General features: G+C 44.9%; 1 long non-coding RNA gene across 1 annotated transcript; it reads right to left on the bottom strand.

Moving 5' to 3' along the window:
- Positions 1–14,480: 14,480 nt before the first annotated feature.
- On the bottom strand, positions 14,481–33,396 carry LOC138580257 (uncharacterized). The gene is made up of 4 exons (XR_011304222.1): positions 33,319–33,396; positions 32,996–33,065; positions 32,853–32,888; positions 14,481–14,570 (listed from the first exon to the last, which is right to left on the bottom strand). It is a non-coding gene; the product is annotated as an uncharacterized lncRNA (long non-coding RNA).
- Between the last annotated feature and the right edge of the window lie 38,693 nt (positions 33,397–72,089).

The following is a 72,089-nucleotide window of genomic DNA, read 5'->3' as shown; positions in this document are numbered from 1 at the left end:
GTAACCAGGTTTCGGTGATAGCTAGGAAGTCAAGGTTCTGGACCGTGATGAGGTCAGCGATGTCAAGGGTGTGGGTTGTTCACCCTGTTTTGCTCGCCGCCCGAGTGTACAAGTTGTTTGCCCTAGTCTGGTTGTCACCCTATTGTGTTGGTTGTTCACCCTGTTTTGGTCGCTGCCCCAGTGTGTGGGTTGCTTGCCCTAGTCTGGTTGTCACCCTATTGTGTGGGTTGTTCACCCTGGTTTGGTCGCTGCCCGAGTGTAAGGGTTGTTTTCCCCTAGTCTGGTTGTCACCCTATTGTGTGGGTTGTTCACCCTGGTTGGCCTCCTACCGAGTGTATGGGTTGTTTGCCCTAGTCTGGTTGTCACTCTATTGTGTGGGTTGTTCACTCTGGTTTGGTTGCAACCCGAGTGTATGGGTTGTTTGACCTAGTCTGGTTGTCACCCTAATGTGTGGGTTGTTCACCCTGGTTTGGCTGCCTCCCGAGTGTATGGGTTGATTGCCCTAGTCTGATTGTCACCCTATTGTGTGGGTTGTTCACCCTGTTTTGGTTGCTGCCCCTGTGTATGGGTTGTTTGCACTAGTCTGGTTGTCACCCTATTGTGTGGGTTGTTCACCCTGGTTTGGTCGCCGCCCGAGTGTAAGGGTTGTTTTCCCCTAGTCTGGTTGTCACCCTATTGTGTGGGTTGTTCACCCTGGTTGGCCTCCTACCGAGTGTATGGGTTGTTTGCCCTAGTCTGGTTGTCACTCTATTGTGTGGGTTGTTCACTCTGGTTTGGTTGCAACCCGAGTGTATGGGTTGTTTGACCTAGTCTGGTTGTCACCCTAATGTGTGGGTTGTTCACCCTGGTTTGGCTGCCTCCCGAGTGTATGGGTTGATTGCCCTAGTCTGATTGTCACCCTATTGTGTGGGTTGTTCACCCTGTTTTGGTTGCTGCCCCTGTGTATGGGTTGTTTGCACTAGTTTGGTTGTCACCCTATTGTGTGGGTTTTTCACCCTGGTTTGGTCGCCGCCCGAGTGTATGGGTTGTTTGCCCTAGTCTGGTTGTCACCCTAATGTGTGGGTTGTTCATCCTGGTTTGGTCGCTGCCCAAGTGTATGGGTTGTTTGCCCTAGTCTGGTTGTCACCCTATTGTGTGGGTTGTTCACCCTGGTTTGGTCGCCGCCCAAGTGTATGGGTTGTTTGCCCTAGTCTGGTTGTCACCCTATTCGGTGGGTTGTTCACCCTGGTGTGGTCGCTGCCCAAGTGTATGGGTTGTTTGCCCTAGTGAATTGTTAGCCCTAGTTTAGTTGATGGCTCAATGTAATTTGCTCATTTACACTATTCATTGTTTGCCGTAGTTTTGTTGTTGTCCTGCTATGTTTTGCATTTTGGCATTTTAGATTGTTAGCCCATGGTATGATTTGTTTGTAAAAACACTAATACTCCCTTCCTCACATCCCAACACATTATATGCACACAAACCATGCCACTCTCACACAACAATATACAACCCTTATCAAACAAGTGTGCAAGCCCTTGTACTGAGAACGAACATGGGTCATACCCTTGTAATGGAGGTGCTGAGATGAAGATAAGGTACCAACAACTGAATGCAGTATGGGGCAGCCCCTCACTTAAAGCTAAGCAGAGAAATGTGTATGGACTCATTTAGTATTGTAATTATGTGAAAATAGTATTCATAGTGGTATAGGATATTAGTATTCTAAAGGCTGTCATGTTTACAAAGTCGAAAATGCATTTATCATGGTTTAGTAAGTAGGCAAAGTACAAAATGCATATTATAAAAATTGAGTAGGAAAATGACTGTTTTTTTCTATACACAGACAGAAAAGAACTCTGCCATTCATATAACTGACAATGCCTTTAACTGACAAATTCCTTTAACTGATAGTGCTGTTAAATGGGTGAAAAAAGATGCATAAATGAAGATATTCTACAGAGCGTGTTAGCATGAATTGGTCCTGAAGTTGAAACATTCAAGGCTACCGTGCCTTCAGAAACCAGATAAACGCACTGAAACCAGACAGTTAATTGGGCTGTGTCTGGAAACTCAGCTAAGGGAAACAGCTGCATGACCATAATTGGGGCAGTGCTACTGGGAAAAACCTAGGATGTGTGCCAGAATGTATTTAATTTTTGAAGGTTTAAACAAGATAATAAATAATTGCCCGGTGCGTGAAAGTTCAACGAAGAGTCCTGTCTGGACATGTTTAGGAAAGGTGGGGTTGGAATCCTCTCTCTCTGACAAGATATAAAAGGGAGCTCCGTTTTTAGCTGGGTGGAGGAGTTTGTGTACTTTACAACGATGCTGTTCGTGCTCTGTGTCGGCCTGGTATGAAATAAAACCATATTGAACCTGACTCTGCCTCCTTGCCTGCTGCTTGAATTGCTTTGCTTTGATGCCAGAGAGTAGCAGAGAGCCCTGGAGAGCAACAGAGGGCCCCAGAACATCCATGAGAGCCTAACAGGATGGAAGAGGTGAAAAAGAGCACCATCAGGGTCATGGCCCCTCCTCTTCACTTGGCGAGCCAAACCAGGACAGATAGGATGATGGACAGACTGATCAAATTACTGAACAGAGTACCACTCTTCACCAGGACAGGACGATCAAGACTGTGGGCCTCATTACACGGACGGCGGTGGACCAAGGTGCTATTAGCACCTTGGTCCATGCCGGTAAAATACCGGCACCGCCTTGGTGGAAAGGGGAATTACCGCCCTATTCCAAGGTTGGTGGGGCGGTAATTCCCCCTTCCCCCCATTGCCCTTCCCCATTCCCATTTTTGCCCCATAGGGCATAATGGGAATGGGGAAGGTGCTAATTATGGCACCGCAAATTACGGTACCGTAATTAGCTCCCTGGTCCCTTTGCGGGTTGGTTTTTAACGCCTGCAAAAAGCAGGCGTTAAATTCCCCAACCCGCAAAGGGTCCTCGTAGTAAGGCGGTAAGGTTTTACCGGTACCGGTAAAATACCGGTACCGGTAAACCCTTACCGCCGTCCGTGTAATGAGGCCCTAAGAGACTAAGGTGAGCCATACTGTTCCACCCAAGATAAGAGTGGAGTAAAGGGGATAGAAAATAAGATAGGGTTGGGGCAGACTGCAGATGCCCTAGCTGATAGAGACAGGGACACAGGGAGGGAGAACAGTCGGGCAGAAGGGGGAATATATATATATATATATATATATATTTAGTTATGGTTAAATTGGTGTTTCCATAGGAAGAGCACTTTTTGGGTGGCTTATAACTTCGCTCCCTCTGGACGAATCCTCACCAAACTTTGCAAAAAAGGTATATGGCCCAATCTGATTTGTTTTGCAAAGTTTGGAGAGGTTTGGTCCAGGGGAGGCAAAGTTATAAGGGGCTCCCAAAACTTTTGTTTTTTCCTATAGACATAATGGGAAAAAACTGCGCACGGCTACAGCCCGAAACGCTGGACGGATTTACACCAAATTTGCGGCAGGAGCGGCGGCTTGGTCCCGAAAGCGTGCTTTTGCAAATTTGGTGTAAATCCGTCCAGTAGTTTTTTAAAAAATGAACAAAATGTAAGGCAAAAAAATTAGTGATATCTGTGTTCGCTTCGCGGATGGACTTCCCTGTTCGCTCCGCGGACAGCACCCCGATTGGCCCATGGGCTTGCGTCACGTCTGCGGACATGCGATGTGTTCGCTGATTGGACGGCGTGGGGGGTGGTGCGCATCAGATTTTCTGTGGCGCCCGCCATCTTGTATTCGCCGTCGACCGCGGACAGCGCGTTATATAACAGCGTTATTATATTCCGGTATAAAATAATCTAAAGGGTTACTTACGGTTTATAGTAATAAAACCGAAAACAAAAATCCCGAATACAATAATCTCGAATCCAAAATCTCGAAAAAAAAAAAGTCGAATTTTTTTTTAATGACGTTTTTTGTTCGAAATGGGGGGGTTCCCCCCCCAACCCCCCTTTTTTCTATTTTTTTTTTATTTTAACCCATTTTTTTTACTTACCTGACCCCAAAAAAGCATATAATTAAATAAATAAAAAATTCGACTTTTTTTTTTTCGGGATTTTGGATTCGAGATTATTGTATTTCGAGATTTTTTTTTCGGTCTTTTGACCGACCACCGTTACTTACATTATAATTGCATTTTGCATTGTCCAAGTGTAGTGCAGTCCCAAAATACAACTCCGTGTGTGCCAACGATCTTTCTCAAAGTGATATAATATACAAAAGTGGTTTTGTTTCAGAAATTTCATCTTTATCGTGTCTTACGTTTTTGCTACACTTCTTCAAAAGAAGTCTTTCAGCACAATCTCTGTCTGTCAAAAATAGAACCTTATACTGGGAGTCGTGGGCCTCTCTGGGCCGTGAGAAAAATGGAAGCAGGTGACTTTCACTGTGAACGAGCATAAATGCTTACTTTGCAACATTCTGTGTAAAGCCATCTGTGAGAACTTGCTGTTTACACTACATCTATGTATATTGTTTGCGTGCTAATAAAAAAAGTTTGTTTAAGGGACGTTATGGTTCCAAGTAAAGCCGAAATACCCCTGAAATTCGCCAGTTATGGTAAGCTAAGCAACCATAACTCGCGCCACCACCGTGCAGTGCTAACACTAACACCCAGGACATCAAAGATGACATCGCAAATGTCATTGATGACATCACTGATGACATCACATGTGCATTTACTTTTCATGAAATTTGTGTACTAGGGATTTTTATTATAATGTTGCGAAAAAAGTGTCAAGGATCATTGCAATAAATATCATACCGTAATTAGTGCTTTGAACGATGCATTGATATAAATAGCATTGTATTATGGGGTTCTATCTAGTATACTGAGCTACTAATGGAGAAACATAGCATTGTGTGCAGCGTACAAGATGAAAGTATAATATTTGTAATGTTAATATTTTGAATAATGAAATGATAATTGTCCTGAAATGTTCGAAAATAAACAAAATGGGGGTGTTCTGAGGACGTTCTTCGTATTGTGTGACTGCTTAGCTGTATGCAATGAGGGAATGGCACAGAGAGTAAAGTGGAAATGGTAGAAACGGTGTCGAAGAGTTACGTGGTCCGAGGATGTCGAGGTTGTGGATTTGTGTTAAAAGAGGCTGTGTGTGGTGAAGATGGAAGAAGTAGAGAAAGTCAGGGTGTTGGTGCTTGAATATATGTTTGTGCATGGTTGCTCGATGTAGGCATGTTGAAAAGAACTTTGATGTGAAAGGAGTGGAGGTGGTGTGGAGCACTGTGCCTGATTGCAATGTACAGGGAATTGTACAAGTTTGTGAGGATACGGCCATGATGAACAGTCCGCATGTGGTAGTTTTGCACTATGGTGCTTTCCATTTGGGCAACGTCAGTGCCTCTACTTTGTTGGCTGATTTGGAATGCTTGGTTTAAGCCGTAACGAAGATCCTTCCAAATGCGAAAGTAATTTTTTCTGGATTACTACCTAGGGCAATATGGGACAATAGTTCAGTTTTTTCTCCTCAGCAAAACATTGCTAGGTGTGTCATCAACCGAGGCATGTGTGCCTTCATGCTTAGAGCTGGTATGTTCTTCTGTAATAATGAGAATATTGATGACAGTATAACTGTGAATTTTAAAGAAGATGGCATCTCTTTATCTTTTACGGGAAATGCCTTTCTATTTTGGAATGTAAGGGTTGCTTTGGAGAAGGTTATGTGAAGATTTTAGGAGTAAAGTAAGAAAAAAAACCAAGAAAAAAAATACAAAATAACAGGAGTCTGTCAAGCATCTGTAACAAAACAAAAAACGGCACTTTTCAGAGCCAACTTCAAAGGGGAAATGGGGCACACTATTTAAATTTACATTCACCACGCTCAGATTCTCGATATGTCCGCGGACATGGCGGTAGTCCACGGACATCAAAATCGCTACGTGGGGGTTCAGTATGTTCTATGTTACATGTATATGAATTCAGGGATATTATGGTTAAGTTGTGCTACTAAAAATCTATGAAATTCAGTGAAAAAACTTTGTTAAAGGGACATTATGGTTAAATTGCGCTATGAAAAAGCTATGAAATTCAGTGAAAAAACGTTGTTAAAGGGACGTTATGGTTAAGTTGCGCTACTAAAAACCTATGAAATTCAGTGAAAAAACTTTGTTAAAGGGACGTTATGGTTAAGTTGCGCTACTAAAAACTTATGAAATTCACTGAAAAAAACTTTGTTAAAGGGACATTATGGTTCAAAGTAAAACCGAAAAACCCCTGAAATTCGGCAGTTATGGTAAGATAAGCAACCATAACTCGCGCCACCGTGCACTGCTAACACTAACACCCAGGACATCAAAGATGACATCACAAATGTCATTGATGACATCACTGATGACATCACATGGCTGGCTCTCCCTTTTTTTCCTTTACTGACATATCTAAGCCACATAGTTTTCTTCAGTAACAGTCAGGAAATAAAAATTGAAAAGGTACTATATTTGTAGACTTAGGATCAAGTCAAATTATATGAAACATATACATAGCGGAAGACACAGGCTTGAAAGAGAGCAATCCTTTCTGTGCATGAAGATAATCATTAGGGTTATCAGCACTTTCTCACAGTTTTATTTTTATTACTCTTCCTTCCCTGTATATGCTCATATTTGTATACATTATACTCACTCTCCTTTCCTTTGGGTGCAGTCACATCATGTGATACACATACATATGGTAAGTAGCAGCTTTGAAACAGAGCAATAGTTTCTCTGCATATAGACAATCAGTTAGTTTATGAACTCTTTGTGCTACTACTTCTGCTTTTTTGTTTACTTCACTGTCCCTGTATATACTCATATTTGTATGTGTTGTTGTCTCTTTGTGTTTTGTCTGTATTAAGTGTAATTATGTATTAAGTGGGTCTTATTAGCTACTTATTACATGTTAGATTATGAATATTGCACTTTCATCATGTATACTGCACACACTGCGTACGTTTCTGCATGAGTTGCTTAGTATACTGGATAGAACTTCATAATAGAATGCTATTTATATCAATGCATTGCTTAATGCACTAATTAGCTCAATGTATTTATTCAAATGATTCTTCACACTTTTTGGTCAACATTATAAGAATCCCTCCTATAGAGTTTTCATGAAAAATAAATGCACATGTGATGTCATCAGTGATGTCATCAATGACATTGGTGATGTCATCTTTGATGTCCTGGATGTTAGTGTTAGCAGTGCACGGTGGCGCGAGCTATGGTTGCTTATCTTACCATAACTGCCGAATTTCAGGGGGTTTTCAGTTTTACTTTGAACCATAACGTCCCTTTAACAAAGTTTTTTTCACTGAATTTCATAAGTTTTTAGTAGCGCAACTTAACCATAACGTCCCTTTAACAAAGTTTTTTCACTGGAAAAAAAAAAAAATATATATATATATAAATATATTTGTGGTAATTTCTTCAGGGGAAAATAACAATGGCAGTCCAGATTTGAGAAAAAACCAAAACATTAACAGCATTTTAAAAAAAATCAATCACAGGAGTAGAATATTCATGGGGGACCCCAGCAAAAGGTAACTGAGGGAGGTGGGATATGAACAAAAAATAACATCAGAATAAGACTATAATATGTATATTTAAGAAAAATATATATATATATATATTGACTCAAGGTACCTGAGCAATAGAGAGAGATACCAGGAAGATACCTGAGAGAGAGAGGATACCCCCATTTGCCTAGCGTTTAAAGATGGCTGGATGGAGTTTGCACCCAGAGCCAGTTAAATGGGGTGATTAGGAGACCAAGAGAATTTAAAGATTCCTTGAACGGGGTGAACTCGCGTTTTGTAAAGAAACACACATATTTAGGGGCAGATATGCATGCAGCCGGCCGGAAGACTTGTCTGATTCTTTTCATATGTCATGTTATATTCTGCATGTAATTGTTACATGTTACGGCTGTTCTTTTGTTTCATTTTATGGCATAACTGTCTGTGTGCACTGTAAAACATTGGAAATAATATAAACATGATATTTTCAAGCTAAATCAAAAAGAATTGGCGTTCAGCCAAGGTTTTGAAAATGCCAAAAAATAACAATAATGTAAATGATCAGATGCTATGACTTAAGAAACTCAAATTCGTGGTGATTTCATCTAAAAAATGTCGAACAGTTCTGAGATAAGTGTAAAAAGCTGTTGCACTTGTAAGCCATCACAAAAATTCAAACCAGCAACTATGAAGTTAAATTTGTGATTTCCTCGTAGTAGACAAGATAACTGATGAATCGTGCTAAGAACGATAGAGTTTCACATTAAAATGGCTGAGTCATAGTGATTTATAGAAGTATTATTGTCATGCGTTAAGCGCTGCGCAAAGGAATGCACTGTGCAGAAGTGCCTTTTAACTGTGAAGGGTAGAAAAGTCTAGTGAAATTATGAACTGTGAGCCTGTGAGGTGTGCAAGATAATTGTTTTTTAGGCAAGAAATTATTGACAGAGCCTGGTAAAATGTTAATCGAGGTTGTAGTTTTGTTTAAATTTAAAAGGATGTTGATAAGGATGTCGTGTTGAAGTGAAACAAGCTGTTTTTGTTGGAATGTTTATTTTGGGGTTTGCATGCCGTGGTTTGAAAGATAGTGGGTTTTTATATTTAAATTTTAATTAGCTTACATTTGTGAGATGATTAAAACATGAATAAGTAATACAAAGGAAAAGAAAAAAATGCTTTCATTATGGCCCACGAGATTAAATGCAGTGATTTATCAAGACAGAAATGTTCGATGGCAGTTCTTTGAGATGAGCACTGCCAAGCTTAGTGATCGCTCCATGGTGAAAGAAAAAAAAAATGATTGTGTGTCTTGCAAGGCTGTATTTATCGCACACAAGCGAGTGCAGTTAAAGACAGGCTCTATTTTATTTAGAAACAATGTGTCAAATACAGATTGCAGATGCGAAGAATCATTCTGAGCATTGTTGCACATTATGGAATAGGTGCCCACACTTCGAAGTTGGAAAAATTCATAAGTGTAGTTGTAGCTAACCCATGTAATAACCCAGCGGTAAGGGGATACTTCTTAAGGAGGACAGCAGCAGAATATTTTAGTGGGACGGCTGGTAAGCTCAGGGCTTGGATCTGGTTGGGTCATTACATTTTTCATTATGACTCATGGTGGTCATGTTGTAGCAGGGCGGTAACACTACATACATTATTTTTATGTGGTAAAAAGACACGTTAAAAGGAGCAAAAAATGTCGTATCATGTTATTTGACAATCATAGGCCTTACATATTCAGTGGTATTATTTTAACGCACTGATAGGTTGAACACCCTTGAGAACCATAGATTAAGTAAGTGGAGAGAAACAGCAGTGCATGATGCATGGGAGGTATCAGCTATGTGTACAGCTGATGTAATTGTTAAGCTATTTCAGTGATCTGGAAAATGCTCAAGTGAGTGTGGTTTATAAGTTGCATTTATTATAAAGCGCATTACATGCAAAATGAATTTGTTGACAGGGGGCGTACATGTAGGTTCTGCAATATGCAAACACAGAATACACAGAGACACCGGAAATAAAAGGCATCACCCTAAAAATTAGGAATTATTTTGCAAAACAGGAAAATTAATGTGTTTCACGGTAGGACAGCCTCAGAGGTTGACCGGATGTGCTTAGGAGAGTTAAGTGGCACTAGGGTTTTGGAATGCAAGGAGAAATATGGCAAGAAAAAAAATGAATTTTTGGTCTAATGATAAGACAGTGGGACTGTGTATCCATGTAGCAAAGACGGCTTTTTGGATTATAGATGTGGCATTGGTTTAGCAGTCTTTGGAGGAAAATATGTCAGCTGTGGTGTGATTTTAATAGGCACCTTTCAGTGGTAGTTATTTAAACGTGTAGGCGCACATTAGCCCAGGGGCATTTTTTGGTGCGAGTACAGAGGATGCAATGGTGCAGATACAGGAATACATTGGACAAGAGAAGAATTAGCACATGGATGGCATTATTGTAGCCAGCCTAGCTATTTATCATGATTAGATTAGGAAGGGGCTTGATTGCACATTAATGCTTTTAGCATGTCGAGGAAAGCAATGCAAAATTCTTTCATTTTTTGGTGCTGGTGGGAGGGCATTCCAGCTTTTAGGAGCCGGATGGCTAAAGCTTGGGCCCCAGTTGTGGGTTTTTAAAGGCAGGCATATATGTTGGACTGACCAGGAGAGTCTGAAGGACTAACAAGAGTGATTCACTCTGATAAGTATGAAAGGGCGTGGACAAAAGGCATCTTTTGTGTGTTGCCCATGAGTTTAATAAAGGAATGCATTTGTTTATTGATAGCCAGTGCGCCTTTCTCCTGGCTTATGAGAGGCTTCTGTATGGGAATATTCAGTATTGCCTAAAGGCATTATTCTGTGTGATACATATTTTTTATTTCGTTGAGGAGCTCTCCATGAGTGCCCAGAGAAGGGGCATTGTATTGATCCAATAGTAGTGCCTATTGTAGTTTGGCAAAGAATGAGCGATTCTTGGAAGAAAGGAAAGGTTTGAATGCACGAAAAAACCCTTTATTTATTTATTAGAATTCATGGAGCACACATAAGCCCTTAGGCATCGTGGTGCTGGTACAAAGAAGAGGCTTGCAGATTACAATGAAAATGGCACACACAAGTGGGTGCATGCCACAGCTTTGCCTGTATTTATAGGACAAGTAAATACATATTGTAGTTACAATGGATGAGCTGCATGTTTAGCTCACGTTGGATAGAGTAGAAATTGAGTAAACACAGGGCATAGAGGTTAATTCAGCTGCAGGGGGATCTGTATAGACACCGCTGGGGGAACTGATAGGGGGAGTTAAACAAGGTAGGTTTGAGGGTTTATGGCTAGAAAATGAGGAGAGATGGTTCTTCTCTAAGTTTGCTAGAGGAAGCATTCCATGGTTTGGGAACAAGACGGGGAAGCTTAGCCCCCTGGTTTTAGCTCCTTTGGTTAGTGGGACTTAGTTGAGTGACATGGTGACAGGCTGAACTGACTCTATTAACAGCAACAGTTAGATATACTGGTGCTGTGTGAGACATACATTTGTGATTTTGAAATTAACCGCTCCTTCACGGGTAGCTAGTGAGCAGCTCGCATGGCGTGAGTAATGTATATTCTTTTGAGAATACTAAGGGTTGTACACAGCATCACTCCGCACTTTTAGAGCCTGTGAAGATTTTTTGCTAGGAGGTCTGCAAGGATGGTAGTGTAGTAATCGAATTTAACTCTGATAATGACATGGGAAATGAATGAGCAGTTTTGCAAGCATTGTGGGGAAAGGAAAGGGCCGATGGCATTAGTGAATGTGGTAGTGAAGCGGAAGCAATGGCACTCAAATGATAAGTGCAACAGAACAGATTGTAGCATGTGAGCTGGCATGACATGGACAAGGCTGAGTGGAGGAACACTACTAAGGGTTGTTTGACAGCTGCAGAAATAGTGTCATGATTGAAGGAGGTATTGGTGAACATCATGAGATGTGGAGGAAGTGATTTTACACTGGGTTTTTAAACTCACGTGCGGGCAGGGGCAGGCATCGCCTTGTAGCTGAATGGTCCAATTTTTTTCATGTTTTCTATTATTTTTGACTTAGAATGCCCTCTGAAGTTGAAGGGGGTTACTGGGTCCTCTGTGAACTGCCTTTTCGGGTATTTCGAGGATAGCGCAAATGTATTGAATGGGGATTTTGGGGTGCTCCTAAAGGTCCTTTTTCGGGAGCTCCAACGTGAGTGATAGGACAGCCTGTATGGTGTTATTCCAGGGGTGGTATTTTACAATTTTTGCGGCTATTGCGGCTGGCGGGGAGAACATTTTTTTTATTTAATAGGGAAAAACACTTTTGATTCTGGACGATCAGTTGAGATTCTGGTATTATAGGATTTAGATGGATGAAGAAAGGATTGAATGACAAAACATGAAAGCATGATGATGGTGTTTAGGTTACCAAGGAAAGCATGTTTGTTTATTTGGGACATGCCCCATTTAGACACAAGCACAATATTTAAGACATGAAAGCGGCAGAAGGCCAACGAGACTGTTTGGGTGAAAATTAAAAGATTTCATTATTGTAGCAGCATGATAAATATAGCCAGCTGTATGACCTGGTGGAGGAATAATGAAAATATGTTATAAATTCAGGCGCAGGCCATGAACATTTATGAACATTTATGAACAAGAGGAAGAGGCAGATGACATCCAGGAAATTAAAGGTAGCCATAACGTAGGGAAACATGACAAATGATTAAGAAGCAAACAGAATGAAATACCAATCATGAAGGACAGTAATGGTTCAGATAAAAAGATTTAGGTTAAACAACATCATAGATAACAATGCAGCCATATAGGGCTTAATGGAGTATGAAATGGTACTTTCCTTACAGCATCACACAGAAAAAGAAAGGAAGTGTGTTTTAGTATACATGAAAAACAAAATAATAATGAAATAAATGCCCAACATAAACAAGAAATGATTAGAATAAAGGATTAAAAACATTAGGGAGGCTTTGGGCCTCTGTTACACAGCAATAAATAAATAAATAAATAAATAAATAAATAAATACATCAGGAAAAGATGAAAATGATTGATTATCTTGAATAAAAAATGAATAAAGGTAAAAATTGAGGGAGGGAACAATTGGGCAAATGAATAAAGAATAGGAAATAAACTCAAAAGCATAAAACGGACACAAAAATCAAAAAATTGGAAAACAAATAGCACTTATGAGGTTTCCTGGCCAATAGCAAAAAAGGAGCGTAGGGCAATAAAAAGCATCAGAGACCATGACGACCAAGAAAAGGAGTATGGCTGTCAAAAAATTGGGTCAACCAAACAAGGGAAAACCACACCCAAGCAATTTTAATAAAATATAGTGAGGTAAGTAAAACACGATTTTTTGAGTGCCTGTAACGATTTTGATTTATTTTACAGACAAAAGTTATAGGCCTTTGCGTGGAAGCACGAGAAATGTCTGCATGGTCTTAAATTAGGGAGAAAAAGAAAAAGGTAAGTACTAGTTCACGCTAAAAGGGTGTGGACACACAATTGATCAGCACTAAAAGTAAGAGGATCCAGGTGATTAACAGGAAAAGAGGTAGTAAGAGACACAATGTCTTCAAGTGTTTAGCTGTTTTTCCCAAGAGAGGTGCAATAAGGTGTGGAAAGAATAGAAAATAGATGAAAACATGGCCATTTCAGACAGCCACAGAAAACAGAAGTTAAATTGAAGGTGAGTAATTATTTTCGTGTTCATAATGTCAAAAAAGCTTGATGTGATAGGGGTATGCAATTATTAGAAGAGGCAAACATTGTTGGAGGAAAATGGAGGCACATAGTAAGAATTGGTGCCATAGTGTCAAAAAGCAGGGGTAGGCTAGATTAAGTTAGGCAGGGACGGTGTGCAGCGAATCGCCTCTGTTTTGTCTCCATAGGACGAATGCAAAGTACAAGCAAAGGCCATGGTCCAACAAAAGACAAGAAGAAGACAAGGATGAATGGCTGCTGAGCTGAGCAAGCACTTGCAGCTAACCAGCAAAAAATTACTGCTAACCAGGAAGCACGTGCAGCTAAACTGAGCAAAGAACCAAGCCTAAACTAAGTATCCTGCAGGGTGGTTGGAAAATAGTTGTTTATGTGCACCAACGAGTAGGGGAGAATGGTCCAGAAAGTATTTTCTTATAGCAGAAAAGGAAGAAAGGGTTGAAGTTGGGAAGAAAACCTGACCCCTTACCAGTACCCGAATTACTTTTGTCCCTATTCTGACTTTCAGAAATATCCAAGATTGGATCAGTGAGAAGAGATGACACTCTTTAATACATATTCACATTTTATTAGCCAAATTTAGCATATGAGAAAACCATTTTCCACAGTATAAAAAATTCATAAAAAACTTTTTCATATCAACATTCATAGCCACATACAAAGCTCATTCTTACATTCACACACAATATCAACACCCATGATATTTCATCTCTCATTGGGTTTTAAGAATACAACTTCATTGCCTAAGTAACATAATAGACCCAGTCCCTAAGATTAGGTGTCGTGGTGTATCTAACGCCAGTTTTTTGGGTCAGGTATTTGTCACACAGAAACGTCGACACGTGTTTCGGTCGGAGACCTTCCTCAGGACGTGAGGCAAAGCAAAGTTCTTCGCCCCGATTCTTAATATGAGTGGGCCCGTGACCAATCTAAAAACAACCATAAAAACAGAGTGTCATCCCATTTTATTTTGTAAGATGACTATTAGTGTCACAATGTGTTACAGATATCTCGACACATTCGAACCCTACTCACCCCAAGTTCCAAGTCGAGGGAAGATGAACGGGTTATCGGAAATTAATCCTCCACTAGCCTCAGTGCAACTACTGATCCTGTGAAACCAATACAAACATATACTTTAAAACTATCCAAATGGGGGTATTTAATTTCACCACCAGATTGTATCAATCATCGGCATCCACTGGAAGCCACACTTACTTGTGCCCATGGTACAGCTTGGGATCAAAAGTCGTGGTGTTTCTACCGCAGCCTTAAGCATAGAAATTGCACGCTTGATGTCCCATTTACTGTATTCTGCCAAAAAACAACATAAATGCCATATGAGTAAAATTCCATATGTAACTCCACTACCAATTGCATTACTTATACGTTAGTTCATCATGCACCATCAGACTGCGGTGAAGATAGATATGACAGAACGTGCTTAAAGTCAGTATCAACAGACCCAGAAGACAATCTGGGAGTAAAAACCATGTACCAGTGCTAAGAGTACCATCTCTTTTCAAGTAACACATAATGACTATGTTAAACGCCCTGCGAAAAGTGAGAAGAACCCACGTTGTACAAACTAATGGGGAAGCTCAATGCGAGTCCTGACATTATCAACTCACGGAAAATGGGAAATGTACCAAAAACGGTACACTCTCAAGCGCGCTGATCGTATCGCGCAGCTCATCTCCCAGTGACCATGCACCACGGACACCAGTGAGAGAGGAGAAGAACAGCACTCCGCGCACGTCCACAAGATCCACCCCGCCACAGGAGCATGCCCAACCAAACGGTCTGGGACCCGCAAGTCAGAAACACCCCCAACGTGAGGGAGTGCCAAGCAACAGCAACAAAAATTAAATACACGCATATTATCACGTGTCAGTTATCCACTCACCGACTTTTTATACACACTAATGGGAACTCGGCCCATATTCAAAAAGACTTGCATACTTAAACGTGTGTTCAACACGGCACATGTATTCCTGAACTTACCCGCATGGTAACCGCATCTGACTTCAAACCCTTTCGAAATAGCGGGATGCTAAACATAAGTGAGGGACTACCTCTTTTAAGAGGTACTCGCGTCCCTAAACACTAAAAAGGACCAAGGCCCCAAGGTTAGCACAACTACCGCATCTGACTCGAAAATGGCGATTGAAAAACTAATGAATAAAGGACTGTCGTATTGATAGTGCTTGCCTTCCTAAACACTAAAAAAAGGATTGAAAACCCGCAAAAAATGTATCCTGCATTATGATAGCACATAGATACACATTTACACAGGAACAATGATGATATCAGAAGCCATAGCAACAACACCTGTTACCACTGGGACTTCACCTAAACAGAGCCCAATATGATACCAATGATGATACCAAAAGACCAAAAAAAAACAGCAAAACATGCCGTCATCACGTTTCATGTAGGAAACTTATTTTATGTGAAATAGTAAAAAGACCAAATATTGTCGAACTCCCTAATTCAAGGCACTGAGTCCATTTGCATATAAATAGTCAAGTATATCAAATCATTCTTAAATTTGTTTTACAATTGTCCCTACAACAGAATAATTAATCGGCGTAACATTCACAACAACTGATAGGCATATCTTTTTATATTTTGTTGTTTCAGAAAAACAATATTGTCACAATGAAAACAGATTACTATGCAATTTGGTTGTGTGGAAAAACAATCTGTTATAAAGCAGTAACACTTAAATATGTCATTTCACATTATCTATGGTACATTATTACCAGAGATCATTATTTAATTACCAGAATAATTCATTTGACCCATTTCTTTCGATTTGTGAACTTATATGTATCTTCATAGCCAAGCTCTTCAAAATATTGTAAACATGCATAGACACATGACCTTTTTATACACGATGGACACCAGTCAAATTCCTCAACAACACATTACTAGTTGCCCTATTTAGAGAAGTTAGGTGTGGACTTTTTGTAATTGGATCAATTGTTTGTGACCAAATTGTTCCATTCCACCAATACATTTAACCCTTTATCCACTGTATTAAGGGCGTGGATCCATTTTTGTTCAATACGATGCAATATTTTACCAGTATAGCCTCCTCTCATATTAGGTTTGATATGTTGTAATATAAACATCTCATATCTGTATCTTTATGTTTCATTCTTACAAAATGCTCAACCAACGGTTTATCTGCTACTTTGTTCCGTATACAGCTTCTATGCTCAGATATACGCTGTCGGATTATCGAGATGTTTTTCCTACATACAATAAACGACATGGGCAAGTAATGATGTAAACTACATTTTTTGTAAGACAATTGGTATGACAGTTCATCTTCCAGGTTCTCCTACCATATTGAAACTCTCGTTTTGTCTCTGTCAAGGGGCATGCAACACAACCGCCACATTTATAGTGGCCAATAATGGGTGGTAATCCCCATTGATCATTGATGGTAAGCTCTTTGGTTGGCTCTCGGTATGTGTGCACTAGTCTCTGTCTAAGATTTTGATTGCGCTTAAATGCAAACATGGGTTTTTCTTTTAGAGATCCAGGTTGTTTTACTAGATGTCAATGTTTTCCAATTATTCGCTTGACATCCCCAATCACTGGGTTGAAAGTTGTAACACACACCAAGCGTTCAGATTTCGTTTTCCTCTGTTTCGTGAGACAAATTTCTCTGTTTGTATTTTCTGCCCTCTTCAATTGGTCCTTTACTAATCTTCTCGGGTAACCCCTGTTGGTCAACCTTTCCTTCAGTTGTTCTGCATGTACTTTAAACTCATCCCTCCCTGAGCAGTTTCTCTTGATCCGTAGGAACTGTCCATAGGGGAGGTTTTGGTGCAAACTAGCAGGATGAAAGCTGTCAAAATGCAGCAAAGTATTTTTATCAGTAGGTTTTTTAAACAGAGTCGTAATTAGTTGATTCCCATTCTTTTTGATCAAAAGATCAAGGAAACTGACTTGACGATGATTATGTTCAATAGTGAATTTTATGTTCATATCACAACGATTCATCCATTCATGGAATTCCATCAGTGATGCGATAGACCCCCTCCATACAAGAAACACATCGTCAATGTAACGATGCCACATTTTCAAATGTGTACTCAAAGTTGGATGATTTTTTAGCTCATTATCTTGTCCCAGTATGAATTTATCCTCATAATCAGCCATGTACAAATTGGCGATATCTGGGGCAAAAGTCGCTCCCATACTGACCCCTTTCTCCTGTTTGTAGAGTTGTTTTTTGAACAGGAAAAAGTTCTCAGTCATGGCCAACCTGATACATTCTTGAATACCTTCTGTGGGAGGCAAATGTGGTCTGGGCCTTTTGTCCAGATAGAGGCCCAAAATATGTAAGCACTCCATCTGCGGAATTGCTGTATACAATGATTTGACATCCATTGTTACAAGGATGTCACCTTCTTCCGTTGTGATACCCCTAGTGATGTTAATCATATGAGTTGAATCTCTTACATATGATGGCATTATTAATACAAATGGTTTAAGAAAGAACTCTGCATACACAGATAAAGGTTCCAGCAGTGAATCAATAGCTGAAACAATAGGTCTACCAGGAGGATGAGTTGGATTTTTATGAATTTTTGGGAGCGTATAAAATGCTGCGCTCTTAGGTTTCATTTTATTCAGAAAACAGCCCTCCTCATCACTAATCCATCGTTCACCCAAAGCATGATCTATCAGGCTTCTTATCTCTTCTTGTAAACGTATTGTGGGGTCCCTCTCCAGTTTTTTATATGATTTTATATCATCCAGAAGACCTCTACATACTGCTTCATAAGTAGATGTATCTTGAATTACAATCCCACGTCCCTTATCTGCAGGTTTTATAGTAATCGAATCATCATTACATAGTTTAGTGAGGCTAAGTCTCTCCACTTTAGTCAAATTATCTGGTTTGTGGTTCTTTGACTTAATGGCCTCAAGTATTTCTCGTGTAACAATATTTTCGAATGCCATAATCTCGGGTGGACATGTATAGGGGGGTGAAGCCAGATTTCAATTTGAGACCACTGATGTTGGGTATTTTATCTCGGGTGGACCCCTTTTCATACGGATGAGCCGGAAGATATACCTCAAAAAAATGCTTAAGCCTGATGTTTCTAAAAAATCTATGGCGTTCCAATTCCATGTTAAAGGTATCAGCTCTCATAGTGGAGACATAGGAGAGCTCTTTGGACAGAAGGTCCAGATCAGGTTTGCTAAGAAGATGTTGAGATAGATTGAAAATGGGCATCTGATCTCCAGTCTCAGGGGTCACTGATTGGTGTACCATTGTCTGGTCCTCATTCCCTGTCCATATTGGGGCTGTTGCTGTCTGGGCCTGCCTCGCTGTCCCCCTCTGAAAAAAACCTGTTGTTGTTGGTTTTGTCCTCTCCCACTCGTGCCAGGATTAGGTGGCGCATTCAGGGCAAGGTCTGATCCATTCGATGATCCTGAGGTATTAGAGAAATTAGAGTAACGATTATTTCTCCGAAAGTTATATCCACTCACTGGGGGGTCAGTAAAGAAACCTTTTCTTAGATAGGGGTACGTTCTTTCTTCATTGTAGTTTGAAATATCTTTTTTTAGCTTATTGATTTTTCTTTCTAAATTCAAACCTTTGAATTTTTTGATTTCTTCTTCTAAGGCTTCAAGTTGTTTTTTCGCATCTTTGATTGTGGTATTTTCCAAAAAAGCCTTTTCCAATATTTCCAACTCTATCCCTTGTTTTTTAGTTTCCTCCTGCGCTGTTTCAATGATTAACATAATCCAATCCCGAGAACACCTGTTGCCAACCCCACTGAAGTTCTTCTGGAACTTGGGGTTGTCAACAAATATCCTCGGGATGTTCTTCACCTGCAGGCCCTCTGGAATAATTCCAGCCCTTAAATATTGTAACATGAACTGGCCATGAAGGTCAGTCCTTGTTAACTTTTTCATTTTTTGTAACATTTTTTCAACTTCATTAGTGGCGACTACTTTTTCCACTGTTGGGCCATCTCCAAACGGCACAATTGGTGTCTCCAGCAACTTCTTGTACTGGTCATCCGAAAATGAAAAAAGATTCACATTTTCCATCTCGGATTATAGGACAAACGAGGAAAAATTCCTCACACAAATAAATGTGTAGACCCCTGCAGCCACGGGCTGTACTCGACAAGGGAAAAATAAAGCGGTAGACCTGCTCTTTAACCCTGATCCTTCAGGTATAGTACAGAAATATCCAAGATTGCATCAGTGAGAAGAGATGTCACTCTTTAATACATATTCACATTTTATCTAACGCCAGTTTTTTGGGTCAGGTATTTGTCACAAAGCAAAGTTCTTCGCCCCGATTCTTAATATGAGTGGGCCCGTGACCAATCTAAAAACAACCATAAAAACAGAGTGTCATCCCATTTTATTTTGTAAGGTGACTATTAGTGTCACAATGTGTTACAGATATCTCGACACATTCGAACCCTACTCACCCCCAAGTTCCAAGTCGAGGGAAGATGAACGGGATATCGGAAATTAATCCTCCACTAGCCTCAGTGCAACTACTGAACCTGTGGAACCAATACAAACATATACTTTAAAACTATCCAAATGGGGGTATTTAATTTCACCACCAGATTGTATCAATCATCGGCATCCACTGGAAGGCACACTTACTTGTGACAGAGACTAGTGCACACATACCGAGAGCCAACCAAAGAGCGAAGAACTTTGCTTTGCCTCACGTCCTGAGGATGGTCTCCGACCGAAACACGTGTCGATGTTTCTGTGTGACAAATACCTGACCCAAAAAACTGGCGTTAGATACACCACAACACCTAATCTTAGGGACTGGTTCTATTATGTTACTTAGGCAATGAAGTTGTATTCTTAAAACCCAATGAGAGATGAAATATCATGGGTGTTGATATTGTGTGTGAATGTAAGAATGAGCTTTGTATGTGGCTATGAATGTTGATATGAAAAAGTTTTTTATGAATTTTTTATACTGTGGAAAATGGTTTTCTCATACGCTAAATTTTGGCTAAATTTGGCTAATAAAATGTGAATATGTATTAAAGAGTGTCATCTCTTCTCACTGATCCAATCTTGGATATTTCTGTACTATACCTGAAGGATCAGGGTAAAGCGCAGGTCTACCCCTTTATTTTTCCCCTATTCTGACTTTCTACAGATGACGGGGATCCCCAAGGACGTTTTGGTCATCTGCTACGGACGTGCCTAGAAGACCAGAAAAGAAGAAGTCGTCTTTCTTTAATTGTTATTTTTGTCTCTTTAGGGTTGCATGTGTCATCCTCAAGAAAAAATAACTGTGTCCCATGAAGCATGAAGGACAACATGTATTGTATATTATTTAAAAAAAAATTAAGGTTCTAGCATGCTGACACAGAGCTAGGGATGGGGGTATTTTGTTTGTAAGGCAAGAATGACCCATTAAAAGGAAATGTTTTGAAAATGTCTTGTAGCTTTGTCTAGGAGGCAGGGGTGTTCAATAAGAGGGAATGTCTCGCGATGGTTTAGGAAGTAGGGTATGAGAGCTGGAATGTGGAGAAGAGAGGTTTTAAGGAAATGCGTTGATAGGAAATGTGTTAAATAGAAGAGAGATGTTTATTTTACAAAAGAAACTCATTCAGTTTTATATTACAGGTATATGTCGAGGGATTTTTATGCCTTGGGCAATTAACGTCAAACCATGTGAGAAAAGAGTGAGGTCGTAGAGAAGCCCAGTGGAAGCCCGACAAAAAATGGTCACCTGAATTGTTCCTGCAAAAGACTCACCCAACCCTGTGTCCCCATGCTGAAAAATCCCCTCTTTTGGATTCATTCGAACAATGTATTTATTGAAAGAGAGACACTTGAGTAAAAATGAACAGTGTGTGAGAAAAAAAAGAGAGACAATGGACTCCTGGTCTAAGCATCAAAGGAACCTGGGAGACTGACTGTGAAAATAGCTTAAAAGCAAGGACAAAGGCGACAGGACACAGATGGTCCACAGATGCCAAACTAAGATGATTAAAGTGGAAGATACGGAAGAAGAAAATGTGTGGAACAAGAGGGAAAGACACAGTTCAAGCAAAAAAAAATAGTTATATATGCATGGGCAGAGGAGGAAGATCAAGGAGAGATTGTATTTTGTTGGGGTGGGAGCTGCAGACAAGATATGACATACGAAGAGGCAATGGGCTAATGGGTTATCTCAAAGCTTGACCAACCTCTCGAGTCTCACAATGGCTGTGAAATTATTTAAGGCATAGAGTTAGTTTAAAGCAAATGATTACAGGAAGTGGGGCTTAAATGTAAGAAGATGACACACGCATGTTTTGTTTTAAGAATAACAATACCTTAGTATGTGATAAATTGTAGGATTGTGATAGGATGATTTTTTTAGATAAGTATCAAGGAGGGTGGACATGGATATGGTTGAAAGTTATTGTTTTAACAAACAAGGAACTTTAAAGACAACCACCAACAACTGAATGCAGTAGGGGAGCAGAGAAATTCTTATGGACTGATTTAGTATTGTAATTATGTGAAAATAGTATTCATAGTGGTAAAGGATATTTGTATTCTAAAGGGTGTCATGTTTATAAAGTCGAACATGCATTTATCATGGTTTAGTAAGTAGGCAAAGTACAAAATTCATATTATAAAAATTGAGTAGGAAAATAACTAAGTTATTTTCCATAAACAGACAGAAAAGAACTCTGCCATTTATATAACTGACAATGCCTTTAACTGACAAATGCCTTTAACTGGTAGTGCTGTTAAATGGGCGAATAAAGATGCATAAATGAAGATATTCTACAGAGCGTGTTAGCATGAGTTGGTCCTGAAGTTGAAACATTCATGGCTACCGTGCCTTCAGAAATCAGATAACGCACTGAAACTAGACAGTTAATTGGGCTGTGTCTGGAAACTCAGCTAAGGGAAACAGCTGCATGACCATAATTGGGGCAGTGCTACTGGTAAAAACCTAGGATGTGTGCCAGAATGTATTTCATTTTTGAAGGTTTAAACAAGATAAGAAATAATTGCCCGGTGCCCGAATGTTCAACAAAGAGTCTTGTCTGGACATATTTAGGAAAGGTGGGGTTTGAATCCTCTCTCTCTGACAAGATATAAAAGGGAGCTCTGTTTTTAGCTTGGTGGACGAGTTTGTGTACTTGACAATAATGCTGTTCGTGCTCTGTGTCAGCCTGGTATGAAATAAAACCTGATTGAACCTGACTCTGACTCCTTGCCTGCTGCTTGAATTACTTTTCTGAGATGCCAGAGAATAGCAGAGAACCGCGGAGAGCAACAGAGGGCCCCAGAATGTCCATGAGAGCCGAATAGGATGGAAGAGGTGAAAAAGAGCACGATCTGGGTCATGGCACCTCCTCTTCACCCTTTTCTATGGAATTTCTTCAAAAGGCTCTACAACCACGTTTTTGCTCACTGCACCCTCACTGCACCCTTCACAGAGGGGAAATAACCATTTGCACATCAGTCTGGTCCCACTCACAGGGGCAGTCCAGCACCGAAATGCTGGACAATTGTCCTCCAAACAAGAGTACCAACAGCGACCCGAGACACGTGTTTCAGCCTTGTTGGGCCTCCTCAGGGAGGTGAAGCTCAGCCTCTCTAAGGCACAGTGAGCAAGGGGTCCATGTGTCTGGGGTTGCATAGAACAAGGTATTTGACCCATGTTCATTCTCAGTAGAGGGGCTCCCACACTCTTGTTTAAAATATACAATTCCTACCTATAGGCATCAAACAACAGAACTCTACAACTATAAAACCTACTTACATAGCACCGCATGGCCAATGAACCCTAGCACCACGGGCACAGAATGTTCACCTCTGGGCAAACATGCCTTTATGCCCCGACACAGACCACCTAGATATAGACCAACACAATATCTCAGTACTTCCAAACGTCATGCATCAACAAGCACAGAGCAATCTTGCATTTTCCTTCTCTTCCCACAGACCTAAACCACCCCCCTCTTTCAGACCTTTCAGATTCACTGGAGCGCTGGAGACCACGTGAATGGCAATGGTGCACAGCATTAATCCCAGTAGCATAACATAACCACATAGACTAACGAGGTGTAAGAGTCCACCACTCTCAGGCTAGCAGGGTTTCAGAATCAGATCCTCCTGGGTAGGCGCCCATCAATCCTCCAAAAGTGTTTTAGTAGAAAGCCACTCCATCATCTCCCCAAGTGAGCAGAACCACACATACAGATCATTATATTGATCTAGGAGACCTGCAATTCAGAAGACATGTTGTGAAATTTGGGGAAAAAAAAAAAACAGATAATCTTCCAAGAATTTTTCCCAATCCTTTTCATATATTAGTACACAGCGAGGGCTCAATCAGAATGAAACAAGTATTCTGATTGGCCCTCGCCAGGGCACTACCCGGCCGGGAATCCCTCGGCCAGGATTCCACGGCCATTGTTCCTGGTGGGGGGTTGTGGCAGCCCCTCAGCCAATGAGAAGGCTCGAACCAGGGCTATCCCCACTCCGAGCCACCACGCAGCTGAGAAGCTGCCTTCGCCCACCACCGGGGACTCAGGTATGTGCTTTTTTGTTGTCATTTTTTTCACCTTTCCTCCCCACCGCGCCCCACTTACCTTCTGCCTCCTTTGTTCACGGGGGGCGGCGTGGTAGCCTCCAGCCGTGTAGAAGCTCGGAGAAGGGACATCCCCGCTCCAAGCATCCACAAGGCTGGAGGCTACCTTCTTCCCCTGCCCGGGGATTCAGGTATGTCTATTTTTTTCCACTCTCCCCCTTCCCTCCAGACCCCACTTACCTTCTTCTCTGTCATCTTTCGGGAGCGAACGCGCTGGGAACACTTCTGTTCTCAGCGCGTCCGCTCCCGATGGCCGCCATGGAAAGGGAAAACGGACTCCGTTTTCCCTTTCCTAGTGTCCTAGTGGCCATTATCCTGGTCTTTTTTTTTTTCTGTCCCGAAACGTCACAGCGTTTCGGGACAAAAAACCCTGCTTTTAGTACCCCCGTCACGCAGATCTTGCGGGCCGGGGTAGTAATAGCAATATGCCCCTCGCGGCGGGGGCATTGCAGAGTCAGGTAATGCCCCGGGCCTATAACTATAACTATGGGCCCCGGGACATTACCTGACTTGGCAATGCCCCCGCCGCTCGGGGCATATTGCTTAATTAATTGCCTGATGATATAGCTGCACCCGGAATACGAAACTGCACAACGACAACTTCTTGATTGAAACTACTTGTGCCCAAAGAGCATACAAAATAGTTTTCCAATGCCCTTCAGCATTTGAAATAATCCTTCACTCCCCCGGGCACCTTCAGTCAGCCCGGGAGCTAAAGATGTTGCTATTGGTGGCAGGGATGGGAATGCACATCACATCTGCAGAATGTTATACTCTACATGTGCTCTACTTTCTTGTGTTTATTTCTTCACGGCTGTAAAAGTCCTGCACGTGAGGCCAGTCATACCCTCCATTAGTTAACAATTAGGATTCTGAAGAGCCTCAAAAAGGTTTGTTTAGCAAAAGATGCCCTACTCGGAAGCCCACCATTGTAGCTTGCTCTGTGTGATCGAGTCCCATTGGTGAGGTAGGGAAATGGGGTGGGAATGAGTCTGGGGCAGAGAGAAGCCACCCATTCCCAGCAGCTGACACCAGAGGATCTGTAGGGAGGGGCCCCAAGGGCCACCAACCCATACCCAGCCGTGTCACTAGCGATGCTCATGTCTTCCTATGTCCTCCTAAATATCATTAACGAAAAGGGTTTCAGATACTGAAGGTCGCCCCGCATAGTCGCAGTCCATGGGTCCTGATTGGTTCGCTCAGTGAGTAAAGGGAATGCTTGCCATCCCGGTTTGATTGCAATCTCACCTGTTTCGCGAGGTGAGAGGCGACCCAACAAAAATAGAAAACAGGCGTGGGCAGCAAGTAGGCGACAGAATGCAATCCAACCCTTTAGTGGCCTCTCACCTAGATGAACTCTTCAACCTGTCCTTCAACTCGGCTTTCCCTCTGTTTTCAAAACAGCCATGGTCATCCCTCTCCTAAAAAAGCAAGGGCCTGACCCGACCTACCGGCTAACTTTTGCCCTGTGTCTCTCCTTCTGCACTACTCTAAAGTGCATAAAAGTGCTGTGTTCAACCATCATACCAATTTCATAGACATCTAAAACATTTGTGACCCCCCTATAGGCAGGTTTCCACTCCTGTGACTCCACTGAAACTGCTCTCATGAATGTCTCCAACTTCATTGCCTCTGCTTAGCACTCCAACCCATCCTCTATCCTAATTCTCCTTGACCTGTCTGCTGTCTCTGACACTGTTGATCACTCAGGTCGCCTTAATCATTCTTCTTGGGATTCGTGATTGAGACCTTGAATGGTTTGAATCCTAGCCGGCACCTCATCAATTCAGTGTCTCCTGGTGCAACAACACCTCTCAACTCACTCCTCTAAATGCTGGAGCTCCACAGGGCTCTGTCTTGGGTCTGCTCCTCTTTACACTCTACACTTCTGCTCTTGGAGCACTAATCTCCTCCTTTCGGTTCTCGTACCAACTCTTTGCGGACGACACCCAAATCTTCTTCACTTTTCCTTCACTCTCCTCTGATCTCTCTATCAACATTTCCAACTGTCTCTCTGCCATTAAATATTGGATGGCTTTGCACTGATGTTAAACTCTACCAAAACAGAGATGCTCTTCTTCCTTGACAAAAGCTCTCTCTCATCTCTACCTCTGCCTATCCAGTTATCACCTGACACGCTCCCCTACTCTTCTTCAGTTAGAAACCTCAGTGTCATCTATGACCCTTCTCAGACCTTCTCTACTTTCATCTCCAAAACTGGAACAGCAGCTTGCCTCAGCCGCCTGAATATTAGGAAAATCAGGAACCACCTTTCTTTCAACACCGCCAAGCATCTCTTAACCACTCTTGTCTTCTCCAAACTGGACTACTGTGCCAGCATCCTCTTTGGTCTCCCCAACTATGCTTTCTGTCCCCTCGACAAGATCATTAACATTTGCTAGCAGGACTCTCTTTGAACTTCCTCACTTCACACCTACTTCCTCGTACCGTCACGAGGCTGACGATGCAAAACAGGGCCAGATTAAAATGTCTTCTCCTGGGTCACAAATCTCTCCATGGTAAGGCACCACTGTATCTATTCTCTATCCAACCCTACAAGTCTTCTCGAAATCTCTGCTGTGCCTCCTCGACTACCCATGTGGCGCCTCGCCCTCCCTGTTTTTCCTCTCGCTTCAGCTACTTTTCGCTTCTTGCTCCACTGGCATATAATACTCTTGTAATGATGGCCTGGAAAGCCCCAAATTTAGGCAGAAGATCAGAAGCCAGAAAGAAGAAATCAAAAATGGAAGTAGACAAAATAAAGCAGGCACACCATACAAGCAAAAGGTTGACGCTTTCAGAGTTTCCATACAAAACAACATCCTTTAAGATGAACAATCTTCATGAATGATGTCACATTACAATCCTAGTTACCAAAACCTACGGGGTAAATGGATTGGTTAAAGGGATTGACTAAATATATATTGTATATGGGTTTAACGTCTAATTGGATAATCACAATCTGATGGCTCCTCCTGAGACTACCTCTAAATTGATAATAGTAAATATACATCATCTCTCCACAACTCTATTGGTTGGTGAAACACATACTGGGTGACCTAACATCAGAGGTTTTGATTGGTTGGTATTCTACTGACCAATCTTTGACAATTGACAGGTCGTCAAGACATGAGCGGGACAGTAGTAGGGGGAGAGAGGTCTGAAGACTACTTTCCTCTCAATTAAAAAAGACACCATCCCTTATTCCTAGGCCATGAGCCAGGGTAATTCCTCTGTAGTTGTCCTTGTGTGGCTCCTCGTGTCTGGGAAAATGCATAAGGAGTAAGGCAGGTGTCCTATCCATATTCATTGCTAATGAATATACAGTGTTCTTCAATTGTAGGTCATGTGTGATGAGATCACGTTTGAATTATTTCACCCTGCATTTAGTGGGATTTTAGCTAATATTAGTAAGAGTGTTATTGTTTTCTCTACCACTAGGGACTTTCTTGATCCATTCCCTATGGAGTTTTTGGGCTTATAATTATCCTGCACCTGGCTCACAATGGTTGGTTGTTCTTCTCCTAACCTTTAATTAGACAGGGAGTATTCTTCTGGTGTTGGGGAATTATTATCGGGTGCCTTTTCTGCAGCGTTCGGATTCTCCCTAATTTCTCAGTAATATTGACCTGATCTGCATAGCTACTGTCTGAGCTCTGCGTGAATCTGTATTTTTGTAATTCAGCATTTTGAGTTCTCGTGAAGCCTTGAGGCCTTCATTTAGTTAGAAGTATACTGTGGCTTGGAAAATATGGCTGCCCATTACTGTTGCATTTCTATGTTAGTGAGCTAAATACGTGTGTCATTCGATAGCCAGTCATTTTATTGCAAACAAAACAGAGTGGTAAATTTCAGAGCGGTCCATAACACAGAAAAACTGTTCAAACATTAATTAAAATAAATAAAGGTTAGTGGGTTAAGGGGTTAAATTGGGTTGGATGGGGTTGGGGTGGCGGTAAAAGGTTAAAAAACAGGGTGTTGGGGGAACCCCCAAATTAAAAAAACAAAAATAAATGTGTTTTTCTGTGTTTTGGCTGCAATTACATTTATCACTCTATAATTGTGGTTGGTAAGATCACATATAACCGTGTCGTTCATGTTGCATTCAGCTTATATATTGCTTATGTTAATATTCTTCATGTCTTATGGATGCAATGGTAATGTTCTTTATGTATAAATCGATTTTTGACGTAGTGTATCACTTCTTTGTGTTGTATGCACATTCGCTTCGTGTCTAATGCATGCAGGTGTTGTTTCGCTGTGAGTTTGTTTATTCTTGCCATCTTTAATTTAGATCATATTCATATTCTATTGTACCTGTCTGGGATATGGGTGATATGGCTGCCCTAGTGAGTAACGTTTTTCACCTGTGCGATGTTGGGTCGGGGAAGGGGCAGTAGCTATGGATGACGTATTCATCTGCCTCTCAACACTCTTACCCCAGAAACCTGAGAAACAATCGACACAGATTTGATCAGAAACAAACTAAAAGCCTACCTCCTCACCTCCGAGTTACCTTTTTAACCTACCTCTCAACTGCCTGCAAGCTAACATTTTCCCTCACCTCTAACATGCCTCTGTCCCTCACTTCCTCTGCCTCCACTCTAGCACTTCACCCATCATGGTCACATCCCGAGTACATCTGGCCGTACCAACTACCTGCCCTTAAAAATGTCCAATGTTCATTGTCCTTAATCTATGTATGTCTACTTATGTATTGTCCCCGGTGACTGTTCCCTTTACTCCCCTCCACAACCTGGCCAGAATGCCCCCAAACTCACCCCATTGTAAGAAGCTCACTGCTTCCCGTCAAATCTGATTTCTTATCTATTGTACATTCTTTTATAACCAAAAGAGCATTATTCCTCCTGTATATAAATAAATAAATAAATAAATACAGACTCTGGGGAGATATCCTCGCCTGATACAAAATGGCAGACCCCCCTTGTACAATTACGTACCAATGAGCTGTGGGCCAATAGCAAGTATTTCAGATAGTAAACAAGTGTGTGGGCCGCCTCTACTGAGAATGAACACATGCGTCAAATACCCTGTTCTATGGAATTTATTCCACTTAGCAGGGTCTACAACCACATTTTAGCTCACTTCAACCTATACAAAGAAGAAATACCCATTTGCATATCAATCTGGCCCCACCCACAAAGACAGACCAGCACCGAAATACTAGGCAATTCTTCTCTGAACAAAAGCACCATCAGCAGCCCCAGGCACGTGTTTTGGCCTTGTTGGGAGGTGGCACCGAGCTGGTCCTGACTCACCGTGCCAGATGTTATGCAAGGGCTCAATCGAAGGCAGGCTATATTCACGTCTGGTGGAGGTCCATTTCAACATACTTGGGTGGCCACCCTTTGCCTTATATCTGGGAAAAACAGTCTGAGGCCCCAGTGAGGTGCTTAAATTGTGATGAAGTCAAAAGAATGCAGCAAGGTGGTTAATGGCTGTAAATTATCACCGGATAGGTAGCCAGCATGGAACTGAAACACCAAGTGTCTTTTGAAAAGTTATTAATCATTCTTTGTAAATAGGGTACTAATGTCGAAAAAACGGAGTAAAAACACAATGGGCCTCATTACAATTCGGCACGGCTGCTGCCGGAGTAGCATTTTTTCGGGAACCTGCGAATGTGCAACAACCGGGTCATGCCGAGTTTGGCGGACCCGGTAATTGCCCATATGCGGGTGCCAGAAACAAGGGACTCTCCATCCCCATTCGGCCCCGCAGAGCTGAATGGGAATGGGGACGTCGGATGCACCAGCGCATTCAGAGTGCTGCCGGTGCATCTGACGTGCTGTGCTCGCAGGTGCCGGTCAGCCCACTAGGAAAAACATGGCGGGCTGACAGGCACCCACAAGCACAGCTCATAGCATGGCGGTTCGGGAACTATGGTACCGGCATGCTTACCGGTGCCGAGTATGTTTCTGTGTCATAAGACAGCTGAAATGAGGCAGCTTCTTTAGCCCCTCGGCCCCCAGGGCTCATTTTAACTGAAAAGTTTGAAAGGGCCTGAGGCTGTCCGTCTCTGCCCGGATGGTGAACTACATGCAGGAGAAACATGCTGGGCCCTTTTGACAGCTCCCAGTGGTTCCCTGGTACTGATATGGCAATTGCAGATGTAAGGCGAAAGGCTCAGTGGGCAAGATTGACATGGGGTTGTAGGTGGTCTGTGGTGTGGAGGTAAAGCTCAGGGTGCAAGGGGTTAATGGTTTTTGCAAATGTTGGGACAAAGTCATGTTTTTTAAGTTGTGTTTTATTCCTGTTGGAGTTGTTTGTACGAGTGTGCCTCTGCTGAAAACCTTCCACCAATCATATATGTGCTGGTTATGGTCTGCCTGGGAGCAGGTTGGTCGCCACAACGGGTTTTGCTGACAAAGTGATTTGTCAAGAATAATACAATGTGTCATCAGCTACATAACAGTCCTAGAAACTACCCAAGCAATGGGCCTTACCCATACGGATACAATAAATCGGGGCACACAACCAACCACCTGCAAGGCAACACACACAGACGCCAGTTTCTCCTGGTTCTGGACCTATCCTATCACTCTTCCCTCACTACCCAACACCGCCCTCTTTCTTGCAGAGCCACATGAGCGCTTGGAAACTGTCCCTGGGTGGTAGCGGTGCGCCTTACAAATCAACATAACATAATATAATTTGTTTCAGTGGAAAATCCTCTCTCCCCTTCCATCTGCTCACCCCTTACAAAACGGCAAGGTCTCTCCTTACACATTCTTCTCTCTGCCTATTCCATCCGCTCCGCCCTCGTATTTTCATCTGCTCTGCTCTTACCCCAGGGGAAGCTGCTTGAGCCCCAGCTTGAACATGGAGTGTACTCCGCAGTCACCTGAACCAAGAGCCTGAGGGGTGAACCCCAACTAATCATCCTATAAATAAAATGTGTGTACCTTTTATTGAACATACATGGATTCACTGAGCTAGGGAAAAGTGTGAACCCACAGAAAAAGGGGAATACTGAGAAGCACAAAAGGCAGTGTGGGAACCTGAGGTTACTGATCTCCCCTTCCTCTTGCATCCGCAACCCCCTTCAGCCATAATCCGCTTCCCCTTACTACCAGTCCCACGCAGCTGCCAACCACCTTCTCATCTTCTCCTTTCTGGGGAGAAGCGAGAAGGACTCCACGGGAATGGGGATCAACATTTTACTAGCGACTGACTTACCGGACGGCCGGGGCTGTAATGCCCGGTTATTCCAGCAAGTCAGGTGCCGGTAAATTACTATGGGTCCGGCAGCAGCCTGACGGTTTTACCGGCACAGCTACCGCCAGACTTGTAATGAGGCCCAATGTGTTTTGCTGCACATTTTGAATTAAGTGGAGGGTCTGAGGGATTTAAGGATGCAGGGGAGCCAACGTGCAAGAGCAACAGCAGCTGGAAATGCAACAAAGACCCCAGCAGAAACCTATAAACACAAATGCTTTTTGTATAGTGAATGTAAATTAAATTATATGAAGCAACACCATTCTACTAAGCCACGAGTGATGCTTTTTGGAATAGTGTACACTGCCAGCCGAGTCACTTCTAGGGACTCCTCATTTTGGCTGCTACGGTAAAGGGCACAGTGAGATTGAATGTTTTGCCCAGATCACACACTTTGGTTAAGGGGTAAAGCAGGATTTAGCCTCCTTGGACATGTAGGTACATGACTTAGCAGCTCATGGTGGTAGAAATATTTGTTTGTTTGGGTCGGAAGACCTACTACAATACTGATGAATTTAAAAGTAGAAAAGTCACAAAATAAACCACATTTGCAATATATAAATAATTGTAGAAACGCAATGAGGACTGTAGTTTTATTTTCCCCAACCAGAATGCAAGCCACCCAAGGTACTCCAGTCAAAGTCATGTAAATCCACACAAAATCTCCTACACTGTGAAATAAAATGCACTGGCAAGGGCAATTGTTTCACACAGCTTGCAGCCAGATGTGTACTCCCATTTCTAATCACCCATCAATCGCTCTTAAAGTGCAACAGATACTAGGTGCTTCCCTCCACCACCAAAAGCCTCTGCTTTGTCGATGGCTGCTGAAAGGTATGTTGAAGGTTATTGAGACGAGAAGATTGTGCGGTGGGAGGGACAACATAAAGTAAAAAAGAATTTTATATGTGCAAAGTCAATGAGGAGTTACCAGCTCCTTGATGTATGTTTTAATTATAGGTTAGTACGACTTCAGGTGCAGCTGGGTAAATCTCGAGGCCACTCGAGATCCATACACATAATACAAAGAACAAAAACCGGATGTTGCCAGCCGGTGACCCTGTGTTGCACTCTAAAAGGGAAATTATCCCAAAATAATTTGTGACCTGGTGAGATTTAGGGCCTCCTACAGCGAGACAGTTACCCAACAGATCAATGCAATAAAACTTTTCAATTCAGTGAATTTCAATCTTTCCTTATATTAATCTGATAGTGCACATCCGTGCATAAAGGAACCTGTCCTCCTGTTCTGGCACAGTCAAGAACCACAGGACTGCAAAAAACAAATATTTTTTATGGCATAGTAAACAACACACTGTTTAACCTCAGTGTGGAGTAAAAATGAAAATTCAACATAAGTCTGCAGTGATATATATGAAAACAGTGTCATCTCCGAGCTGATAAATAGCTCCAGTCAACCAAAAAATTGAATTCCTTCATTCAAAATATCAACAGAAAATTATACAGCCAAATAGATACATGTGTGAATTATACAAATGAGCAATTAGATTCCTTCTGCTCAATTTATCATCCTTAACCACTCCTATATGATTGTGAGTGCCAACGCGTTTTGGATTTCAGAGAATCCATCTTCAGGGCAGGGCGTGTTAAGTTTCAAAGTGTGTTCTAGACAGTTCCTTAGAGTACCTCCTAAAAAGATGAAAATAAACTAATTAGGTCTACGTGGTTCACTAATGAATTCAGAGCTTGGGTTCAAGTGAATGAGCACTAACCTTATATATGGATCAATAGAAGACACTGGCTTCTACCTGCATTGTAAACACAAAGTCCACATTACTACGAATCCGTCCACATGAAAATGTCTTACAAGAGTACATGGCTCAAGAATATTAGATACACTAGTGTCCCTACTCACCCGGTCAGAAGACAAGCTCCTCTACCCGGGTACTGATGTAATGCAGGGCGAACGCTCCCAGAGTATTGAACTAAAAGTAGAAGAAATAATGGGAACTAAAGAAATCACTCACCAATTCTGTATATATTTAGTGAAAAAAATTCTAGAGCGGTGTAGGGCTATTCCACATGCAAAGCCCCCCTGGGTCATATCAATAAGAGTCAAAGGCGCACAAGTAATGTGTGTTCACAGAACAATAAAGAATGACGGCACCCACTAGCGGGGTACAAACCATACATGGGAATCTACGGGCACACCCAATGTGCCCCCTTCAAAACACCTACCTTTCAGTTCTTGGTATGCGCAAGAGCCGAGCCGCCCGCCAGCTAGACGTGCCGTTTGACTCAGCTCTGTGTTACCTGTTTCCATGGAAGCAGTGCGCATGCACGCCACCACCATGGTCGCCATCTTGGTATGGGAAGGTATTAGAGGCAGTACGTTCATACACTCAACTGTACCATATTATAAATGTGGACGCAACATTGTCGCCTGCTTACAAACATTAGCATACCCAAGAGTCCCGATCGATAATCGCGGCCTGAACTATGCGTATAGCCGCTCCCCCGCTATGTGTACGGTTGCCATGACAGCGATGTGCACGCGTGATGTGCACGCGTGTCGCGGCCACAGCATAAAACTTCTTAGTGTGGCCTACGTGAGGGGAATTCTCCCCTCCTGGCCAGCCAGAATGTACAGAAAGATATACAGACAAAGGCATGCCTGTGAGGGGGACCTGCTAAAACACTGATCCCATGAGTTTCAAAAAGTACATCTCCACAGTGCCAAGGGAGTTCGTTATTGATGACGCAGAGAATGTGGGAACTGGTGTGTAAAATATAGATTGTAAATGCGGGAGGCGGGGCACCATTGCAGCAAGAAACTGCGATGGTTCCCACATTCTCTGCGTCATCAATAACAAACTCCCATGGCACTTTGGGGACATAAAAGGACACTTCGCACTGGCGGCCGCCTTTGTAATCCAGCCATCCTGCAGGATCGATGCACCACAGAGAAAAGAAACATGGGTGCAGACAGTGTTTCCGACTCCAATTGCTCTCTACCAGGACCAGTGCAGAAAGAAAGAAGGCTACATTGCTGGTGCAACCAGGTACTGGAATTGCTCTCTACAGATTGTCGTCGGGCTGTAAGGTATGTATGTTCGAGTGAACTACATATGATAGTCTGTGCCTTTGTGCTTGGATGTATTTTTTTTTTAATGTTCTATTGTTTTTCATAACCAACACAACACATCAATGTCACACGTGTATCAATTTAACATTTACTTGTAACCTCTCCCCCAACTTCCCAACTCCCCATAAACCCTGTCTACACATCATAATATTGTACGTTAAGTCTCTAGTTCTGCCATATACCAGCATCGCTTGCCCGCTTATATGGTTACATTCTCTGTTTCCGGGCTGAACAATTATCCACTGTTGAATGTCTGTGCTCGTGTCCAATTTTTGTGTACATAGGGCATTCTCCCACATTCCCGTTTCGGCTACACCCCCCATTTCTTCAGATCCTCCCACCATCTGATAGCACTCGGTCCCTTAGCATCTTTCCACCTCATGGCTATGCATCGCTTGGCCAGTATATAAATCTTTGAGTTTATTTAAGGGTTTGTTCTTCGAGCTCCTCTTTGTACCTGCCTAGTATGCATGCCTCTGCAGCTTGTATTTTCAAGTTTACTCCGACTTGGGCGGCTTTGTGAGCTAGCTGCTCCCAGAACCCCTGTATCACCCGGCATCCCGAAAACATGTGAGTCATCCCAGTCCCTACTTCCCTACATTTGGGGCATTTATCGCAACTTTGAATTTAGAAATTACCTGCGGCATGAGGTATGCTCTATTGGTAACGTAGAATTGTATCAATTGTAATCGGGGCGTTCCTGGAGACCTTCTTGTGATATAGAGATATGGCCCCCCATTCTTTATCTTCAAACCCTTTACCCAGCTCAGCTTCTCATCTTCCCATGCATTTTAGCTCATCCCTCAAGGTGCTTCCATTTAACACTTCATAAATTATAGAGATTTCATGCCCGCCTTCCGCAACGCTAAGTAGATTCCCTACGTCTTCACACCCCATCTCCTCACCAGCGACACAAGGCCACCTCTTAGTAATCACTCCCAGCACCGCCCCATGCAGTAGAAATTGACCCACGGGTATGCCCGAAACCTCCTATAGTTCAGCAAATGTCAGTAGCCCATTTTTGTTACATAGGTCACCCAGTGTGGCCACCCCGCTTGGTTCCCATCTGGTCCTCACCATCATACTGCCCCACCTTTCGCCCACCATATTTACCGCAATGGGCAGATCTCTGAGATCACATATGTTTGACGGCCGGTTGAAGGAGTATCGTTTCCGTTGTGATCTCATCTGCCATCCATCGTACCACATGCAATTGGCATGCCAGGAAAATATAATTCAAAGTTCGGTATTTTCATAGGGCCTCTATAGCACATTCAGCCCAACCTTGTGTCGCCCTCCCTGCCTCCTGCCATAGGAACCGCCTACACAGTTTTTCAAGGTCTCGAAAGAAATGCCTCAGGATATTGTACGGGATGTTGCTGAAGCTATGCATAAGTCTAGGTAGTGATACCATTTTGAGGAGCACTGCTCTCCCTGCTACGGACAACTTACCCCAAAAATCCATCGACTTTTCCAACCTCTCCCTACCCGCACTTTGTTTAATGCATGTTCTGTCTTGGGGTCATGAGGAATATTCACCCTAGGTATTTAAAGGACTCAGCGCACCACGGCAAGGGAAGAACTGGCAAATGATTCTTTGCAACTGCTGCCATCGCTGCCAGAGGGAAGAGGCATGACTTGCTTTTGTTGATTCTGAGCCCTGTGAACGCACTGAACCCGTCAAGCACCTCCAGCACATATGGCAGGATGGTCTCTGGGTCCTTCAGAAGTAACAGCATATTGTCGGCATACATCGACACAATGTGTGGCACTCCGTCTATTTCGATACCTGCATCCCCATAGTCCTGTCTCAAGTAAGCAGCTACCGGTTCCGTAGCGATGATGTATAGCATTCGAGACGGGGGACAACCCTGCCTTGTCCCCCTATATAACTGCAACTTGTCCGAGTACATTTCCCCAGTTCGGACCCTAGCCAGTTTAACCCACCTCATATAGGTTGGTCCAATCCCCATCCTTACCATGGTGGCATACAGCCAGTTCCAACATACTCTAAAGATGCCACTGCTCATTTCGCTTCCTCTTCCCTGGTGCTGTGGATAACGTAGTGCAATCTACGCAGGTTTTCAGAGGTATTCCTACCTGGCACGCATCCCGTCTGATCCCGATGAATCAATGTGGGGATCACTTTTCTGAGTCTGTTCGCCAGTAATGCGGTGAGGATTTTACTGTCTTGGTTTAGCAGGACAGTGGTCTGTATGACCCACAGTCTGTGCCATTTCTATCGGGTTTCAAGAATGGGAGTATCACGGCTTCCCTCATAGTGTCTGGGAGTATCCCCTCTTCATAAGCAGCATTAAACACCTTTGCAAGGAGTGGCGCCACTGCATCATCATATGCTTTATAAAACTCCCCTGTCAGCCCATCGGACCCCGGGGCCTTCCCAGAAGGGAGCATTCTGATGGTAGGCAGGACCACTTCAGGGGTCAAAGCTCCCTCAAGTAGGTCCGATTGTTGCGTTTCTAGTCTGGGTAGTTTTATCGTATCTAGAACATCCTCAATATAATTTTCTGCTGCTGATGAGGAGTTGGCGTAGAGTGTTTGATAGTATCTGGAGAAGACTGAATTCATGCCCACTTATGTTTTTACCGCAGTGTGGTCCGTGGCGAGGATAGAACATATGGGGGTCCTGGGAACTTCCCGTTTATACATCCATTCAAGCATCCTACCAGGTTTATCCCCTTGAGCATGGCTCCTATCCAAATACTGTGCATAGTTGAGCTTCCCCAGCCTATCCCACTGTACTAAACATGCCTGTCTTATTTCGATCTCTCTCTTTATGTGTTCCGGGTCGGTCCTTGTTTCCGACTCCAGGACACGCAGTTCCTCCTCCATGCCCTTGAGGGTGTTCACAATGGACTTCTCGGCCCATTCCGAGGCCGCCACCATTTCTCCCTGAATGACTACTTTGTACGCCTCCCACACTGTACCAATCTTCTTTAAAATCCCCTCGTTGGTCTCAATAAAGTCCAATGTACCTTTCTTTATTTGTTCGCAAAATACTACATCTAGCAGTGCCTTGCTTCTTAGTCTCCATGTGAGTATGGGTGATCTAGTAGCAGACACCGTCCAGGTAACTATGAGTGGGGCGTGGTCTGACTGGACACTCAGTAAGTATTCTGCATCTGAAAAGAACGGCTCATGCCCCCCCCCACAAACATATCATCAATTCTAGTGTGAACTCTGTGCGTGGCTGAGTAATACAAACATCTGCGTGTTGCTCCCTCCACAAATCTTCCAGCTGGAAATGCTGCACTAATGAGGAGAGCACTTTGGCAGGTGGGGACGGCCTTCTATGTTTGTCGTCCGACCGGTCTTTGGTGGGGTCAATGGTACAGTTGAAATCCCCCCATAGCAATGGGCTATCCCTATAAGGGCCAGTACAGTAATCGGAAAAAAAACGGCATTGTGATTTGGCGCATAAATATTTACTAAGCAAACCTCGTGGTGTTCTAGCATACCGTGTATCAGCACCATCCTACCCTCATCATCAATTTTAGTTTTTAGGACTCTAAAGGGAATGGTCAGACCTATCCAAATTAGAACTCCTCTAGCATAGGTGGAGTAGGTGGAACCAACAAGTATTCCTTCCCATGCTTTTGCCAGGTTCCGTTGTTTTTGTGCATCCAGGTGGGTTTCTTGCAGTAGGGCTATCCCCACTTTATTCCTCTTAATATAAAGGTTTATTCTGTAGCGTTTAACATAACTGTTTAGCCCCCTGACATTCCATGTTATAATCTTAACCGTACCCGCCATTACATCTGAAAACCCAATGCGTTGTATGCACGGCGAAACTGGCAATGTCCCCGTACATCGCTGCATCTGATGTAGCTCAGGGTGTTTCATGGCTCCCTCCCCTCCCCCCTCTTTTCCCAATAAACCCCCAACCCCCTTCCCGTCCCCAACTGCAAACCAAGCACACCCATAACTTGTCCAACAGGGCAACCCCTACTAGGACTTCCCGTTTCCTCTCCATTTGACCCTGTCCCTCGACTAGTCTCCTGGTGCCCTACGGGTGGGTGAAATATAGTGCCCGAAACTTCTTCTCAAGGGGGTGGTGGGCCGCTGTCAGCGTCCCACTACTAGGAATCTGTCCCCCCCTATTTATAGCTCCTCTATTTCTTGCCAGATCCTGCAGCCAGTATATTATTAATACAGCCTTACACTATAAGGAGCGCTAGCATGACTCCGCCCTGCAATAACATTGCCCCAGCATCAAGCTTTTTGTGGCAGTCTCCACGGTGGTCTCGGCGTTCCTCAGGCCCTCTGACTCTGCTCCTCCGAGTCCAATATCTGTGCAGTGTCCATCCAATCTTGGGCCCCCGCTGCCGACTCAAAGAAGAGGGTTTTGTTGTTATAATACACTTTCAGTTTTGCTGGGTATATCAGCATGTACTTCAGTCCCGCTTTCTTCAATCTTGCCTTTGTCGTGATGAATTGTGCCCACCTATTTTGGACTTGAAAGGTGTAATCTGGGTAAATAGCAATCTGATTTTTTGCCTGTCCCTATAGTTCAACACCTTAGCTATCATAGGTCTGGGTGGAGCGCCAGGCGGGGGCCTTCTGACTAGGGAACAATGAGCTCATTCAAAAGTGAACCCCTGTGTGAAGTCATGTGCTCCAACTTCCTGGCTCAGGGATTCTCCACATAATTGTTTGTTTCCGCTCCCTCAATTCCCTCTGGCAGGCCAACTATTTGTATATTATTTCTGCGCGCTCAACCTTCCGCTTACTCAGCTCTATCTTCTAGCAGCTTCACTGTATGAGGATGTCCACATCTTTCGGTGTTTGCGCTCTGACCTCTGTGTTTTCCCGGTCTGTGCCTCTAATGTGTCTGTTCTTTCCGCTAAGGTTCTGGCATCCTGCCGTAATAGTCCCAAGTCAATAGCCACTGCGACAATCTTATCCTCCATCGAATCTATCTTATTCTCTAGGGTTGCTTGGCGCGCCTCTATGGCTTCCAGGATTTCTTTATTCCCAGTTTCTGCCACGCTTCCAGGAGTCAAGGTTTGGGCCTTCCCTTCATCTCAGTCGACTGCATCTGGTCTGTGTGCTGCACCCGATGTGAAGCCCTCCAGCATGGTCTGCTTGACATTTGTCTTGCCACCTTAAGAAGACATGTTGCCCACAGTTGCCTCTAGCCCACCGAGTGATTGTGTCCTCGCGGACTAATTTGTGGCCTGTGTGTTATGGGATGTATAGTCTCCATGTGTCCTGGCGAGCTATGTGCCGCGTTGTTCTGTGGATCTCACTCCCCACCGGCCCTCTGTGGTGTCGTGTTCTCTGCACTGGGGGTGCGTCCCCTCTCTACACCCAGCCTTAAGGTGCTTAGTTCTTGCACACCCGAGTGTTATGGCCGGGGTTCCCAGACCTCTGCGGTTAGTTTGATCTCCTATTGCCCCTAAACTGTGCGGGTGACTGCCAACGGATGGGGATGATGATTATGCCCCGGTGGGGCAAGTGCTTATGTGCAAAGTCCGGAGTGTGATCCTTCTTTTTGAGTGAGTGGGGGCTCTGCTTCGGGTTGCTATGAAGTCCTGGGGCCAGTAGCCAGATGCCTCTCTTTGCCGCTTTTTCTTCCCACATCCACTGTGTCTCAGTGTGCTGAGGATGTTTCCTATCTAGGGCAAAAATTGCCTGGTCCTTGATCCAACTTGGTGTTGCTGGGATTCAAGTGGGGCCGCATGAGCACCAGCAATGTCCAGTGTCCCTTTGCCAGTAGCCATCACCTTGTGGTCTCCAGCAGTGTCTACAGGGCATGTGCACCTCCTGATGGATGCTGAGCTGTGCGCCTCCTCTTTAGAGCCTGTGCGCTACGGTGCAAGCATCACCGCTGATGTTATCTGCCTGTCAGCGGGTCCCTTCGTGGCAGGGCTAATCTATTGTCTGGCAGGCCACCCAAGTGCTTGAGGATGGATCTCCCAGCCCGGGGGACATGAATGCTGCTGGTGTACTGCAACAGTGTATGTGCCCCAGCCTACGCTCCTATTGACTATGGCGGTCTGGTGCGCCGTTAAACTGGTGTCCTCCCATGAGGGCAGGTTAGCTCTAGTTGCTGCGCTCTCCTTCTGGGGGAGTGGCTGTAATTCTGTGCACCCTGGCTCCTCGTGGTCCTATGACTACTGTGGCCATCCAGCAGGGTGGAGTATATCATGTGAGTGTGGTGGGACTATCATCTGAGCATGGTGGAGTCTAGCATGTGAGTATAGTGGGGAGTATCATCTGAGCATGGTCGAGTATAGCATGTGGGTGTATTGGGGAGTATCATGTGAGCATGGTGGAGTATAGCATGTGAGTGTGGTGGGGAGTATCATCTGAACATGGTGGAGTATAGCATGTGAGTGTAATGAGGAGAAGCATCTGAGAATGGTGAAATATAGCATGCCAGTGTAATGGGGAGTACCATCTGAGCATGATGGAGTATAGCATGAGAGTGTAGTGGGGAGTATCATCTGAGCATGGTGGAGTATAGCATGCAAGTGTATTGGGGAGTATCATGTGAGTATGGTGGAGTCTAGCATGTGAGTATAGTGGGGAGTATCATCTGAACATGGTGGAGTATAGCATGTGAGTGTAATGAGGAGAAGCATCTGAGAATGGTGAAATATAGCATGCCAGTGTAGTGGGGAGTACCATCTGAGCATGATGGAGTATAGCATGAGAGTGTAGTGGGGAGTATCATCTGAGCCTGGTGGAGTATAGCATGTGAGGGTAGTGGGGAGAAGCATCTGAGCATGGTGGAGTATAGCATGTGAGTGTAGTGGGGATTGTCATCTGACCATGGTGAAGTATAGCATGTGAGTGTGGTGGTGAGAATCATCTGAGCATGGTGGAGCATAGCATGTGAGTGTATTGGGGAGTGTTATCTGAGCATGGTGGAGTTCAGCATGTGAGTATAGTGGAGTATCATCTGAGCATGGTAGAGTATAGGATGTGAGTGTAGTGGGGAGAAGCATCTGAGCATGGTGGAGTATAGCATGTGAGTGTAGTGAGGATTATCATCTGAGCATGGTGGAGTATATAATGTCAGTGTGGTGAGGAGTATCATCTGAGCATGGTGGAGTATAGTATGTTAGTGTAGTGAGGAGAAGCATCTGAGCATGTTGGAGTATAGAATGTCAGAGTAGTGGGAGTACCACCTGAGCATGGTGGAGTATCATCTGAGCATGGTGGAGTACAGCATATGGGTGTAGTGGGGAGTATCATCTGAGCCTGGTGTAGTATAGCATGTGAGTATAGTGGGGAGTATCATCTGAGCATGGTGGAGTCTAGCATGTGAGTGTAGTGGGGAGTATCATCTGAGCATGGTGGAGTATAGCATGTGAGTGTGGTGGGGAGTATCATCTGAGCATGGTGGAGTATAGCATGTGAGTGTGGTGGGGAGTATCATCTGAGGGTGGTGGCGTATAGCATGTGAGTGTAATGAGGAGAGGCATCTGAGCATGGTGGAGTCTAGCATGTGAGTATAGTAGGGAGTATCATCTGAGCATGGTGGAGTATAGCATGTGAGTGTAGTGGGGATTATCATCTGAGCATGGTGGAGTCTAGCATGTGAGTGTAGTGGGGAGTATCATCTGAGCATGGTGGAGTCTAGCATGTGAGTGTAGTGGGGATTATCATCTGAGCATGGTGGAGTATAGCATGTGAGTATAGTGGGGAGAAGCATCTGAGCATGGTGGAGTATAGCATGCAAGTGTAGTGGGGAGTATCATCTGAGCACGGTGGAGTATAGCATGTCAGTGTGGTGGGGAGTATTATCTGAGCGTGGTGGAGTATAGCATGTGAGTATCGTGGGGAGTATCATCTGAGCATGGTGGAGTATAGGATGTGAATGTAGTGGGGTGTGTCATCTGAGCATGGTAGAGGATAGCATGTGAGTATAGTGGGGAGAAGCACCTGAGCATGGTGGAGTATGGCATGTGAGTGTAGTGGGGAGTATCATCTGAGCATGGTGGAGGATAGCATGTGAGTGTAGTTATGAGACGCATCTGAGTATGGTGGAGTATAGCATGCAAGTGTAGTGGGGAGTATCATCTGAGCGGTGGAGTATAGCATGTGAATATAGTGGGGAGTATCATCTGAGCATGGTGGAATACAGCATGTCAGTGTAGTAGGGAGTATCATCTGATCATTGGTAGAGGATAGCATGTGAGTATAGTGGGGAGTAGCCTCTGAGCATGGTGGAGTATAGCATGTGAGTGTAGTTATGAGACGCATTTGAGCATGGTGGAGTATAGCATGCAAGTGTAGTGGGGAGTATCATCTGAGCATGGTGGAGTATAGCATGCAAGTGTAGTGGGAAGTATCATCTGAGCGGTGGAGTATAGCATGTGAGTATAGTGGGGAGTAGCCTCTGAGCATGGTGGAGTATAGCATGTGAGTGTAGTTATGAGACGCATTTGAGCATGGTGGAGTATAGCATGCAAGTGTAGTGGGGAGTATCATCTGAGCATGGTGGAGTATAGCATGTGAATATAGTGGGGAGTATCATCTGAGCATGGTGGAATACAGCATGTCAGTGTAGTAGGGAGTATCATCTGATCATTGGTAGAGGATAGCATGTGAGTATAGTGGGGAGTAGCCTCTGAGCATGGTGGAGTATAGCATGCAAGTGTAGTGGGGAGTATCATCTGAGCATGGTGGAGTATAGCATGTGAATATAGTGGGGAGTATCATCTGAGCATGGTGGAATACAGCATTTCAGTGTAGTAGGGAGTATCATCTGATCATTGGTAGAGGATAGCAGGTGAGTATAGTGGGGAGTAGCCTCTGAGCATGGTGGAGTATAGCATGTGAGTGTAGTTATGAGACGCATCTGAGCATGGTGGAGTATAGCATGCAAGTGTAGTGGGGAGTATCATCTGAGCATGGTGGAGTATAGCATGTGAATATAGTGGGGAGTATCATCTGAGCATGGTGGAATACAGCATGTCAGTGTAGTAGGGAGTATCATCTGATCATTGGTAGAGGATAGCATGTGAGTATAGTGGGGAGTAGCCTCTGAGCATGGTGGAGTATAGCATGTGAGTGTAGTGATGAGATGCATCTGAGCATGGTGGAGTATAGCATGCGAGTGTAGTGGGGAGTATCATCTGAGCATGGTGGAATATAGCATGTGAATGTAGTGGGAGAAGCATCTGAGCATGGTGGAGCATAGCGTGTGAGTGTAGTTGGGAGTATCATCTGAGCATGGTGGAGGATAGCATGTGAGTATAGTGGGGAGTAGCCTCTGAGCATGGCACTGTTGAGTATAGTAGGGGAGTCACATCTGAATAAAGTCAAGATGGACCACAGATGGTTGCTTATTGATAGGAAGACTACCCCTTAGGAGGTTTTGTTTCACTGACAATGAAATCACTTCTAACGGCCCCTGTATTCAGGTCTGCTAGTTAACACTGTAATACAATAAATAAAATGGCTTGACTATTTATTAAAGAGCCTACATCCCTGCCCCCACTTTGAGTACTTGGGTGAGGGTAAATCAGCTTGACCAGGCAAGCTTTACGAATACCGACGAATTAAACATACATTGACTTATGTTTGCAATTTTTTTAAAGAGCTGCCATCAGTTGGTGTTCTTAATAAGCCATCTTGTCAGTAATTAACCTTCTGTTGTTTAGTAGGCTGCATGGTACCCTGGCACTGGGCAGTGGTGAGGAAGAAAGGCAACCAAAGTATTGGGGAGTCTCAGTGTCCTTGTTGATTATGGTGTAAGTAGGTCTAGCAGCAAAGCAGATCGTGGGGATGTGGGTGGTCCAGCTTCTCCTTTTCCATTTTTGCTCCTAGGATCATTAGTGGGGTACACAGCAGTGCGCCTCTCCATTGAAAGTCTTACAACCTCATTATGAGTTTGGCAACCAATAATGGAGCTAAGTACTGTGAGCATCTCTGATTTGCACTCACTACGTTGGGAATCCTGGAACGCCTCTTCTACACACTTGCAGAAATCTTTGTGCATCACATTTGGATGTGAGCATCTCAGAGATGCCCTAGACATCTCTAGAATTGCTCCAGTTGTTTTTGCTTCAATGTATTCCATGTGTCACACCATCACCTTAAACCCCTCAGGCCCCTCGTTATAGCTGTCAAATTGCTTGTCGTCCCTCTTCCCAGTCACATGATCTGCTTGCCCATTTCTGCCCCAAAATGTCTGCCCCCTCACAATCTCCTTGTCCCGCGTTCGCCCTCTCTCTACTTTCGTATCCGTGTTCTGATTCCAGGTCTTCCCATCCCCTGGGTCACTCTGCTCGGCTGGGCTGGACCAAGATCATAATTTACTTCTTTTGCTACATGCATGCTTTCCAGTGGCTGCAAAGAGATAGATAGTTCTGTCCTGGTGGGTGCAGATGCTGGAGACCGGAGGGGATGCAGGGAAGGTAGAGATGGCTGGTGCCCCTGTGTTAGTGAGAAGAGAGGAGAGGGCAAGGGAAGGCAGATTTGGTCAGAGTTGAACTGAACGGAGAGTTTCAGAATTCTAAGGCGTTGATGCCTCTGCATCGGGAGCTTCATTACAGTGGGGTGGGGTCTCGTGAGGGGGCTAGGTGGGTAGGAGGTACTTCAGGGAGGGTCATTGCATTGGGGAACTTTATCACTAGGGAGGATCACCAGTGGCGAGACAGGTTTTGATGCAGGGGGTGGGAGGTAGTGCTCTTCAAGGGGCAACACACGTCAGGTCAGAGTGGTCGGGTCACAACCATTTCTTTACTTTTTGCAGGTATAACTAGGAACTGTTAATTTTGTTAACATTTGAAGACCTGAAAAATGCGTACTTTCCTGCCTCAAGACCTCCCAAGTAAATAGGCTCTATATCGCACTATAAAGCAATCCTGGAATAGACGCAACGTGCCCTGTCTCCCCAGGGCCAACCAATCCCTTCCCTGACATCACATGACAGCCTTGGAACTTGCTTGAAATGTATTTCTTTTAACAGTCCAATTATCCCTTTCTGTAGTTTCTGAAATAAAAACATATTGCTAGTTTGCACAATATGGCCAAATATATCCACAATAAAAACAAGTGTGAAACCTCTGAAAATACAGCATTTTGCTTCCGTTAGCAAAACACAATCAGCACATTTTTGCAATGCCTGCCATAGCCAGATGTTGTTTTCAAACATTAGTTTCCAGAAGACCTTTTACAAACAGTATTTCTACTAAATACATCTGGGAAGAAATGTGTTCAAGCTCCTTAATGGCAGACTGCTCTCAAATCCCGGCTTCTACACTTAACTGCCAAAATTAAAAGTCTCTTGTAGGTATTCAGCTCACACTGCTACTTCAAAAAGTCTTACACCTCATATTTCCATAGGCAAATATTAACAGTGACAATTCAGCTCCTGAAACACGGGCTCAAAAATCTCTTTGGGCTCTGAGCATCGGTCAAAAAGTTAAAAATAAGCAGCAGCGCCTGAGGTAAGTCTTTCCTCTTCCAGAACCCACTCTTTCTCTTTTGGAAAGTGGTTACACCATCGGTCTTAGTCAGACGATGACTGTGCCCCAACTTGTGCAAGCAAGTTCCCAGTTCAGATTTTCTCAACCTACTTTTTCTCTTCTCTTACCTTTCGTAGAAGAATTGGAAGCCTTTGATACAGCTATACCAAGATATTTGAGCAGGCTCTCCAAATTTGGCCCACTTTCAACTCAGCACCTTTAGAATTGCACCTGCTTGCCGCTCCTTTCCTTGGCAATCAATGCATTAAACTGAGAAGACTTTGTTAAACGTTTTTGTGGAGTTTCGATTATTCCTAGCAAGAATATTGCAACATATTTTAATTGGGCCATACATTCTGGCTACTTCTTTTACTTCAGGCAGTTGAAAGTACTGGCAATGTCGAAACTAATATGACCTACGGGAACACAGAACAGGCAAAGAAAAAAACAAGTGGCGCAAGATGTGAAAAGTGCTAAAGTACTGTCTTCATTCTTTCATGCCCAAGACCAGGCAACAGTCATTACTGAGCAAACGGTACTGCCTGGGGTTATGCCACAGGTTTTAAGTGATGAGGCCTCAAGAACCCAAGCAGTAGAGGGCAATGAGGAACAACAGGAACAAGGCACTAAAACGTGTATGTTTTAAGACATTTCTTTATGGCCTAAATCAATGCCTAGACATGTGCGTGATCAAATTGTAATGGGAGGTTCACAGCCTATGCCACCTCCTAAATATTCATACCAAAAGGATGACAGAAATAGGCAGTTTTCTTCATCATCTGGGCTCAGGGTATTACCTAACAAAGAAACAGTCTCCAGGCCATGGCTGCAACATTCTATTTTGAATGATAGAGTCTACTGCTGTAAGCTTTTTGACCCTGTGCCGAAATCAAAGCTTCGTAGTGATGGCATTAACAACTGGAAGCATATTGATGACAATTTAAAAATGCACAAAGGGTCTCCTGAACATGCCAAATCCAGGGGCAAGTGGGTGGATGCTGAAGGGTGCCTCACAGGAAATGTTGGTATTGATTCTCTCATGCAAGATGAAATACTGACAAAGAGTTTTGGCGGCAGACCAAGAGTAGGCCGGAGACCAAGCGTTGGCGGGAGACCAAGCGTTGGCGGGCTGAGCTTGAAAGAATTATGTCAGTTGTTTTTCTTTAAAAAAATAATTTGGCATTCCGCGGCTCCTCAGGCAAATCACTTACTCCAAATAATGGTAATTTCTTAGGGCTTGTTGATCTACTAGTGAAATCTGATCCAATCATGATGAGTCATTTGTGTCCAGTGACCTCACAAGAGATCCACACTCACTACTGTGTAAATGTCATTCCGAATGAACTAATTCGTTTAATGGGGTTTCAAGTAAAGAATGCAATTTTGCAAAGAGTGAAAGCTACAATAATGATCTCAGCCACACCAAACAAGTGTCTTACACTGTAAGAATGGTGGATATTACAGGTAAAGACATTTCTGTGAAAGAACAGTTTATAGGGTATCGCCCCGCAGACAACACATCTGGTAAAGGACTTGTAAACCTTCTTTATTCTGAAATGTCAGAATGCAGTATAGAGAGGGACAACTGCCGTGGTCAGGGGTATGATAGTGGTACAAACATGATTGGGGTAGAAAAGGAGGAGTCCGAAAGCGAGTTATCAAGCAATACCCCCATGCATTTTATAACCCATGTGGAGGCCAAAGTTTACATTTGGTGATTGGTGATGCTTCCAAATATGTTTCTCTTTTTGGTATATTTCAGAGAATCTGTAATTTGTTTACAGCATCAACCAAACACTGGAGCATTCTCAGGGAGCATGTAAAAAATCTTTCCTTGAAAGCTCTGTGAAACACAATCGGAATGTAGAATTGAAAGCTTGAGAGCGGAGTAGTATCAATTTGTTGAGATGCACACAGCACTCATGAGCATTGAAGTACAACTCAATGACCCAAGATTGTCCTCAGAGGCAAAGTCCCTTGCTTTACACTTGGAAGATTTCAGTTTTCTTTGTACTTTAGTTGCGTGGTATGGCCTTCTATTTCAGCTGAACATTGTAAGCAAATCCATGCAGTCCAAACAAATTGATTTGTAGGCCTGTAATGACCTACTTAACAACTGCATTGCCTTCGTCAAAAATAATAGAGCCGTCGGTTTTGAGTCTACTGCAACAGCAGCAAAAGAGATAGCCTTACTTTTAGACGTTGACCCTACTTTTAAGGCAACTAGATGTCATAGGAAAAAGAAAAGAATGTTGGCCTATGAGTCGCAGGACGTGACCCCTGAAAATGAGGAAGGACTTTTTAAAGTAATCGTATTTTAGCCCCTAATTGACACCATAACTTCTTCACTTGAAAGGCGCTTTTCTCAGTTGTCTGCGCACAATACAAGATGGGGTTTCCTGTGCAACATGAAGCTCCTGTCTGGAAAAGAAGAACGTTTTAAACTGTGCAAGCACCTGGAGAATCTGATAGCAAAGGGTGTTGATAGTGCACTAGAATCAGAAATAGACTGTCCCCAGTTGGCTGATGAACTGAGACATATCCAGCCATCGCTTCAGAAGAGTTCTGTTACCCCCTTGAAGTTGTGCAGCACATTCATCATACAATAACGCATTGGTTGTTTCCAAATGTGTGGGTTGCCATGAGGCTCTTAGTAACAATTTCATTTACTGTGGAAATGGTGTGAGGAATTGAAACTGATAAAGACAAACTCGCGCTCCACAATGGCCAAAGAAAGGCTATCAGCTTATCAGACCTTGCAATACTTTCCATTGAGTCTGGTGGCCAGTCTTTTGTAGAGTGACTGGACCCACAGCAGGACTCCACGCAGGCGCTCCGTGCCTTGCCTGGCTAATTATAGCTTTGTTTGTTAAAGCAACAGCAGGGGGAGTCAGGAAGAAAGCAACTCTCATGAAAAAAACAGTGTTCTGCAATATGACATCCGGTCTGGTGGCCAGTCTTTTGTAGAGTGACTGGACTCTCCGCAGGACTCTTGACTGGCTAATTACAGCTTTGTTTGTTAAAGCAACAGCAGGGGGAGTCAGGCAAAAAGCACCTTGCACGAAACAAACAGCGTTCTACAATACGACGTCTGGTCTGGAGGCCAGTCTTTTGTAGTGACTGGACTCACCACAGGACTCTGAGTAGGCGCTCTGTTCGATTCCTAGCTAATTCTAGCTTTGTTTGTTAAAGCAATAGTAGGTGGAGTCAGGAAGAAAGCAGCTCTCATGAAACAAACAGTGTTATGTACTACTTAATATTTGAACTAAGAAGAACATAGAGAGGTGGCAGAATCGTCTGTGAGATGGCCGAAACACAAAGTGTTGACGATTCTGTATTGTTTGATAGAAACCAGTAGGTTAAACTGGTGACCGAGTCTAAAAGTTGTTTAGAGAACTAAAAATGTGTCACCCACTGTTTCTATTACCATTGATGTTACAATATGACAATGGATACACACTGGGTGGATTGGTAAACATTAGCCCTCATTACGAGTCCGGCAGTAGCCGTGCTGGTAAAAGCAGCAGGCTGCCGCCTGACTCGTGGGGACTTACTGGCTCCGGACTTGCCGGAATCACCAGGGCTGTAATGGCCCAGTAATTCCGGCGCCGGCCTTCCGTTACTCCCCATTCCTGTGGAGTCCCATAGGACAAGACTCCACGGGAATGGGGGCCGCGGAAACACCGGAACCATGCGGTAATGGTGCCAGTTTTTCCGCGTCAGTGTGTGCCCGGTGGCGTTGCGCCTACCAGGTCAGACCTGGCATTGTAACACCACACGGCCACAGAACTCGGTCTGAAAAACGGTGCCGGTACGGTTTTACCTGCACCGTTATATCCGGACCGGCTCACTTGTAATGAGGTCCAATGTCTAGAAAAGACTGGTCAAGTTTATGTCAATATTTTGGTTAAATAAGGTGTGGAAATATGAAATAGGCCAGTAGAAGGATTTCAGTTGAATTTTCACTTTAGCACATTGCGCTTTAAAAACCCCATGAGCACTTTCCTTGGTTGCTTTTTAGAAAATCATGTTGTATGTGTTGTAATGTAGGTTTTTAAAGATATGTATGTGGGAACAATCTCATGATTCCAACGTGTATTTGTTTAATTGATTGAGGTGTCCCTCAAGGTGCTTTGCTTTGTGGATTACTGGAGCGTGAGGAGACGCCATGTTGTTCGGTTCTCCCTTTGTTTTGCAAATCTAAATTGGATGGATACATCAGTGTGCCCATCCGATTCCCTGGGATTGCAGCCAAAATGTGTATTTTGGGCCACAGCAGTATGAGCCGTAAGCGAATCGGGTTGATTCTCTTAGCATGATATCAGTGCTGTCCCCGAACGGGCTCTTACTCGCCATTACGCATGGTGTTAGGAAACTACTGATGGGCTTGCCTGGATTTTGTCTTCTATTGTAGAAGGAGAGATGGTGCCTCAGTTTATTACCCCCTTGAGCAAACCTATTTGTCAGACCCCTCATGGCTTCTTCGTACTTGTCAGTGATTTTGAAGCCACCTGAACCCTTTTCCATCGGCTATGTCTGAAAAACGTGCAGGCCTGCCATTCCTAACACATTCACCAGCAGGGCTGCTCTCCTCTTTCCTGGGGTAGTTTACCAATATACTACACTGCTGCCTTTCCACTGCTACCAGAGGATGGGTGGGGTTCCTGAAGTAGGTAGGATGAGCGGTCGCCACATCATACGCCACTTCATGAAGCCTCAGCTTTTTCACTTGTTCCTATTTGTTGTCTGGACTCCCTGCCTCCTCGCATGGGTCACTGTCTTTGTTGTCGGCTTCCACCTTCTTGACCGCATACAACATCTCATCCTTGTCGCTATTGAGGAAGGTGCCAGCGGAAGACATGGCAAATGACAATTTTTAGAAGGTACATTCTGTTGGGAGGTGCCACTTGCATTAGCTTTTTTAGGCTCTCTGTCCTCCAACTTATTTCCCTGAGTTAAGCGTGCAAAGAGAATGTCCACTTCCGCTCGTTAGTGGCCTCTTGGCTATCCCTGCTCCCCGCCGTGCTCATCAATGACATACCTCTGCATGGCCGTACCTTCCTATTTGGTCAGTCATACAGTGGTTGTTAGCACCTTCAATCCCACCTGTCAGCATTTGCAGAGTCTATGGGGTCCATTTTACATGGGGCGGAGCGTTAAATCTGGATATAAAGGCAAGGCATAATGGGCCTCATGGTTCCAATGCTAATATCTGGTTTCTCTCACAAATTGCCTACTGTCACTCTATGAGAAGCACCTAGACGGGTATGTGGTGTCAATGCCACATAACTACATTTCAACACCTGGTCTTGTCAAATAGTAAAGCTTACCAATGAAATACATGCAAGTGATACAGGCACATCTTCTCAAAATGTTGAATAAAAAGAACTCAAGCCCCTTCTCATGGTTACAGCTCTGGTGGTAGCAGGGGGCAAAATGGAAGTTACCTGCTGCAGCCGATGTACCTCCAATCCCTTGGACTGGAACGCCATTGCACTATGGTAAAATCACAAGGGAAATGTGTACCCTCTACCTGGGCATAAACACCTGAGTAGAGTAAAGACAGTTGGAGAAGGTTCTTGGAATCTTTGGTTGTGCATTCTCTCAATGGAGTGATGGATAAGGGCGACCCTGCACATTCATGCGTGGGAAGCAACAGCAGTCCGCGTAGCTGCACAATGCAGGCACCTTTTATTACAAATGAAGTGGTACATATGTTTACATCATTGCTGTTTGTGCAAATGCTGAAAATACTCAACCCTCCAAGAGTAAAGGCTCAGTTTGAGCCTTTACGTGTCAGTAAAAAGGGCCTCCCACGGGAGGTTTTTGACATACAGCTGGTCTCTTATTATTTCAGTGGTTCAAAATCCTTAACATTTCTGAATATGTGTGGCGCAGTCACAGTGTGAAATCTTCAGAAACATAAATAAATCTATGTCCATAGGAATCCACTGAAAAAGCTGTCTGTAAATCATTATTGCATGCAGCATGTACATGTTTTATAAGACGCAGCATAAAAGGAAAGAGTAAAGGCGATTTCACCTGTTTTTACTTTTTACTTTTCAAATCTGCCTTGCAAAGTTTAAAATTGCATACAGGGGGCCAACAGCAGCTGCTAATGTTTGCGGTCTCTGGCATGCAATTACCATTTAATGTAAAATGATGCAATTGTTTATTTATACAGCACTTATTCGCAGGTGGAGTGCTTCAAAGCGTTCAAGGGGGGAAGGGAACAAGGGAATACACTAGTCATTTTTAGGCCTTGAAGATTATTAATAGAAAAACTAGCATACTAGGCCTGATGGCATTTCTCCTTGACATATAAGCCCATCCTAAAGCTTTTGAGTTAAGCCCCGCCTCCTGAGATTCCAAGCCAAACTGCAGGTTCCAGGTTCAAAACCCGGCAGGGCAGGGCAGGCGGGAAGCCTGCCATTCGTCCGAGGTTCACAAACGAATAGCAACAGTACTGCTGGCTATTTATTGCTGCGCCTGCGTAGCAAATGCGACACAAAAACAAAGTTATTATTAGATCATCGCCATGAGCAGGCGCGACAGTAAACCTTAGCGCGTGCCAATCCAGTTGCATACGTCATCACCGGCCTAAGTGGCGCAGAGCCTGCCCACTGCACACGCAGCCACATTTCACAGGTGTTTAGAGCCTGCGCTCAGCCTGCCAAGTATGAAAGGGCTTCCCGGGTGCCTGCCCCTTGATAATTAGCCCAGATTCCAAGACTTCGATGTACAAGTTCCTGCCTCTAAGCCAGGGCTGGGGTGTGCACGTGATCCGCCTCTGCGTGACTCTCAGCAGCGCCCCGGGGTGAATCCTTCCCCATCATGCTCCGATGTATGTAGCACATGGTTGTGTGTGGCTCACCCTGCAGTCAGCTGCTCCGTCACCTCAGCCCCATGGTCGGACAGCCAAATCCCCATTGCCAAAGTCTTAGCAATGGCCTTCATCCGGTGCGTCACTTGTTTAAATGATGGCACCCGCTAGAACTCCGGCACAGGGGGCTAACGGCCCTTTTCCCAGGATCACACAGAAGAGAGAGAAGCTGGGATTACAATGTTGGTCTGCAGGTTTCCCAGGTGTCCGTCAAGAAAGCGATATGTTGCAGGTGTTTAAGTTATCGGAAGAGGGCTCAGGTGCGCACTTCATGTGTTTATGTTTGTAGCATCCATTTCCTGCTTCCCCATCATCTTATCTTCCTCTCGCCCATTGTCTCTCCTCCAGCGGGCCATGGCCTGGGTACCCCCGGTAGAAGGCTAGGCGCCCTGACACTACTACTTTATGAAAGGTTGGATGCTGCCTCGGCGTGCTTAGGGGGCGGATAGCAAGGGGCAGACCCCATATGATCCCTGATGCACTGCGGTTGTTGTCAGATCGAGGATGACGTCACATTGTGGGGATTTCGGCTGCCCTCGCGTGCTCAATTATTTATTTATTTCTAACACTTGCTGGTGTGCAGTGCCTGGCAGGGCTAGTGTTAGGCACTGAACCTGCAGGGAGGAACAGAGACACAATCGTTGAGATTACAGAGAAGTAAGAAAGTTCGTTTAAAGTGGGGGCTCTCTCTTGCTTTGCGTTGTTATGGACTGGGTCCCAGAGACCATCCACTGTGCCCAACCACACAAAAACACGGCGCACACAGAAACAGGATACCAAAAATAATGAGGCTCGTAGGCAGAGAACGATGCAGCAATTTGGCTTTAGTTGGATAGGCCGCAACCCCTTCCAGTCCACTAGGAATCGTAAGAAATTCTATGTCTGATACACGAGTCACGTATTGCAGCGACTTCATAGTCCAGGCTTCCGCCCTGAACCAGAGACGTTTTTATGGGAGGGCAAAAAGGGCACTTGCCCCGGGCCCTCACCTTGGAGGGGGGCCCCACAAGACTGCCTGATCTAAAGAATTAAGATTCCATTGTTTACCACACGTTAGGATATTCTATGGTATGCTGCTGAGGCTCTAATCCTATTGCCTGCCGGTTGTTGACAAGTACGTTCTGCCTTGACCAATTCATCATGTACTGAGTTTTGTGTTCACTGTGGTATGCATAGTCTGTGTGTTCACTACTGCACAACTCATGTAGCATACTTTTCTTCCTGGGGGAATTATGTTGATCGTGTCCAATAGCCAAAGCTGAAATTCATATTGATTAATTGACTGCCACAATGGTCAAAGGTTAACTCAGTGTGTCAAGCACTCATTGCAGAGATATATGTTCATATAGAAGATTATATTAGGACATTCCAGCAAGGCTGACAGAGCATTTCCTATGACTGAAGTGTATAAACTTACCTGCATATGTACTTGATTTTACAGCAGAACAGGTGCTATTATCAGAAATGTACTTGCACCAGATAGAGGTTGCCATTAAAATGAACATGTCATGCGTTTGACGAAGGTCTCGAAATTGGTTTGTTCAGATGGGGTGTTGTAAAACCTAAGCAATCACCTCCATCAATGAGCATAAACTGTTAGTCCAAGAGGTGAATACGTATCCAAATTCAAGACTGTGGAACCAAAGCGTTCATGCTTGTATCCTGGCTTTGCCAGCAGATGATACAGTGATCCTGGTCAAATCATCGAATATCTCTTACGTTACTGTTCTTTCTTCTGTGTGGTTCATGCTGGTGGCATCGTTTAGCCCATTACTTGATCTTTCTTCTTATGTAGGCCATTTGAGTGGAAGGGGTGGTAGACAGAAGAGAGCGGACCAGATGTTGTAGGCCTCGGGCAAACATATTTTAAGGCGCAGAAAGAACTTGGGGTAATTGTGCTCCTCTCTGTGCCAGGCTAGGCCAATAGCAAGGCTTTGGTCTGTTGCTACTCCGGGTGCACTAATGGTTTATACAACCATTAAACTGTGTGACCAATTTGTGTGCTACTTAACTTATGTTTGTGAGAACAGTTTACTTTGTGGCCAGGTGTGATAAAGAGACACGTCAGCTCGAAACACATGTCACTAAGGGGGTACACTTTCAATAAAGACACCATATGACATTTCTAGTATGATACTTCATTTTCAGTGATCTTGGCACAACACCCGGAGCAACCGGATACTAGCATACTTCAAGGTATGCTCATTTGACACAAAAATGGTGTGCTTTTCGTAAAAGTCAAAGGTTTTTTCTGCAATTTCACAAGCCAGTGTTTTGGAAGTATTTAACGCTGTAAAATACCAGAGACAAACCCAGATTGAATCTGTTAAATCACATCAGTTGGTATGCTGGTACTTATATGCTTCCCTTGATGATGGAGAGAATGAAGCTAGAATAATTCCCATTTTGTGAAAGACACACATCTATCATATTTTGTTTTTAAAAATGGTCATGTTTGGAAATGTGATTTGTGCACTTTCCAAGTTTGTTTTATAAAATGAGATTATTTTAGTTCTTGGTAAGAACTGGGAAAGAAAGTGTTCAAATGCAGAAATTGCAGAGTTGGCACAAATCCCAGCTTCACCCCATAACCAATGTGAGATCCTGGGCATCTCATTTAATCTTGCATTGCTAAACGTCTGAACATTTCCAGTCCCTAAACCTTTCAGCATTGTGAGCTCCCAGAGTGATTTCCTTCTCAGGGTATAATCTTCAAAAAAGCCTCACTCATTGGTTCACTGGCTAGAGTGTTACTTCCACTATAATAGTGAGGATTGATATATTGCACACCACAGGTACATGTTCTTTTGATCTCTAGGGCAATACTATTTGAAAACCATGTCCCACTTCTAATCTAGGTCTGGCTGGATATAGACACCCTCCAGGCAGCCCTTCCAAGTGGTCTCCTCTATCCACGCTGGAGTACTTTTGCATTCTGTGAGGCAGCTAATGTGAGTTCTGTCTATTCTGGATTACATGTACCTTTTACATATGGCTCTGATTAATATTAGAGGCTGCATACCTTCCTGGATGCTATTGATAAAAAGTATCCTGTATCTATGCTAGAACAGAAGTAATCTTTTTTTAGACTGCTAATATTGGCCATCAAATGCTACTTGTTTATCATTCTGATTAAGGCAACTTAAAGGGGGTAGAAGTGATTTTTTTTAATTCTTTGAGGCAGCATATCAACCTATATGTTATAGGTTGGGATCGCGATGAGGGCGAGTGGTCGACAAGATATTCTTGATCACTTGATTCCTTTGGTTTGGTGGAAGGGTGCCCCAAAGATGTCTGTGCCCAGGACCCCAAAAGTGCTTAAGATGGCCCTGCCCTGAACCACTGCAGGAGGGTAATGCATGCTCTTGCCGCTGACGCGGACATGTTTTTTCCAGGAGCGAGATGCGAAACGCAGTATGGATATGATGCCAAGAAGGAGGTAAGCATAAGTCCCAGAATGCAAACGGAAACAAGGAGTGGACTAGCATCTCCTAACTGGAATGGGTAATCATGTTGGCATGGATGCTCCCCCTTGATAGTCGACAGAGCCAGACAGGGGACCTTGTCACAATATATGTAATAATCCATGGAGGCCAGAGCCTGCTGCTCTCTTACCGTACTTGGTGTTGCCATTGATGACCTGAGGCATTGTCTTGTGTTTGGCAATAAAAGGCTGTGGTTCTTATTGCACACATATAATCATTCAACACATTTGGGTAAATGTATTTAACCAAATCACATAATAAAACAGACTGTTATCTTTTGGGAACCGGGACCAGGCTGCTCAACGTCTCTTGTGCCGGTGTTCCTGATCTCTCGCGCACCTCGCTCAACCATTACCTTCTTGGCTTGAGCGGGTGCTGCAGCGGACTGTAATGTGCAGTTAAGACCCTCCTGGGCCTTACTTTGTTGATTTTTGTTCTCTGGTGCCCCCTGCCCCCCTGCTCTGTGCTCCCTCGTTGTGTTTTCCCCCGTTGTTTGTTCCTCCCTCCTCCCTCCTTGCCTGCCCGTCCACCCCCTCCCTGATTGGCTGCTCAACTTCCCTTGTGCCGGTGTTCCTGATTTCTCGTGCACCTCACTCACCATTACCATCTTGGCTTGAGCAGGTGCTCAGCGGCCTGTAACGCGCAGGTAAGACCCTCCTGTGCCTTACTTTGTTGATTTTCATTCTCTGGTGCTCCCTGCCCCCCTGCTCTGTGCTCCCTCGTTGTGTTTTCCCCTGTTATTTATTCCTCCCTCCTCCCTCCTTGCCTGGCCGCCCAGCCCCTCCCTTATTGGCTGCTCAACTTCCCTTGTGCCGGTGTTCCTGATCTCTCACGCACCTCGCTTGCCATTACCATCTTGGCTTGAGTGGGTGCTACAGTGGCCTGTAATGCGCAGGTAAGACCCTCCTGGGCCTTACTTTGTTGATTTTCGTTCTCTGGTGCCCCTGCTGCCCTGCTCAGTGCTCCCTCGTTGTGTTTTCCCCCGTTGTTTGTTCCTCCCTCCTCCCCCTTGCCTGCCCATCCACCCCCCCTCCTTGATTGGCTCTCTCTCCCTACTTACAGGCCCTTCCAGGGCAGCCCCTTGCCCAGCAGCCCCACGGCTAAGGGCCCCTAGGCAAAGGGCGGCTCTACCGGTGGCTCCCTGTTAGTGTCTGCAGGTGTCCACAGGGGACGCCAGCTGCCATTCACCCTCCCCGGATTGCCCTGCTTACCCACCCCCCGCCCCCTCGAGCTGCTTGCGATTCTTCCACCGTGTGTTTTACATGTAACTGTCTGAGTACCATAAAAAATAAATTGCATTGTGAAACCTAGGCCTTTCTACTTCTATTCAGGATTCTCAAACTTAGATGTGTCTTCCTTCCTGTCTTAAAATGTGCATTTTGTGATCTCTTTTTAATTAATCCTGAGTGTCGTCTTGTCCCTTTGTTCAAGCTGCTTGCCTCTCGCTGTCCTGTTCTGCCTGCTCTAGTTGTCTTTTCTAGTGTCTCCCCCTCTCCTGTCCACCTCTCCCCTCTCCCACCTATTCTATGGTGCTCTCTGTCTCTCCCATCTTTTCCAACTGCTTCTCTATTGACTATCCTGCTCTCCTCACCAAATCTGGTAGGAAGAAGTTTAAAAAGGACATCCTGGTCTCTAACCCAGGCCTCCCTATCGCTGACACCTACACCAGTGCCTCCTCCAAGGAAACTCTCACCGACATCCTCTTTGTCGTTCCTTCGCCAGACCTATGGACCCTTCATATGGTCTCTGTGCTCTCTCCTTTCTCTTCCTCTCCCATTAATGGTGGCACCCGGTGGGATGCCCTCCTGGCCTCCTTCCATTCCTCTAAGGTCATCATTAATGTTTACTCTAATGGGACCGTCTTGGTCCAAGGCCCTCAGGCCAACCTTCACCTCTTTGATAGACGCTTCCCGCGCCTCATCAACTTTCTTTCTTCTCCTGCTGTCCCCTCCCCTTCCATGAATACCTCTCCTCCCCCTTCTGCCTCCTCCTCTGCTACCTTACCTTCTCCTTCCCTCTCTGCCCCCTCTCGGGCTGCTTCTACACCTCCAAAGGACGTGCCTCTGGTTTGTACCCCTCCCCGAAAGTCCTTCAAGGATGGCAACCTTCTCCATGTTTACACTCTAAACTCTCGCTCTGCTGTCAAACACTCCTCTGATATCTGCCGCCTTCTTGAAGAACTTGACCTTGATGTCCTCGGTCTCACTGAGACATGGTTCACAGCCAGCTCTGTCACTAGCTTCGACACGCTCCTACCTGATGGCTACAAGATCCTCTCCACACCCAGGTCCAACAGCTGCAGAGGGGGTGTTGCTCTGATCTTCCTCAAGTGCAGAGGTCTTCAAACTGTGGGGCGCGCCCCCCTAGGGGGGTGCGGCCGCATCCCAGGGCGTCGCCAGAACCCAGCATGAAATGTGTAAAGTAAAAAAAAAAATTATTTTTTATTTATTTTATTAGATTTGAGGAAATGGGAAGGGGCTGCTCACATGGTCAGACTGGACCATAAAACGGTCTTAGGCACCAATGAAAAAATGGCCAGCAGTTGCAAATGAATATTCAGTCCTTTAGTCACAGACTGTTTGAATAGTACCCAAGGGGTTGTTTTTTGTTCAAATGGAAACAAATTGTGATATTTAAAGAATATTTATTCAGCAACCATGGTCTGGTCAAATCTACTAGCTGCATAGTGAATTAACTCCTCGAACTGGCCCATTTTGACTAGCTTACACTAGCATTTTGCATTTTTGGTACGGCCATCACCCTATTGCCCTATAGGCCAGTCCAAGCCTGCCGGCTCATCCATAATGAGTGAGGGGGCGTCCACCCACTGGCCACCTCACCCATTATGGAGGAGCCGAGGAGCCAGCCCAGTGAAACACTGAGCACTCCCTCAGCTGCTTTTTCCAGCTGAGGAAGTGCTCCTGGGCTGGCAGAACTGTCAAAGGGAAACACTGTTTGCCTGTGACAGTTAATTTCCCCAGCCGCACATGACCACTGAGCCATGCAACGCTGGGGGTGTTTTGCTTCGCCAGCCTTGCATAGCTCATTGGAAATGCTGGCTGGGGCACTGCATGCATGTATGTGCAAGGGGTGCTCCTGCACCTCCTCGCACATACGGGCAGAGCAACCTGGAGCGGGACATTTTAGAAACTACGCGCAGGCCCCTGCAGAAGGTACGTTTATGGCGATTTATTTTTTATTTAAATGTGTATGGATGTGTGCATGCTTGTGTTATGGGACTGTGGTGCGAGCAGGATGGGCGGCAGCACTGGGATAGTGGTGGGAGAGCCCAAGGTCTGTACTGGGAATAGGGTGCGGTGACGGCACGCAAAAGTTCATAGCGATTTCTACATACTGTCCATCTGGCACTTTTGGGGGGGGGCTCGGCCTGCCCAAACTTTGCTCAGGGGGGGCCCAGGCCAAAAAAGTTTGAAGACCACTGCTCTAGTGTATCCCTGCCTCTGTCACTCCTACGCAGGCCTACTCCTCTTTTGAATGCCCAGTCTGCAGCCTCTCTCTCTCCTAGCCATTCCCTTGTGGCTACTATCTATCGGCCACCTGGTCAAATCTCCTCCTTCCTCTCTGAGTGGGCGGACCTCTCCTCATCACTCCTGGCCTCAACCACTCAACTCCTCCTTCTTGGGGACTTCAACATCCACCTGGATGCCTCCTGTCCTTCCTCTGTACTCTTTTGCGACCTCTGTGACTCGCTCTGACTCACTATTCTCCCCTCTGGCCCAAGTCACTCTGCAGGGCACACTCTGAATGTTCTGATCTCCTCAGACCTTCCCCTCTCTGTTCCTCCCTCCACTCTGCTCTCCTGGAGTGATCACTGTCTCCTCTCCTCCCACCTCACCCTCCCTACCCCTCAGGCCAAGCCACTTCCATCACTGCCACCCACCTTCTCGGTCATCTGACCCATGAAGCGCGTGTCAGCTGAGGCTTTCGCTGCCACCTTCTCACCCCCCCCATGGCTGACTCTCACCCTGACGCTGCCCTCTCTACGGTCCACTCTGCTATATCTGATGCTCTTGATATCCTTGCCCCTGCCATGAGAATCCGCCTGAAGCCCAAAGCCAGGTGCAATTCCTGGTACGACTCAGACCTCGTCACCCTAAAACGCGAGTGCAGGGTGGCCGAGAGGAAATGGCGTGCTTTATGTACATCCTCTGACAAACTGGTCTGTCGCCTGCTCCAAAGGCAATACTGGCTCTCTATCCTAACCAAGAAGAGAGCTCATATCCAAGCCCTCGTCTCTGCGGCATCTAACAACTCGGCTGAACTCTTTCAAATCTGCAAGGAACTGGCCAATCCTGCTGCAGTCTCTACCTCTCCTGTACCTTCCCAGGCCCTTTGCACGGCACTGGCTTCTCACTTTATCTCTAAAACTCAGGACATCCTGTCCTCACTCTCCTCCTATCCCGTCCATCCCCCCACTACCTGCTCTTCCTCTGGCCCTTCTGCAGCCACCTCTCCTCCCTCCTTCTCTGCCTTTCACCTGTTCTCCGCTGACAAGGTTTCTAGACAAGTCCAATCTATGAAAGTCTCGACGAAACAGGTTCACTCCTGTTCCTCCAAAACTATCAAGGACCACATCGACTCCCTGGTTCCTGCCCTGGCTGACTTCTGCAATCACTCCTTTGCCACTGGATTCTTCTCATCCCCCCTGAAGCACTCCCTTGTGCACTCTCTTCTTAAGACACCCTCTGCCGACCCCTCCTGCCCTGCTAACTATCGCCCAATCTCCATCACTCCCTTCCTGGGCAAGCTCCTGGAGAAACTGGCCATCTCCCAGATTAATCTCCACACTGAATCTGTTGGTTGTCTTCATGACCATCAGTCTGGCTTCAGAGCTGCCAGAAGCACGGAAACTACTCTCCTGAACATCTGTGAAGACCTGCTCTCCAACCTTGACTCTAACACCCCTTGCGTCCTCATCTTGCTTGATCTCTCTTCTGCCTTTGACACCATCAACCATGCCATCCTGCTCAACCGTCTCCGTGATAACTTGGGTATCACTGGTCAGGCTCTGGCGTGGCTAATTCTTTCCTCTCCGACCGACCCTCCCAGGTCCAACTTGGGTCCTTCCTCTCTGCTATCTTTTTCTCTACCTGTGGTGTCCCCCAGGGGTCTAATCTCTCTCCCTAGCTGTTCAACCAATACCTTGCACTCCTTGCCCACCGCATTGCCGCTCTCTGCCCCAACTTTCAGTGCTATGCGGATGACACCCAGCTCATCTTTAGGCTACCCTCGGCTTCCTCCTCTCCTTCCCTCATCTCTGACTGTCTGTCTGCAATCCAGGAGTGGTGTGCCGCCAATGACCTCTGCCTTAATTCCAGTAAGACTGAGATTCTCCTCATTGGCTCATCTGCTCCCTCCTTCCCTGCAGCTCTCTGGCCGGCCTCTCTTGGACCTCCCCCTGCTCCCACCTGCAAGGCTAAAAACCTCAGGGTCATCTTCGACTCCACACTCTCCTTCTCTCCTCAAATCTCTGACGTCTCTAAGAAGTCACACTACCAGCTGCACCTTCTCAGAGGTATTCTTCCTTTCCTCTCCTTCCCCAGAAGCTCACTGTCTCCAGAGCTCTGGTTCTCTCTAGGCTGGACTATTGTAACAGCCTCGTTCTAAATCTTCCTGCTTCTACTCTCTGCCCTCTGCAACTTATCCAGAACAGAGACTTGTCCTTGGCCCCAAACCCAGGGATCGTATCTCTCTGGGACTGAAATCTCTGCACTGGCTTCCAGTGGCTGCGAGGATTAAGTTTAAAACCCTCTGCATTGTCCGCAAGGCCTTCTGGGGCCTGGGGCCTCAATACCTTCAACTCTCTCTTCCTAAATATCTTCCCTCTGGAGCTCTTCGCTCATCCGCCTCTAACTCCCTCAGGGTCCGTTGCATCTCCAAGCAACGAGTTAGTGGTAGATCTCTTTCTTCGGCTGGTGCCTCTCTCTGGAACAGCCTCCCTGCCTCCCTAAAACTTGAGTAGAACCATCTCCGGTTCTGGAAGCACCTCAAAACCTTTCTCTTTGCTTCTGCTTTTTCTCCTCCTCTCCTCTGCTGACCTCCTGGCTGTAACCGGAACTGCACTGGCTACCTGGACACCCTCTGACCTCGGCACAGGCCTTCCCCTGCCAGTGTCACACAGTCACACACCTGCACTGCCCACCTGGCAACCCCTGTACTTGGGGACTGTTCTGTATCCCTACAGTCCCCCTACCAGCCCTTGACACCTGATGTTGCCCGCACTTACCCATGCACTTGCCACTCGCTGGCCGTTTACTTACAATTGTAATCATCTTTCTCAAGCCGTGCACTGTCCCTGACCCCTTCGCATGCACTTGCACAATCTGAATGACACCTGGCCTAGTAGGATCGCTGTCCCTCCTCCCTTTGTGCCCCTGCCTCGTCGCGCCTTGAAACACTTGTGTATAGGTGCGTTGTAAATGCCTTTTCATAGCATATCATATCATACCTGGCCCGTGCCACCGCAACTGTATGGGTTCTTGGCCATCCAGGTTCCCCCAAAAGTTACGGTCCTACTTGCATCCCCTTGCTGCTAAATTATTAATGACCTCCGTATGGAAGTTGTCCATTCCTGTAATGGACAGATGGACTCCGTCTGTGTGGAACAGATCCGAGTCTGCTAGTGAAATTACTGTGTGCCGTGTGAAATGAATTCCTCTGCTGGTGCAGAATTTCTCTACTCCTGTGTTTAGCTTCTTCCTGGCTATGTCTATTGCTTTGTAACCATTGGCACCTTGCCATGCTCTTCTGGGTAGCATGGCTATATAAAACATTTAAGTCTCCTTCCAGTTGTGCGCTATTCCTGTCAAGGATGCGCATATGTCTGCTAGAAACTTCTTTCTGCCTTTTTCTACCAAGGCTTGTCTCCCAGATGTATAACTAGACATTCTGGTGGGCAGGGCTGTCACAGGGTGAGGTGAGGCCCGGGGCAAAACATTTGGTGAGGCCCCTTCATGTTTTGCATTTGGCCAGTGGCACAGTCTCCGCGTTTGCCATAGCAATGTGTATGGCAGGTCACCCAATCCCTATGCTTTCCCCCAGTGCCTCCATTACAAACATTGCTCCAAAAGACTGATAAAACCTCTTCAAGCCAATGTGATTTAGTATGAATTGGGTTAATGCAGCCATGTTTATTCAGGCCTACAATAAGTCTAGCAGTTGAGCTGTGAAAAGGTTGCATTTGGGAGAGACTTGAAAAGGGGAGCCCTAAATTCAGAGCATTGTCATAGTTAAGACGGACGTGTCACAGCAAAGCATTTGGCACTGTTGAAAGTAGTGAATGCATTATCTTCACGCGCTTATTAGAAATAAATATCTATATCAACTAAACCTGTGAAGATGTGCTCAGTTGCTTAAATTGTCCACATCCCGGTTTCACCATTTAACCAAAGTGTGTGATCCTGGGCAGATCATTTAATCACAGCAGCTCTGTAATGCACTCCAGAGCGTATATTAATATATCATGCTGTTATTTAAAAAAAGCCTGACTATAGAGTTGCTCCAAATATAGCAATACCTATACACTAGACACAACTGTTGGCTTTGTCCGTGTTTGTTTTTAGCAGAACTTCAGTGCAAGGAACAAATATAAGTCAAGTGGCTGAAGGCATCATAGGTAAAGCCATTTGTATTACACCAGTAGCACATTCATAGTTGCAATTAAGCCATTAGCTCTAAGACTGCTTAGAAATAACACTGACAGGTTTGATGTTACTGCTTGATAGAACAGGGTCAAAGATCTCTGGGGGATTTGCTTTTTATGTGGAGGGGCAGGTAGCTGGTGGGAATGGCCATAGGAATTGACATGCCCAGGGACAGTGAATGGGAGTGTAATAAAACAATGCGCTCACGCCGTGTCTCCTTCCTCACCTGTCAGCTCCATCCTAGCTGTGCTCCAATACAAGTGTCCGTTTATAGGTGGCGCTTTGGCACCAAGTAATAGCTAAAAGTAAAAATTGCCTAAAGTTTAAGGGAGAGGGCGGGGAAGATAGAGAAATATGCAGAGGATGGGGAATAAAGGTAGACAGAGAAGGGAAACAGGGTATGTGAGCCACAGAGGAGAGTGTGCAAAAACCCACTTCTGTATGAAGGTAACTGCTCGCCCACATATTGCTAGACTACCATTTCAGGCCACAGACAGTGCCACATTAGCACTCCCTGCACTCGGGCGGTCATGCAGGATTCGCACTGCCCGTCTATGCCCTCTCCCACCAGGCCTTCTGCAGGAATTCCATGGCTGCTTCGGGCTTGTGAAGGCGCATTCTTGGCATCATCTGTTCTCCCACATTAGATCACCCTCATAGATTAACCTTTAGTTTCGATAGTTAGCAAATCGTATTTACATACATGAATATGTGCAATCGCTGTTCGTCATGTGTTGCCCAACATCATTGCCACTCGTCCTGTTATTTCAGCTGCCAGCTGATCTTGGGCCGGGCTGCCCCACAAGGTTTTTATCCACAAAATCATTAGCCACCTCTGGGGATTACTCGCATCTCAAACAAAAGCGTTGTAGGTGACTAGCTGGCTTCTAATCTGCCATTCTCTCAGCTCCTTCTTAACCCCTTAACTGCCAGGCTATTATGCAAGTCTATGCAAAAAGGACGAGCTGCGAGCACACTCGCCCTTGGCACTTTGTCACGGAACAGTTTTCTGGTCTGTTTGTTCCGCTAGCTTGAAGTTGGGCAGATACACATGGTGCTGGAGCTCAAATGTGTAAAGTCCATACGATGTCCACAGCAAGTATTAGCACCCGACAGTTGACACTTGTCCAATCAGGATGATCAAATAGAGGGCATTATTTAGTAGTACATACCTGTATTCCGAGCAGACTGACTGGCTGCTCACAACCCAGCCTCTACACATTTCCTCCTACCTTCAAACACCCTTCCATCCATGGCCAAGTAACTCCCTACCCAGCCTTTAATGCCAAGCCCTGGCAACAATCCTCTCTATTGACCACTCCTTGGATGTTACAAAAATGCAGGATGAGCACCCCGGTGAGCCCATCGGTCCTTTCTATGGCAACCATCTTTGCTGGGTGTTGTCACAAAGGAAAAGGTTCTTTGCATTGCAGTTTGGTGCACCAAAGTAGATGGTGACATCACACCACCCTTTCTTTACTGTGGCCTACAATCTTGAGCAAAGAGCCATTACCGCCTGGTAATGTCCATCAAACTCATCATCATGGCTTAAGAAAACAATCTTGGTGGGCATTAAGCAAAAAAGGTAATTGGGTTAGATCAGTTAAATGGCGACTGAAAGGGGTTAACATTTTATGTTGAAATCTACAAGCCAGCCATAAAAAGTCACTCTTGCCACCTCAGTTCTATTCAGTCACACACGTAACTGTCAACTATTGGGGGGCGGTGTCTGTGTGTGTGTCAGAAAGTAATACAATCTGGGAGTCAAAACATGTAGAAAGGAAATCACACAGTTGTAGAAATTATCAGCGACATAACAACAAAAAAACAGCAGCATTGGCCTGTAGCACGGGACATTTCTGCAAGACCTGTAGGGATGGTTAGCCCTAGCCAACTGGCAGGCATGAGGTATAGAGAGGTTGTGGGAGGCGTAGTATGTGACCAAGACCAATGAGTACTATACCTGATCAAAGGAGAAAGAATGTCTGCCATGCCCTCACCATGCTCTTACTGTCCCATTAATAGTATAGCAGCCCTGCCGAGAAGTGCCAGTTCGGTACAAATGACAAATGGAGCAACTGTCCGGTACAGTGGTAGGACTGCCCCAATGAACACATTCCAGCTCTTCTGTGAAGTGCATGCAGTTCACTCTTAATGTAGCACTAAAACAACTGCTGCCATATTAAGCAGATGAGAAGTGTCTGTAGTTCCCCATTAAATCAAATGTATTGCAGTCCTGTTATGAAGTGTCAGGCCAATATGTATGACATATATGAGCTGTCACTGGAAGTGCAAGGCATTATATTATGGGTTATATTTGGCAGCGGGTCTTGCAGGTCTTACGGACAGTCAGATCTGTAAGATAGATACAGGGCTGCGTTCAAGAACAAACACGTGTGTAGCGCCACTCCCTCAACAGTGCCACGGGACACAGGCTCCCTGCTCAGGGAACTCCCAACAGCCCCTGATGCAAGTGCTGCGAACAGCAGGAGAGGGAGTAGTGTGTAGTGGTGCTGGGGACTGGAGAGACACGGGCGAAGGGCTCACACCTAGGACCCGCTGTGCTGGGAGCCGAGCAGCAGTGGAGGCAGGCACTGTCTCCTGGACCCAGTGCAGAGTGTATGCGTGTGTCCATCCAACAGCAGCATTGCGTCTGCTGTGGGATCGTGATATCCGCCAGTTTCCTGCGCTTGAGCCGGCTGAATGCCCCCCCCAACCCCCGCGCCCTGTCCTTCTGCTGATGGAGCACGCTGGGGCAGGTGGCAGGACATAGCATGCACACATCAAATGTAATATATGTATAATGTATATTCTAAATTTTTAACAACAACAGCAGCAGCGGGTCGCGGCAGCATTTACTTACTTACTTTTGGTCAGATACTCAGATGAGTCTCTTCGAATGAGTCGCGGCTCCGCTCCCCTCGCCTCCGACTAGGGCCCTGGGCTGGAGTCACAGCCATTAATGGCCAAGCAGCAGCCAGCCCAGCAGCAGGGCAGGTGAGGCTGAGCCAGTCAGGTAGCTCCACAAAACAAAGGGCTGACACCACTCGTCGCCTGTCTTCTCCCCCTTTCTGCTATCGAGTCGACTACTAGCCAGCCAGGCCTACCTGCTGCAATCACACTGGCACATGTGCCCTGATCAAGTGTGGCACCGCACGCAGAGCTCTCAGACAGACCCAATGCGCATGACTGGCAGCCTGGCGCCAACTTGGCGGGACTCTGGAGCAGTCAGTGCGACCAATTGGCTGCTGGGTCTGGGCTTGGGCCGAGGAGCTCACACACCCCTGGGCCAGCCCATTGTTCATGAAGTGTGAAAATGACAACTTGTTATTCGACAACAGTTTTGAGTGCTAATGGCAGACCCCCGTAGCCCCCCATGCTGTGTGATGCACTTGTTTTGCATCTTTCTCTGCTGCAGGCCTGGCGCTGCAGCCAGAAAATCAATGGAAACTCACACCTCGGCGCACAAAATTACACCCCATGACCCAGGCAGCCGCGAGGCCCCCCCTGAGCGCGAGGCCTGGGGCAGTTTGCCCCCCCTGAACTCCCCTCGTGACGGCCCTGCTGGTGGGTTCCTGTAGGCTACCAAGTATGCTAGTTTGTCTTGAATCTCTTCTTATTTCATGCCCCTGTACCCCCACCATGATCTAAAGGCTGGTATTTCTTTTGTTTCCTCGGAGCATCTCCCTGTCCTGTAAATGAACAAGTGTCCTGTGATCCATGGCGATTTGAGTGGGGTGCCTCGTTCTGTTGGGGAAAATCATGTTTACATTAGTTCCGGCTGTACATACCTTTTATAACAATCAGACTTCCAACCCCCGATTTGCTTTACCTTTTCAACCCCAAGACCCCCTTGCCACACCAATGTCGCTGCACCGATTCTGAACGAATGGGTCCCATATTCCTTGCTGTCCCGACCTGCTTTTTCAATGGTTGTCTTGAGGACTTCCCGGAATTGAAAATGGCTGAGTGCCCTGCCATCCTCCTGTACCAAAAAATGCCCCCCCCCCAATGTGCGGGCAGTGTCTGATAAACTGGTTTGTGATGCAAACTGGACAGTTTGCTTTGTCTTCAATGCAATAAATTGTGATTGCCCTCCTACTACTTGTTTTGGACGCATGTACATCTATTGCAATGTAGTGCCCTTTTACTTGGACCTCCAACATGCCTAACTCGGATGTATACTAATTGACCTTTTCACAATTGACCTTGGGAGAATTGACCTCGGGAGAATTGACCTAATTTAAAAGGTCAATTAGGACATATACATGGGGAGAAACCCCCTGCAATCCAAAAAAACCCACAACCCCCACCCAATCCCCTTATATTATTTATAATCCAAATCCAACCCAATACATATATAAAATAACCAAAATAATATAAAGGTCAATTGTGCAGAAGGTCAATTAGGACCACTATAATTAGGTCAATTAGGACAAAAGGTCAATTGTAAAAGGTCAATTTGGGTAATATCGCCTAACCCATCGCTTGCTTTAGTGCTTGATGCGATGAGCTCGCTTACCCTCAAAGCCCCAAAGTATGCCATGGCAAATGCTGTCTTAAACAGTTGTCTCTCATACTTGTGTTAGCACACAGTTTCCAGTAACTTTAGTAATATCACTATTTTCTCAAAATTCAGTGGACGCCTCTTGTCTTTGTGCGTCCCTTCTAGAGTTCCCCATCCTTTTAATGCATATGATATCAATGCGCTGCATGTTGGATCTGATCCCCCTTGTTTTTTTGCGAAATATGCTACTGCTATAAGGTGCCCCTTTGCCCACTCCTTTTTAATTTTCTGCTTGTATACCCATACTAGAAAATTATTTATCTCTTTTGTTGTTATCAGTTCTACATGCTCCCACTTTGTAATTCTCAGTACTGTTTCCAGACACTTGCTATTTTGATTTGCTGTGTTTGCTGCCAATGCTTTCTTGGCGAGCCTTAATAGTAACCCTGAAGCAGGGTCTGTGTTATCATCAAGAGACTGGCTCCTGTTTGCACCCGTATTTGAGGTGCTTGCTTCCGCTGTTGTCTCACCTGTGTCCTAGCTGTCCGGCGTTGACACAGGTGCATTCTTCACTTCTCTGTCAATATTTCCCAGCATTCTTTGGGTACTTCCGTCCTCCTACTGTCTGCTTCTGGCTTCATTTTGTGAAATGTATCCCACTGAAAGCAAGATAATGCATCTGCAATGTTATTCTCCTTGCAGGCTATGTGCTTAGCTCTTAGCTCAATATTCTTGTTCTGTGTTATCATGGTCATAGCCCTAAGAATTCTTAGGACCAAATGGCATGTAGTTGATTTCTTGATTATGATCCCTACTACAGCCATATTGTTAGACCATGCCATCAATTCTGTGTTTGCCAGCCGGTCGCCACATACATGCAGCACCAGCCAGATTGGTATGATTTCCAGCAGTGTTATGTTCTTTGCCAGACCATGTGCATGCCATGTTTCCTGCCATGGTCCTGCACACCATGGATTCTCTTTTATGGCTCCATAGCCTTTGCTTCCTGCTGCATCTGTAAAGAGTACTCTTCTCATGGTGGTATTAAATGGCGTGCGTCATATTATTGTTCTGTTAAATTGATTCAGAAACTCTTCCCATATTGCTTAATCTTTCCTCACTTCTTCCCCAAGCCTTATGTGCAGGTGTGGTTTTGAGCACCTTCTGATCCTCATCTCCAGACTCCTTGAAAAGACTTTCTCATGCGGATTACTCTGGCTGCTAAATTGCGACTCCCGGCTACAGATTGTATTTCTCTAACCGTCCCTTTGTATTTTCTCCTAAGTGATCTGATGTTTTTGAGTAACTGATCCCTCTTCTTTGCTGCAATCCTGCATTCCTCTGCAGCAGTATCTATTTCAATCCCCAGAAAAAAACTATTTTTGTGGCCTGGTTGGACGTTTTTTCATTTGCTAGGGGGATTCCACAGTACCCTGCCATCCTCATCATTCTATCTAGTGACTGCTGGCATTCTCAATATCCTGGCTGTCATATTAATAAGAAATTGTCCAGGTAGTGAGCCACGTGGGCCCCTGGTTTTTCCTTCAGAAAAGTCCATTGGAAGAAAGAACTGAATTGCTCGCATAGTGTGCATGACATTGCGCACACCATGGGCAAGCACCTGTCTGTGTCCTAGGATGGACAGCTAGTAGTCTAAAAGTGGATTCTATGTCTAATTTTGCCATTAGCACATTTTTGCCACAATTGTTAACTATCCTGAGGGCCTCCTGGAAGTGTGTGTAAGATACTGCTGTTTCTGTGCTAGCTATTCCTTCATTTACTGACTTGCCCTTAGGGTATGACAGGTGGTGTATTCATCGGTACTGCCCAGGCTCTTTCTTGGGTACCAAACCCAGTGGTGAGCATATGTACTCACCGAAAGGCCTTGTGTCCCATGGCCCTCCAATTCTTCCTAGTTCCAATTCCTTTTGTATTTTCTTCTTTACTAATGTGGGGTTTCCTCTTGCTGTTCTTAAGTTGGACGGTATCACTGTAGACCCTTGGCCTTCAAAGGGGATAAGAAATCCTTCCATAAAACCTTCTTTTATTGGCTGTTTTATTTCCTTGTCCGGGTAGGTGTCTAGGCTACGTTCAGTTTGCCCCTCTTGCCTTGGTATTCTAAGTTTCTACTGCCTGTTCTCTTTGTACCCCTGCCGCTTTCATGGTTCCTCTTTCTTTGTGATCTTGGTGGGTAGTCTAGTACATCCATTGCTGCTATGTCCCCTCCCGCCCCCTGCATCTGGTGCATGCATGTTTACATCTGCACTCCTTCCCCCACAAGCAGTACCCTTATTCAAACTTCCAACATGTATTGTTGCTTTATTGGTATGTTATGGCTTGTTTGTGTTTTGGCTGCAGGTATTTGACCTAGCCACCCATGGCTGTTTTTTTACGAAAGGGCTGCTGGCCCTTGTTCATGTGCTCTATGTCTGTGCATTTCCCACTGTGATTCTGCGAGTGCTTTGCCTGCGCTGTGTTTAGTTCTGTGCAGCATGGCAATTTTGTTTTTAATACCTTGTGAATGTGTATGCTTGCCTGTAGTTCATCCCATTCTATTTCTGGGCACGCTGCCATGGCCCTCCTGAATTGATCATAACAAGTGAGCCATGCATTTCCTTCAAAGGTTTCCCTTACCTGCCTGATTTTGTCCTGGTATGCGAACAGTGCCCTGCACTCATTTGGGAATTTCTCCAAAATGACTGTTGCCACGATGTTAAAGGCTTTGCACCAGTTGTCATAGCTCTGCACTACCTGTGATTTTCTAGCTATGTTCTTTTCTTCTATCTTTTTGGGATCCATGACTACATCATATCCTTTCTGGTCTGCCTCCAAAAGCGAAAATATTTTGATAAACTCTTTCTTCCATATGTTCTCTTTAGCTACTTGGCCAATATTCAATAACTTCAGATGCGCGCAAGCTACAGCTCGCCGTGGAAGTGGCGGCGTGGAAGTGGCGGTGTGGAAGTGGCGGTGTGGAAGTGGCGCAGTGGAAGTGGCGGTGTAGAAGACACCGCCACTTCCACGGCGAGCTGCGCGCATCTGAAGTTATTTAACTGGAGTCCAGATCCACTAGTACGGGATCGAATTACACCAAGCACACAGAAGGCGCTTGCAGCGAGATACTCACTGTCTCTTCAACAACCTGTGACACTGAAAATAAACGGCTCAGATGTTCCACATCAGTCATTAATCGGTGACACTAAGTCCACTATAATTGTCCTGAAGACGGCACCAGAACACCAGCTACCAACTCTGTGCCAGAAACACCAATTAGTGTCGAGTAGACAGATGTCAGGTCAATCTGACCACATTCTAAGTCACCAAATGTGTACTAACCCACACTGCAAAGAAACTGAATGCACTAAGTAATGTATGAAGTTCACTTGAAATGCTCTCAACAGTACACGACTACCCTGTACTCACAGGCAAGCAAAGAGTGATGTGCATATTAGCAATGTTATGCTAGGAAAAATGTTTGGTTTTAAAGAAAATCATACGAATAACATGTGTTTATGTGTTACACGTGCCCTGGGTGTTCTCTAAAGCACAGACCACTAGCAGTGATCTGTTCATAGTGTCCTGGATCCTTTCACGGCCAGTGTCCACAAGGTGGGGTAGCCTTAGTCCTTGTTTCACAATTGTTATACCCCCTCATGACTTAGGTCCCTCTCAACAAAAAAGAGGGCCACATACCCCCTTATATAGCAAACATCCCTCGGTGTGGCCATGTTTATACAAAGGCTTGTTTCTGCTACTTCCCACCGCAGTGTCCTCCCAGCACTCCTGTTACTGCACTGAGTATCGCCTGCTTGCTCCCCTTCTCATTCACGTAGCTGCTGATTCCGAAACGGCCTGTGTATTTTGGTCTTTCTCCTGCG

The sequence above is a fragment of the Ambystoma mexicanum genome, chromosome 3p (genome assembly GCF_040938575.1).
Source record: "Ambystoma mexicanum isolate Mex_15411 chromosome 3p, UKY_AmexF1_1, whole genome shotgun sequence".
NCBI lineage: Eukaryota > Metazoa > Chordata > Amphibia > Caudata > Ambystomatidae > Ambystoma > Ambystoma mexicanum.
The sequence above is the reverse complement of the archived record's forward strand: the minus strand, read 5'-3'. Positions and strand labels throughout refer to the sequence as shown.